At 47.1% G+C, this 72,089-nt stretch overlaps 2 protein-coding genes and 1 pseudogene across 4 annotated transcripts; 1 reads left to right on the top strand and 2 right to left on the bottom strand.

The window, feature by feature from the left end:
* Positions 1-15,733: 15,733 nt before the first annotated feature.
* LOC123094009 (7-deoxyloganetin glucosyltransferase-like) lies at positions 15,734-17,796 on the bottom strand. The gene has a single exon (XM_044516090.1). It carries the CDS (start codon positions 17,749-17,751, stop codon positions 16,273-16,275), a length of 1,479 nt encoding a protein of 492 aa, XP_044372025.1. The 5' UTR covers positions 17,752-17,796; the 3' UTR covers positions 15,734-16,272.
* Positions 17,797-36,860: 19,064 nt separating this feature from the next.
* On the top strand, positions 36,861-39,247 carry LOC123089765 (organic cation/carnitine transporter 7-like). 3 transcript variants are annotated; one of them, XM_044511353.1, is made up of 4 exons: positions 36,861-37,277; positions 37,389-38,179; positions 38,332-38,480; positions 38,842-39,247. In XM_044511353.1, the coding sequence occupies exons 1-4, from the start codon at positions 37,018-37,020 to the stop codon at positions 39,049-39,051; spliced, it is 1,410 nt and encodes a 469-aa protein (XP_044367288.1). In that variant the 5' UTR covers positions 36,861-37,017; the 3' UTR covers positions 39,052-39,247. The 3 variants fall into 3 exon arrangements, with proteins under 3 accessions (XP_044367288.1, XP_044367289.1, XP_044367287.1); XM_044511352.1 differs by having other exon boundaries at positions 36,871-37,277; positions 38,278-38,480; positions 38,842-39,246; XM_044511354.1 differs by lacking the exon at positions 38,332-38,480 and having other exon boundaries at positions 36,869-37,277; positions 38,842-39,229.
* A 4,715-nt stretch (positions 39,248-43,962) lies between these two features.
* Positions 43,963-52,171, bottom strand: LOC123089764 (acetylserotonin O-methyltransferase 3-like; annotated as a pseudogene).
* Between the last annotated feature and the right edge of the window lie 19,918 nt (positions 52,172-72,089).

The following is a 72,089-nucleotide window of genomic DNA, read 5'->3' as shown; positions in this document are numbered from 1 at the left end:
GGCGAGAGATGAATCGACTTAAAGCGGCCAAGCATCCAGTAAGTTTCTGGACATCGTGCACACGCACAGGGCGCTTCATTCGGAGTATGGTGCCAACTTTTTCTGGGTTAGCATCGATTCCTCGCTCGAAAACGAGAAAACCGAGTAACTTTCCACCAGGAACTCCAAATGTACACTTTGATGGATTAAGCTTGATATCATACCTCCTGAGATTGGCAAATGTTTCAGCAAGGTCAGTCAACAGGTCGGAACCCTTTTGTGACTTGACCACTATATCATCCATGTATGCTTCCACATTCCGACTGATTTGAGTGAGCAAACACTTCTGAATCATTCTCACGAATGTGGCTCCAGCATTCTTAAGACCAAATGGCATGGTGACATAACAGAAGCACCCGAATGGAGTGATGAACGCTGTTTTAATCTCATCGGGTCCATACAGACGGATCTGATGGTACCCGGAATAGGCGTCTAGGAAAGAAAACTTCTCGCATCCCGCAGTTGAGTCGACTATTTGGTCGATGCGAGGAAGAGGGAAATGATCTTTCGGGCAGGCCCGATTGATATGCTTGAAATCGATGCACATGCGCAACGACTTGTCATTCTTGGGGACCATGACAACGTTGGCGAGCCACTCGGAGTGATAGTTCTCTCGGATGAATTCTGCTGCTAAGAGTCGAGCCACCTCCTTGCCAATGGCCTTTCTCTTCTGGACGGCGGACCGCCGAAGATACTCTTTAACTGGTTTGAATTTTGGGTCTACTCGTAGGCGGTGCTCAGCCAGCCCCCTGGGAACACCCGGCATGTCAGCAGGCTTCCATGCAAAGATGTCCCAGTTCTCACGGAGGAACTGGATGAGCGCTTCTTCCTATTTTGAGTCGAGTGTTGTTGAGATGTTGGTGGGAGCCTGTTTCGTCTCGCCAGTCGACTGGAATGCTGACTCCGTAGCGGGCTTCTTAGCTCGCAACAAATCACTCGGATCTGCAGTTTTCTGATACTCTTGTAGCTCTACCACTTCTAACTGAGCATCGGCGATCTTAGAGACTTTCTGGAAGCACTCTTTTGCCTTCTTCCGATTGCCCGTGACAGTGATCACGCCCTTGGGACCAGGCATCTTCAGTTTAAGATACACGTAACATGGTCGGGCCATGAAACGCGCATAAGCTCGTCTCCCAAGAATAGCGTGATAAGCGCTCTGGAAACCCACGACCTCAAAGGTCAACTTTTCTTTCCGGAAATGCTTTGAATCACCAAAAACTACGTCAAGAGCAATTTGGCCGAGTGACTCAGCCTTCTTTCCAGGAATGACTCCGTGGAAGCTCATGTTACTGGTACTGAGTCTGGACATCGGAATGCCCATCCCTTTCAACGTCTCCGCGTATAATATATTCAGACCACTGCCACCATCCATCAGGACTTTGGTCAGTCGAGTGCCTTCGACAACTGGGTCCCAGGTGTGGCAATGTGCGTCGGGTGATCAGACTGGTCGAATGTGATGGCAGTCTGGGACCATTTCAGATAATTGGGAGTCGCCGGAGCAACCAAGTTTACTTCCCGATTGATAACCTTCAATCGACTTTTGCTTTCGACGTCAGCAAAAATCATCAGGGTGGAGTTGACCTGGGGATATCCACCATCACTGTCATCTTTATCCTCAACCTTGTCTGTCTCCTTATCCTTATCCTTGGGCTGTTTCCCTTGGAACTGCTGAATCAAGAGCCGACACTGTCGAGTGGTATGTTTCGGGTAAATGAGTTTACCCTCTTCATCTTTCTTTGTATGAATATGACATGGTAAATCTAACACGTCGTTCCCATCCTGGTCTTTCACCTTCTTAGGGTTCCAAGGACCCTTGGGTTTCCCCTTGAACTTTCCTGGCTTCACCGCCAAGGCCTCTCCGGGAGCCGCTGGATCGGCTTTGCGCTTCTGCTTCCGACTGGAATTTCCTCCGCCGGCCTCATTGGCGGCAGATTTATATTTACCACTCCGAAGCCGATCCTCTTCTTCACCATTTGCATATTTGGTGGCAATCTCCATCATCCGGCTCAGGGTCATATCTCTGGTTCGACCAAATTTCAAACTCAATTCTCTGTTCTTGACACCTTCCTTGAAGGCACAGACTGCCTGGTGATCAGATACATTCTCCACTGTGTGGTGCAAAGTGATCCACCTCTGGATATAATCCCTCAAGGTTTCACTCGACTTTTGCACGCACGACTGCAACTCTGTCAAACCCGCTGGTCGTTTGCAAGTTCCTTCAAATGTCCTGACAAACACTCGGGCAAGATCTTCCCAAGTGTAAATGCTGCTGGGTGCTAACTGATTCAACCACGCCCTGGCTGAACCCTCCAACATAAGAGGTAAATGCTTCATGGCTACCTCATCGTTGCCACCGCCGATCTGAACCGCCACTCGGTAATCTTCAAGCCAGGTGTCAGGCTTGGATTCTCCAGTGAACTTGCTGACTCCAGTCGCCAACCTGAAATTGGGGGGAATCACTGTAGCCCTTATGGCTCTGCTGAAACACTCTGGTCCCGAGACATGGACTCTACTACTGGAAGGAACATCTCTATCATGACCGTCTCGGTGAGCTCTGTTCCTGTCGACCAAACCTTGAACGATAATGGATCTCGCATCAAAGCCTGGCTCCCTGGGGTCGACTGGAACTCTTCGTCCAGCACTATTTTGGCATCTGTCATCCTGCTGCCGAGGAGCGTATGATCCACCCCTTGGGGGAGGAGTGGGCACTCGTCGTCGATCGTTGCGATCGAATCGGTGCTCATACTGCTCGCGGCCCTTGTATTGATCGTCACGCCGGCCTCCACGTTCCTCACGCCTCGGGAGCGATCTTGGACTATGGGCCGACTGGAATGAATTCGCAGCGACAGATCGGCTGTGAACCCTGTTCCGCGACTGGGACACAACTGAGTTTTGATCTCCTGCCGCCCGGAGCAAATATCTGATTTGCTGCAAACCTCTACCTGCCTCCGAGTGGGAAGGCTGAATTGATTCTGCTATACGGGCGGCAGCTGCTAAATTCTGAATCGGAGTTCGATATACCTGGGTTGGTGGTTGAAAGAGCTGACGTCGACTGGATTCTGGAACCCTTGGTCGCGTACGCTCGTCCAGTACTCGCTGAAGATTCTCCAATCGAGTGCGCTCAGCCAGGTTGGCCAAGCGCGCATCCTCCAAGGCGCGAGCCTCGGGGGTTTCTCCAACGATAGGAGAGTGAAGTGCATCCATGTTCCAACGACGAAGTTCTTCCCTCTGGAGCGAAGTGAGGGGCTCGGGCAAGTACTCTTCATGGGCTTGCGCCGGATCACCTCCACCGCCACCTTCGTTGGTGCGGGTGAATCCAGGGGGACTGCATGGTCCATCGACCATCAGAACCTTTGCCGTCGGGTCACTGCTATCGCATTCGGACGCGGTCTCTACGGAGCCAGTCGACAGGTCGAACAGGCCGTAGAGAGATTCGTCGGGCTCGATTGTCGCGACATGGGGGATGGCCGACTGGCGGGCCACCGCATGCCTCACCCACCGCTGAAGCCTCGACCGACCAGAACGCTTGCGCCGGTGGGAGACTGGGAGTGAAGATGGCGCAAGAGCCGACCCGTACTGGGTCGACGGTTGCCGCACGAGGACGCCGTGGACACATGCGTGAAAGTGCGTCGCCCCGCGGATGGGGAGCGCGTCCACGTCGAGTGGAGCCTCCTGAAGCCAAGCGGAGTCATCGGCGACGAACGTGAGCGCACCGAGACGGATCTCGTGGCCGTCGACCAGAACTCCACCTGAAACCATGATGCCGGAGATCGAGAGAATCCCAACTTCTCCAATAATTCGCTAGAACACCTGCCCCAAGGTGGGCGCCAACTGTCGTGGTTCTAAGTCTGACAGTAGAATGGGGGGTAGGTATGGAGAGGCAAGATCCTAGCTATGGAGTAGTTGTATACGCAAGAGATTTACGAGTTCAGGCCCTTCTCGGAGGAAGTAACAGCCCTACGTCTCGGAGCCCTGAGGCGGTCGACTGGATTATTCGCGTATGTGTTACAGGGGTGCGAACCCTTCTACCTGTGGAGGGGGGTGGCTTATATAGAGTGCGCCAGGACCCCAGCCAGCCCACGTAGCAGAGGGTTTAAGGTACGTTAAGGCTAGGCGTTACTGGTAACGCCCTACATAAAGTGTCATTAAGGTCATAAAGACTATTAACTACAGACCGTTTGGACACCGAGTGGCTCTTGGACTCTTGGTGGTCGAGTGGGTCTTCATAGTCGAGTGTCTTTGAATCTGTCGAGTGGGAGTCTACCAAGTCGACTGGAAGGCTGCTTCTCTTGTGAATGTCCTTGTGGAAGGTACCTTTGGGCAGGTCTATGACCCTACCCCAGGTACATGACTTCATCAGGGACCACCCCACTAGCATCCGTCATGGTGGATTCACCGCATTGGTTCTAGACCCAATCATTGACGGATTTCACCTCACTAGAGTCCTTATGGACGGCGGCAGCAGCCTGAACCTGCTTTATCAGGATACAGTGCGAAAAATGGGCATAGATCCCTCAAGGATTAAACCCACAAAGACAACCTTTAAAGGCGTCATACCAGGTGTAGAGGCCAACTTTACAGGCTCAGTTACACTTGAGGTGGTCTTCGGATCCCCGGATAATTTCCGAAGCGAGGAGTTAATCTTTGACATAGTCCCGTTCCGCACTGGCTATCACGCACTGCTCGGACGAACCGCATTTGCAAAGTTCAATGCGGTGCCGCACTACGCATACCTCAAGCTCAAGATGCCAGGCCCTCGATGAGTCATTACGGCCAATGGAAACACCAAACGCTCTCTCTGAATGGAGGAGCACACGGCGGCCCTCGCGGCGGAAGTACAAAGCAGCCTCTCAAGGCAATTCTCGAGTCCGGCTATTAAACGTCCAGACACCGTCAAGCGCGCCCGGAGTAACCTACAACAAGACCGCCTGGCACGTTCCGAGCACGCGTAGCAATGCGGCCCCAACCCCAGCCCTCGCGAAACCGCGAAACCAGTACTACGCGTACATAATTACGCTCTGGAAATACCATGGGCATAGGAGGAGGGGCACGACCACGGCATGCCCAAAATGCGACTTAACCGCACTACGGGCTCCCTATTTGGTCATTCTTTTTTTTCTTACTTTCAGGACTCCACTCTCCGGAAGGCCTGTCCGGCAGTACAATCGCCGAACACACGATGCAACAGCCAGGGAGGCAGAAAGCTACGTCGAGTGTCCAGGTAGTCTTTATAACGAGAAGTATACTTATTTCACATATCATCCCGCAGCTCGCCCCTGGAGGGGGACATGTCAAATAGTCCCATCTCTTGCTTATCGCACTATTTGTATCGTTCTGCTTTTACCGCAGACTTTTCTAATAAACAATACATAGCTTTTGTCTATTATTGCATTCCTTTTTATGTAAATATGTTCAGTTATGACATTATGCAACCGTACACTTTCGTACGGCCAATACACCAGGGGCTTACGTACCCCAGAATATGGTGTGAGAAGTCCGAACACTCTCACGAGTGCGGCACCCCGAACTTATAGCATTATATGCATCGGCTCCGAATCATGTCTTGGGTCAATAGTTGGGTTTGCCCGGCTCCCATGTTTTGGTACCTTACGTTCCATTATATCGGCTAAGGTAGCGCTGGGAGAACCACTGCGATTGTGCCCCGGTTGAGCTGGGCTAAGCACCTCAGTGGAGAAAGCTAAAATTGACCGTCATGATAGGGCAAGAACTGGTCGCTGTTCGAGAGGTTTTCGAGTCCCTAAAGACTTATGCCGCTTAGAGCGAGGAGTCGGCTTTGTCCGGCCTAGGCGTGGATAGCGCCCCGAACGCGGTCTTCCGAATACTAGGGGCTTCGCCGAAATTTAAAATTATAGAATTCTATGGCTAAGTGAGAGTGTTCAAGCATTATAGTCCGATTGCCTTGTTCGTTGTGTTGAGCGCCTCCCTCGAAGGACTCAAGAATGGGAAAAAGAGCGCTCAAGTTTATCCCGAACACCCCAGCACTCGTGGCACGGGGGCAGAAGCCGACGACTCGCCATCCCTCAAATTTAATAAACGGCCGCACAGAAGGTAATATTTTAAATTCAAAAGCGTTGCTTAGCGCATATGAACAAGTTTTCAGCGTACAGGATCACAAATGCGAGTTTACTCAAAAATTCCATCTTTGGAACATTCATCCGCCACAAGGCGGGCACCCTTCAGGACGCCCTCATAATACATCTCGGGCTTGCGATGCTCCTTGCCCCGCAGTGGCCCATCTGTCACCAGCTTCTCAGCATCCATCTTGCCCCAGTGCACTTTAACACGGGCAAGGGCCCTACGGGCACCTTCGATGCATACGGAGCGCTTGATGACTTCAAGCCATGGACAGGCATCCACCAGCCGCCTCACCAGCCCAAAGTAGCTCCCAGGCATGGCCTCTCCAGGCCATAGCCAGACTATGAGACCCTTCATGGCCTGTTCGGCCACCTTATGGAGCTCGACCAGCTTCTTCAGCTGGTCGCTCAAGGGCACCGGGTGTCCGGCGTCAACGTACTGGGACCATAACACCTTCTCAGTCGAGCTCCCCTCCTCGGCCCGGTAGAATGCGACAGCATCGGACACACTGCGGGGAAGATCTGCGAATGCTCCTGGAGAGCTCCGGACTCGGGTAAGTAACAAGTAATTCACATTCACGTGCTTGCTTTGCATAAAAAATGCCTTACCCGCAGCTATCTTCTTCATCGCCTCAATTTCCTGGAGGGCTTTTTGGGCTTCGGCATTGGCAGATTTGGCGCTCTCAAGGGCCGAGGCGATCTCGGACTCTCGAGTCTTCGAGTCAAGCTCCAAACACTCATGTTTTTCCACGAGAGCCTGGAGCTCTTGCTGCACCTCCGCCACCCGCGCCTCCTGCTTCTCTCGCTCGGTGCGCTCCACGGTCGCATTGTCTTCGGCCTTGGACAGCGCTTCCTTCAGGGTCGCCACCTCGGTTGTGGCCCCTGTAATACTCACGTTAGTCCTGTCATTTTTTGCAACCACATCTTTTTTATATACTTACATAAGGTATTACTTACCTTCCTTGTCCTCGAGCTGCTTCTTGGCAAGGCCGAGCTCGTTCTCGGACCGCTCGAGGCTCTGCTTCAATGCATCGACCTCCGCAGTCAGTGCGGCAGAGGTCAGCAGCACATCATGCATTCCCATATTGACATACTTATGTTAGACTCCTGCGTATATCTTTTTGATCCTCAGTTCGGCTTTTCTTTCCGAACACCAAACTGAGCATCAAGGGCTACTGTCTATGCAGTAATATTTTTACATATCTTCAATACATACCTCAAAGCCTGTTAGAAGGCTGGCAGAAGCTTCAGTTAGCCCGCTCTTGGCGGAATGAACCTTCTGGATCACCACACTCATAATAGTGCGGTGCTCCTCATCGATGGAGGCGCCGTTAAGCACCTCCAACAGATTATCCGGTGCCTCCGGTTGGATGGAGGTCACCAGCGTCGTAGGCTTGCCCTTCTTACTAGGGGGCGCCTGCCGGACTCCGGAACCACTGAACGTTCCGGTGCGGTGTCCGGCCCAGGGCCGGACTTGGAGCCCTTGGGGGTTTTGTCCCCTTTGCGCCTGGAGTCCGGGAGGTCGCCTTGCGGCACCTCCAGGACCACCTCCTCCTGGCTTGGACCCTTTTTGGACTCCACCTCGGCATCATCCGCAGCGCAAGGGGAGGAGGCGGCCCGAAGTAAAGTGATATTCACATCCAACGAGCTTAAGGAGCCGCTCGACGACACGCCGACCTGGGCTTGGGGCGGACTGCATGATTATATTCGGCGTCAGAAGATATTGTGCAACAAAGGAACGCCATGAGTTATTCTGGTATCCGGATATTGGCTTGGCCCTGGATGGCCACTCCTCTTTGCCGTCGTCGGCGTTGGTGGAGTAGTCCGGAGGAATGGTCTTCCCCTTCTTGGACCCTCTAGCCCCCCAGTTGGGGCAGCCTTTCTTTTCGTTCCTCCCCCCGCTGGAGTGGGAGAGGCCTCTTCTTCCTCCTCCTCGTCTTCGTGGGAGGAGTGCGCCTCGGAGTCATCGGACGATGAATCCGACACCACCGGGCGTCGGGAACTCTTTCGAGTTCTCGTGGCCTTCTTCTCCGGCACCACGTAAGGTGCAGGAACCAGCAGCTTCGCCAAGTGGGCATCTGCTGGGCCTTCGGGCAAAGGAGCCGGACAGTCGATCTGTCCGGTCTTCCTCTGCCATTCCTGTCAAAGGAACAGGAGCTTAAATTCGGCGTAGAGTCAAACTATGAAAACCAAGTATCCCGTAAAGGGTAAAATAAGCTTACTACGCTGGCTTGTCGCTTCACGCGGAATCCGCGATCCTCGGTGATGGGAGGGGGAACCTCGGCGCCCTTGAATAGCACCTTCCAGGCTTCCTCGTGCGTTGTGTCAAAGAGCCTGGTCAGAGTTCGGTGCTGGGCCGGGTTGAACTCCCACAATTTAAAAGCCCGTCGTTGACACGGGAGGATCCGGCGGATGAGCATGACCTGGACTACGTTGACGAGTTTAACCTTTTTGTCCACCAGGTTTTGGACGCAGGTTTTGAGTCCGGTCCGCTCTTCCGAATTACCCCACGGCAGGCCCTTCTCTTTCCAGGAGGTGAGCCGTGTGGGGATGCCAGATCGAAATTTGGGGGCCGCTACCCATTCAGAGTCACGCGGCTCGGTGATATAGAACCACCCCGATTGCCACCCCTTTATGGTCTCCACGAAGGAGCCCTCGAGCCATGTAACGTTGTGCATCTTGCCCACCATGGCGCCTCCGCACTCCGCATGCTGGCCGGCCACTACCTTCGGCTTGACATTGAAGGTCTTCATCCATAAGCCGAAGTGGGGCTTGATGCGGAGGAAGGCCTCACACACGACGATAAACGCCGAGATGTTGAGGATGAAGTTCGGGGCCAGATCGTGGAAATCCAGGCCGTAGTAGAACATGAGCCCCGGACAAATGGGTGAAGTGGGAAACCTAGTCCGCGGAGGAAATGGGTGAGGAACACCACCCTCTCATGGGGCCTGGGGGTGGGGATGAGCTAACCCTTGTCTGGGAGCCGGTGCGCGATGTCATTGGGCAAGTATCCGGCTTTCCTCAGCTTATTGATGTGTCCCTCCATGACGGAGGAGACAATCCACTTGCCTCCCGCTCCGGACATTGCTGGAGAAGGTTGAGGTGGGATGTGCGGACTTGGGTGCTGGAGCTCGAGTGCGCGAAAATAGATAAGCAAAGGAGGAAGAAGGCATAGATGAAAAAGGTGGATCCTTATCCCCTTATATGGGCGGATGAGACTGCACGTCCCCACCTACCTGGTAAAAATCGTTTATCTCCGAAGCACCGTAATTAATGGCACTGTTGGGTTAACCACGCCCGTATTGATGAGAACCCCGGAATAACGGGGACACGATCTCTGCTTCGACAAGACGTGCCAAGGAAACCGCCTCGCTAAGTGCGCTGAGGTGGGACAGTAAAAACGATTCGAATAAAGGCTTGGCCGTGGTGTGATGTCGCGTTGCGGAATACGTCAGCAGATTGGATTTGTGTAAATATTATTCTCTCTACGGTGGTATGTGGAACTTATTTTGCAGAGCCGGACACTATCCTTGTGTTCAAAATCTTCTATGAAGTATTCGGAGGAGGAACCCGCCTTGCAATGCCGAAGACAATCTGTGCGCCGGACTCGTCGTCATTGAAGCCTGGTTCAGGGGCTACTGAGGGAGTCCTGGATTAGGGGGTGTTCGGATGGCCGGACTATAACCTTCGGCCGGACTCCTGGACTATGAAGATACAAGATTGAAGACTTCGTCCCATGTTCGGATGGGACTTTCCTTGGCGTGGAAGGCAAGCTTGGCGATACGGATATGTAGATCTCCTCCCATTGTAACCGACTCTGTGTAACCCTAGCCCTCTCCGGTGTCTATATAAACCGGAGGGTTTTAGTCCGTAGGACGAACAACAATCATACCATAGGCTAGCTTCTAGGGTTTAGCCTCTCTGATCTCGTGGTAGATCTACTCTTGTACTACCCATATCATTAATATTAATCAAGCAGGAGTAGGGTTTTACCTCCATCGAGAGGGCCCGAACCTGGGTAAAAACATCGTGTCCCTTGTCTCCTGTTACCATCCGCCTAGACGCACAGCTCGGGACCCCCTACCCGAGATCCGCCGGTTTTGACACCGACACTCGTTAACCTGGTTGATCTCCCGGTTCATGGTCTTCTGCATCTTGCTAAGCGTTGCCTCCACCTGGGTTGCATGCTCAGCCGCAGCCGGAGATCCCTGGTGTCATCACAATGCTTCTGGTCGCATGTCGTGACGTGGTTTTGATTCGGCAATGCCCATGGTTATGGACTTAGATTTCAAGGAAGAGGATGGGCGCTGGCGGATTCGTCGGCGGTCGGACAGAAACAGGTGGCACACGAAGGTTTACCCAGGTTCGGCCCCTCTTGCTGAGGTAAAGACCTACACCTGCTTGTCTGACGTTGCATTGCATGGTAGAGCTATAGTGGTGATGTTACAATGGCGTGGGGCGTAGGTGCCTGAGGTGGAAGAAGATTTGAGGGCGTATGCTAGCCTATCTGTGCGAGATTAGATGTAGATGCCATCCTGGCCGCCCATCCTCGCCCTTATATGGGGGGCGAGGTCTCGGGATCTTGTCCAAGTCGGTTACAGGTGGAAATAAACCCTAACTAGTATTGCGCTTCATGGGCTTCGAGTGGCCATCTTATTCTTGAGCTGCAGATATGCCAATAGTGCGGACCCGATGGGTCGTAACCTCATCAGTAGCCCCCGAGTGTCTAGTCGAGTCATAGAGTCGGGTAGAGACTCAAGTCTTCGGTTGATCATCGGGTAGTTTTAGTCATGTATGTCGCGTGGTAGATGCACTGAATGAAGTAGAGCCAGCGGCAGAGTCGTCGCGGCAGTGGAGTCGCATGGTGGCTAAGTCGTCACGGTGATGGAGTCGAGCTCTTCCTGTTCTGCGGATTGTTAGGGGCGATGTTGTTGTCGAGACCCCGAGTGTTTTGTCTTGTAGACGAATAGGTCGGTGTCTTTGATGTATGGTCATCGGCGTCGGGCTGGAAGGAGTCGACCCTATGAACCGGAGTCGACGTGGAAGATGATATGTTTCTTCAGCTGCAGTAAGCAATGTAGAGAACTGCTGAGGTCAGCAGTATGCGAGGCGCAAGCCCCGAGCGTGTTGCCAACGCCGGGTACCGAAGGAGCGAATGCTAAGCTTAGCATGTAAGCGTAGCCCCCGAGCGTGTTGCTAGCATCGGGTTGTAAGGCGCAGTCCCTGAGCGTGTTGCTAACGTCGGGTGAATGTGTGGATGCTAAGGTTAGCATGTAAGGTGCAGCCCCTGAGCGTGTTGCTAACGTCGGGTGAATGTGTGGATGCTAAGGTTAGCATGTAAGGTGCAGCCCCTGAGCGTGTTGCTAACGTGGGGTAAATATATGAGTAGAAATAGTGCGACCCGCAAGTGCGTCGGGTGGATGTGCGAATGTTAAAGTAACCATCTAAGGCGCAGCCCCCGAGCATGTTGGTAACGCCGGGTCCGATCATGTGTGTTAATGTCGGGTTGAGAGAAAGAATGTGTAGGCTGGCATGTACTCTCTCCATTCGGAATTATTTCACAAAAATAGATAAAAATAGACGTATCTACAACTAAAATACATTTAGATACATTCATTTCTTGGACGAGTACTTTCGAACGAAGGGAGTAAGGCGTAGCCTCAATGAATGTGTGATACCCAACGCGTCCGTCAGGATACCCAATGTGTCCGTAGGTACGGAAATTATCTCAGCAGACCGCGTATCGATGCGTTGCCGGGCCGATGGTGTTGTTAACCATGGTCTTGTCGTCCGTAGGTACAGAAATTATCTCAGCAGAGCGTGTATCGATGCGTTACCGGGCCGACAGGTTGTTAACCGTGGACTTATCATCCATAGGTACGGAATTATCTCAGCAGAGCTCGTATCGATGCGTTACCGGGCCGTTGGTGTTTTAAACCGTGGTCTTATCGTCCGGAGGTAAGGAATTATCTCAGCAGAGCGCGTATCGATGCGTTATCGGGCCGACAGTTTTGTTTACCGTGGTCTTATTATCCGTAGGTACGCAATTATCTCAGCAGAGCGCGTATCGATGCGTTGCCGGACTGACGGTGTTGTTAACCATGGTCTTATCGTCCGTAGGTACGGAATTATCTTAGCAGAGCGCGTATCGATAAGTTGTCGGGCTGATGGTGTTGTTAACCGTTTTGTGTCTACTGCACGGCATCTGGATGGGTTCACGATGACCACGCCACTAGTGGAAAAAGGGTGTCTAGTACCGGTTTGTCAACTGGTACAATTCAATCGGGACTAAAGGCCACCCCACCTCTAGTACCGGTTTGCCACGAACCGGTACTGGAGGCCCTCCCCGTTGATGCGCTCGCGTCCTGAGTCTGGAGGACCCTTTATTCTCGATTGGTAACACCAACCGGGACTAAAGGTCATTTTAATAAAATAATTTTTTTGAATTTTTCCTAATTTTCTTTTGATTTTTTTTATATTTGTCAGTTTAATCTTTAATTTAATCCCTAATCTCTAATCTCCCCTAATATCAAGTGAAAGTGCATACTCATGGTCAAACTTCCCAGTCGGTCGCCCATCCTCACACTGCTCCACCCCAGCACGCTTAACTTTTGAGTGCCTTCCCAATGAGATTCCAAGATTGCACTGGTAACATATTGATAATACTACCCTGTCAATCTTATTGTCCCCTAGAATTTGATGTCACATGATATTATTTTTTGAATTCCAAACCTATATTAACATAAACATTAATGATTAAGTAATAATAATTATTAATTCAAATAACAAAAAAATAAATTCCATTGTTAGCTCTTGGGCACCCGATTGTAACCTCCGTCAATCAATACAAGCAAGCAGGAGTATGTCTTTACCTCACAAGGAAGGGTTGAACCTGGGTAAAAAAAACCGCGTCCCTTCTTGCCTCGATCTGAAGATGTCTACTTCCCCAAAACCCACACGATCTAAGCTATATCCCTAGTAGCATATGTCGTGCCAATATCACGACAGTTGGCGCCCGACGTGGGGCATGAGATGTCAAGAGTACAAGCTTCGGCAAGATCGTTCAAACCATCTGCGTCATCAACGGCGCCCTCTACAGACTACTACGACCCACTTGCCATGTTGATCAAACAGGTGAAACCCTACGCGACTGACGGACGCCAGATCGCATATCTGAGCGACTCGTGACAGGGGGAAGCCCATCTAGCTCCCTCCATTCCTGAAACCATCAAAGACACGTTAAGAGATCATTGTCCAAGGTCAAGAGAAAGAATGAGAAGCAAAAACAATAAAAGGATAGAGAGTGCTTACACTATCAGATGGGTTCTTCACACTAAAAGCAAAGGGCTCAGGATCGTAAGCCACCAACAAAGCGATGGTGATCTTCTTGATGTGCTTCGTGGACTCGCCCTTTGACCACTTTGGAGGGGTGGTTCGACACAGGTCGCTGGGACAAGTGTAGTTGCACATCAAATTATCGCGCGCCCTAAGCGACGCTACTCGACGACCAACCCAAAGGTTATACAGATGAGAGGCTATGAGCCCCTCCACCTCAGCTCCTCCAGGCGATCCAGCATTGCCTCCACGATCGCTGCCTTCTCATCTTAAAGGTTTTGCTCAGTTAAAAACCGAGGAGAGCTAAGCTCAGAAGAAAAAGTGGGGATGGGTTTCTCGCCATCGGCGGTCGTCTCCTTGACGTAAATCCATTTATCTTGCCAGTTTTTGGAGATTCTGCTAGGAAGACCTAAATCTAGGAACATGGAAGGGCCGCGAAGTTGAAAAAGAACACTTTCGCAAGCTTGGATCGGATCATTGGCTTGCTTGAGCAAGGTGCGACCGCCAAATAATGCGACCCACAACAGGAAATATGGAGGGCAACCAAGGTAGCCTCACAGAAGGAAATAAAATTTGAAAGGGCCTGGAAAACATGAAGGCTAAGATCGGAGACCTTAACCCCGTAGAAGTGGAGGCAATGCCGGAAAAAGAGAGAGGTTGGAAAAGCCAAGCCTCGGTCCAAAGAAGCCAAGAAAACGATGAACTCCCCAGATTAGGTTTGGGGATTACCTCACGTCCGGGGATTCGCCATGTCATATGCGGGCTTCCAGCATCAGGATGCCGAAGGAGATGTACGTGTCGAGGTTCATCTGTTGAACCTTGGAGGAGTCCATGCGCCTTTCGTCAAGGGAGCAAGCGAGGAAGGAAACGAGCGCGAGGAGCTGCGGCGGCTGAGAGGAAGAAGAGGGGAAAAGGAGAGAATGAGGGTAACTGCTCACTCGTGCGCACCCCTGCCTCTTTTATAGCCGTGATAGGTGTATAACGGCTCAAAAGTAACCGTTGGAGGTGTGCGTCGCACGATTCCAGATCGACGGTGGAAATCGAGGAGAAATTATCGGGTGGCCGTTAAAATGGCGTGTTGAATGGGATTACCCAACGGTAATCTTCCAATCAGCCGTCAAATCACATAAGGACCACTCGATCGCCATCATTAGCTCCCAGCGGCTATATTTGCCTCGGCAAATTCGACTGAGTTACTGCGCAGAAAACAACGACTGCTATAGAAACAGTGACTGCTGATGCGCGTGTGACGCTGGTGAAAAGTCCTGGTTCAGATTGATGGAGGGTGATAATGGCAACAACGTCTGGCATATTCACTATGAATTTGAGCCTTTTTATACAGGTTTAATGCTTGGAACCAGTTATAGAGCTCACCAGCGACACGTCAATACCTTCTATGAAGGACAATCTACAATACATGAAGAAGACCATCCACTCGAACATCATGATGAGTCCCATCTACGTTCGAGGACTACTGATGGAGATATGCATGATGGGGTGCCTCACGGATGGCAGTCGCCGGGGCGCCCAAGGTGGCCCATATAAGAAGATGGTGCACTCACCAAGCCTGGCAGTTGATATTGAAGCCCATGAAGATGAAGCATAGCGGCCCATTGGCGAAAGCGATTGAGTCCTAGGTCCTTACGGCTAGGGATTTGACACGTACGACAAGTAAACATGTAAACCCTAGCCAAGAGCTTCTTTATAAGCTTGCCTTAGACCAGATCCAATGTACATACCACCCGTAGCCACCATAGCGATTGTGGCGAGTTCCTCAATATTCCCCGCGACTTGCATAGAAACCCTGGAGCTTCGATTGTTAGCCCTTGAGCACCCCATTGTAATATCCATCAATCAATACAAGCAAGCACGAGTAGGTCTTTACCTCACTACGAGGGGCTGAACCTAGATAAAAAAACGGTGTCCCTTGTTACCTTGTTCCGAAGATGTCTACTTCCCCTAACCCCACGCGATCTAAGCTACCCCTAGCATCTATGGTGCCAATACCACGACACTATTATAATTTTAAACATGAAGAAAATTTGGTGATGTGACATGCTAGATCCGTCCAAAAAACACAACACTCGGCACACCATCAATCTATACCTAGTAATATTGCGTACAAGATAACCTAAAAAAAATTGCGTACAAGAAAATACCCACATGCGGGAAAACAAAAAGAAATAGATCAGATCATTGAGGAAACCAAGGACAAAAACAACCCAAGCGGATGCAAAAACAAAACAAAAACGCAAGCAACACAGTAAGACAAAAGATCTTGGGACTGAGAATCCATTAGTAATGCTCATGGGGCAGAGCACGCCCCATCTGACAGACATTTGTTTTCTATGATCTATTGATGCCTAGAAGCTACTCGCTCCGTCTCATAATATAAGACGTTTTTTCACACTAGTGTAGTGTCAAAAAAAACTTCTTACATTATGGAACGGAGGGAGTAGTATTTATGCTCTTAGAGGGGAGTACCGTCTTCATGTATCGTTCCAATTTTATTCAATATCCCGAAAGGGACACGGCAAGCGCCGCATTGGACCCAGCTAGTTTTAAACATGAAGGAAATCTGCTGATGTGGCATGTTTGTTCCGTCCAAAAATCACAACATAGGGCACATGCACAATCCATGCCACATGCCGGGAAAGCAAAAGAAATAGATCAAATCATTGAGGAAACCAATGAGAGAAACAACACAAGCAAGCAGATGCAAAATCAAAACAAAATCGCAAGCAACACAATAAGAAAGAAAAAATAAGAGAAAAACTCGGGACTGAGAATCGATCAGTAATTCTCATGGCCGGGGCAGGAGCACGTCGCGAAGCAGGTTGTCGAAGTTGCGGTGAGAGGAGCCGGAGTGCTTGGTGGTGGCCTTGGCTGCCTTCTCCTTCCACTCCTGTGCCTTCTTCCTCATCTCCCTTCCCCTGTCCCCCTCCATGAGCTCCGTGACAAGGCCCCTGACGCTGTCTCGCCGGACGTGGCACTCCATCTCCAGGCCGACGCCCCACTCGTTGCACTGGTATCGACAGTTGGTCTGCTGGTCCCCACAGGAGGGCCAGCTGATGACCGGCACACCGGCGCAGATGCTCTCCAATGTGGAGTTCCAGCCGCTGTGCGTGATGAAGGCGCCCACGGCCGGGTGGGCCAGCACCTCCTTCTGCGGGCACCAGGAGGCCACCAGGCCGCGGTCGGCGGTGGTGGCGGAGAACTCCGGGGGCAGCAGAGCCGCCGCTTGGGTTTGGCCGTTGACGAGATCGGGGCGGATGATCCACAGGAAGTGCCTGCGGCTGTGGGCTAGCCCCCACGCCAACTCGAGAAACTCCTCGTTGGTCATGACGGTGATGCTGCCGAAGTTGACGTACACCACAGAGCCCGGCTCCTTGGCGTCGAGCCAAGGCAGGCACCCGTGGTCTTCCATCCATAGGCTGAGGCTGAGGGCGCTGCTGAGACATGGGGCTGAAGAGGCCAGGAGCAGCGGGAGCGGGCCGATCGTGTAGACCTTGGCAATGCCGAGGGCCTCCATGGCCGCCGCCTCCTCGCCCTCGAGGTCGTCGAAACTGTTTAGGATCACGGCGGATGCGCAGGTTGCGTGCTCCATTTGCCTGAGGGCCAACTGCAGCATGAAGTCGCCATCCGGATCTGTGGCGCGTACCAAGGTGGGGAAGTCCCTGAACCTCATATTTCTCAGCCCGGGCACATCTTCCACCGGCGTGTCAAGATACTCAGTCGTCAAGGCACCTTTTGGCGGTGGGACGAGACCACGGTCGACGAGGAGGCGGTAGTGGCGCAAGCCGAGGTAGCTCGCGGCACTGGCTTCCCAGAAATGGACGTAGGGGACGCCAAGCTCCCTGGCCGCTTCGATGGAGAAACTCATGACCGAGTCGGAGATGATGCAGGTCACCGGTGGGACGCCACTAGCCGGATCGTTGAGCTCGGCGAGAACTCGCCGGAAGGGCCCCAGGCAAGTCTCCTCGATGGATCTGCACACAGAATCGCCGTCCTGCGTGACGTCCATGTCCTCCGACGGTGGCAGGCCGTCCGGGATGGTGGCGAACCGGAAGCCCGGGACGCCAGCCACCGCCGACGCGCCCCGTGACCGGAGGAGGCGCGCGTGGTTGTACTCCGTGTTAATGAAGGTGACATGGAAGCCGCGGCCGTGCAGCAGCTTGGCCACGTCCAGGATTGGGTTGATGTGCCCCTGCGCCGGCGCAGGCAGGCACACGGCGTGTGCCTTCTCCTTCTCGGCGCTCCTCGCCGCCTGTACAGAAGCCATTATTTCGCCTAAGATCGACAGTGTAACACCGCGTTCGTTGCTGCTTGTTTCACTACGTATGGAGGCTTCTTTCCCGGCCCTTCTTTTATAACGATCGAGACTAGGAAAATACCCCTACGTGCGTCCTACGGGTAGACGTATTTACCAAAATAACAAGTACTCCATCCGTTCCTTGATATAAGGTGTATAGATTTTTGAGAAAAACCCCGAAATATAAGGTGTATTGCGTTGCATCACTCGTTTGGATAATTTTTTTAGGGATTTGATTACATTACCTTATATTAGGCAAACTTCTCTATTTTTTCTCATGCCAATTAGTCAGGTGTAATCTCGCCCAAAATTTGAGAAATTTTCCCTTCACGTACGTTCTTTATTTTCCGTGCCAAAAACTATACACCCTATATTCAGGAACGGAAGGAGTACTATATTTTTCTACGAGAATGGCGTTTTGGAGGCCTAGCTCCATTAAAGCTTGTATTTTTGAAAAATTCAAATTCACACTTTTATGTTTCAAAAAATTCTGAAAAAAATATACGTGTATGTAAGGATGTAACCCACATGTGTGTAAAATTTCATGATGAAATACGTCGAAATGCGATCAGTACAAAAAAGACAAAATCATGGCGTGGAAGGATGAATAGTATCATGTGTTAAACAACCTTGGATTTGTCTTTTTGCACAACCCTTATTTCATCGTTTTTGCCTTGAAAATTTACACACATGTGTGTTATGCTTTCATGTATATCTGTACTTTTTCTCAGAATTTTTTGAAGTGTAAAAATATAAATTTCAATGAAATTTGAATTTTAAATCTGGAGGCCTCCAGTGAGCTCGGTCACCAAAGCCAATTTTCTTTTTTTACTACTTGCTGTAAACGATGAACGATGAAGCGGCTGAAGCGTCAAATCCAGGCTGTTGGGGCAGTTGAGGGTGCAGATGATCATAAATATTTGACTACTTTTTTTTCTCACCTGGCATATCCGGGTGACGCGTTTATTTTTACTTCCTAGCCACCTCCCTCGGCGGGTTATGGTGGATGGCGCCCTACCGGTTCCTGTTAACTAAACTAATGTATATTAGGTTTATTTTATTGAATATTTATTGGGCCATATAGAATTTTTACGCTATTATATATGGTCTTGTTCATCACAAAGAAAATCCAACACCTCTATATTAAGCATGACAATACATATTATTGACAACATCACCATAAAAAAATCAGTGTAAGATGATGCATAGACCAGTTAATTTTTTCCGATAAAGGGCACTATATTACTTTGAGTTTTCAGAATTACACCCGGCTTCTGCATAACAAGATGCACACAGCCGACAAGAAGTCTAAAAAATGTAAATAGAAGATACAAAGCGAATTACACACAAAACATGCAGCTCATGTATAAACGCCTAAATAGGAGGAGGGCCTATCCGCAGGTCATGCTGCCATCCATGTTGGGAAATAAAGTCCCTCGCCGTATCCTCCAGCCGTATACACACCTCATAAATAGGTCTCGAAACTCCACACGATGTAGAGACAACCATATACGAAGTGTACTGGTGCATCGGTAGATAGCCTACAAGAGAGAAGAGGTTTACCGTTAAACACTTTATCATTTCTACATAGCCAAAGCGACATATAATGACAATCGTGCCCACTCTAAGAAGTATTTTGTACTTGTGATCAATCCCATGAAGCCAATTCCCAAATAAATTTGCAATACTACATGGAGGATACAAGGTTGAAGCTAATTGAGTGAATGATCATATAGAACGTGCAAAACTACATTGGAAGAACAAATGTTTAATAGTCTCATCATGATGGCAGAAAACACATGATTTGCTGCCAATCAAATTTTGCTTCGCAAGGTTATCTCTAGTAAGAATGACACCACGTCTTAAATACCAAGTAAAAATGTTGATCTTTAAAGGAATTTTCATTTTCTAAATCTTCTTCTTATTATTGACAGGAACATCCAGTTGGATTAAGACATTGTACATGGAATTTACCGAGAATTCACCATTCTCATGTAAATTCCAACGAAGAATTCACCATTGTACATGGCCTATTTGTGCACGAGGCCACGTCGTCCTCTACCGTTTGAACCGTTGTAACCTGGGGCGTTGCCTATATAATGTTGGAAATGTGCCCTAGAGGCAATAATAAAAGCATTATTATTATGTTTCCTTGTTCATGATAATTGTCTTTATTCATGCTATAATTGTGTTATCCGGAAATCGTAATACATGTGTGAATAACAGACACCGACATGTCCCTAGTGAGCCTCTAGTTGACTAGCTCGTTGATCAACAGATAGTCATGGTTTCCTGACTATGGACACTGGATGTCATTGATAACGAGATCACATCATTGGGAGAATGATGTGATGGACAAGACCCAATCCTAAACATAGCACAAGATCGTATAGTTCGTTTGCTAGAGTTTTCCAATGTCAAGTATCTTTTCCTTAGACCATGAGATCGTGTAACTCCCGGATACCGTAGGAGTTCTTTGGGTATGCCAAACGTCACAACGTAACTGGGTGACTATAAAGGTAGACTACGGGTATCTCCGAAAGTGTCTGTTGGGTGACTTGGATCAAGACTGGGATTTGTCACTCCGTATGACGGAGAGGTATCACTGGGCCCACTAGGTAATGCATCATCATAATGAGCTCAGAGTGACCAAGTGTCTGGTCACGGGATCATGCATTACGGTACGAGTAAAGTGACTTGCCGGTAACGAGATTGAACGAGGTATTGGGATACCGACGATCGAATCTCGGGCAAGTAACATATCGATAGACAAAGGGAATAGCGTATGGGATTGATTAAATCCTCGACATCGTGGTTCATCCGATGAGATCATCGTGGAGCATGTGGGAACCAACATGGGTATCCAGATCCCGCTGTTGGTTATTGACCGGAGAGTCGTCTCGGTCATGTCTGCTTGTCTCCCGAACCCATAGGGTCTACACACTTAAGGTTCGGTGACGCTAGGGTTATGAAGATATGTATATGCAGAAACCCGAATGTTGTTCGGAGTCCCGGATGAGATCCCGGACATCACGAGGAGTTCCGAAATGGTCCGGAGGTAAAGAATTATATATAGGAAGTGCTATTTCGGGCATCGGGACAAGTTTCGGGGTTATCGGTATTGTACCGGGACCACCGGAAGGGTCCCGGGGGTCCACCGGGTGGGGCCACCTGTCCCGGGGGGCCACATGGGCTGTAGGGGGTGCGCCTTGGCCTAGATGGGCCAAGGGCACCAGCCCTATAGGCCCATGCGCCTAGGGTTTCCACCATGGAAGAGTCCATGTGGTGGAAGGCACCCCTAGGTGCCTTGGGGGGGAGGGAAACCTCCCCTTGGCCGCCGCCCCCCCTAGTAGATGCCATCTACTAGGGCCGGCGCCCCCCTGGCACCCCTATATATAGTAGGGGGGAGAGGAGGGATTTTACACCAGCCCCTGGCGCCTCCACCTCCCCCCCGTTACGTCTCTCCCTCGTAGTCTCGGCGAAGCCCTGCTGCTGTGACGCCCTGCATCCACCACCACGCCGTCGTGCTGCTGGATCTTCATCAACCTCTCCTTTCCCCTTGCTGGATCAAGAAGGAGGAGACGTCTCCCGTCCCGTACGTGTGTTGAACGCGGAGGTGCCGTCCGTTCGGCGCTGGTCATCGGTGATTTGGATCACGTCGAGTACGACTACATCATCACCGTTCTTTTGAACGCTTCCGTGCGCGATCTACAAAGGTATGTAGATGCATCTAATCACTCGTTGCTAGATGAAATCCTAGATGATCTTGGTGAAACGAGTAGGAAAATTTTTGTTTTCTGCAACGTTCCCCAACAGTGGCATCATGAGCTAGGTCTATGCGTAGTTCTTCTTGCGCGAGTAGAACACAATTTGTTGTGGGCGTAGATTTGTCAACTTTCTTGCCGTTACTAGTCCTTTCTTGCTTCAGCGGTATTGTGGGATGAAGCGGCCCGGACCAACCTTACACGTACGCTTACGTGAGACCGGTTCCACCGACTAACATGCACTAGTTGCATAAGGTGGCTGGCGGGTGTCTGTCTCTCCTACTTTAGTTGGAGCGGAATCGATGAACAGGGTCCTTATGAAAGGTAAATAGAAGTTGACAAATCACGTTGTGGCTTTAACGTAGGTAAGAAAATGTTCTTGCTAGAACCCTAATTCAGCCACGTAAAACTTGCAACAACAATTAGAGGACGTCTAACTTGTTTTTGTAGCAAGTGGTTTGTGATATGATATGGCCAAAGTTGTGATGAATGATGAATGATCTATATGTGATGTATGAGATGTTCATGCTATTGTAATAGGAATCACGACTTGCATGTCGATGAGTATGACAACCGGCAGGAGCCATAGGAGTTGTCTTTATTCTTTTATATGACCTGCGTGTCATCAAGAAACGCCATGTAAATTACTTTACTTTATTGCTAAACGCGTTACCCATAGTAGTAGAAGTAATAGTTGGCGAGCAACTTCATGGAGACACGATGATGGAGATCATGATGATGGAGATCATGGTGTCAAGCCGGTGACAAGATGATCATGGAGCCCCAAGATGGAGATCAAAGGAGCTATGTGATATTGACCATATCATGTCACGTTTATTATTTGATTGCATGTGATGTTTATCATGTTTTTCATCTTGTTTACTTAGAACGACGGTAGTAAATAAGGTGATCCCTCATACTAATTTCAAGAAGTGTTCCCCCTAACTGTGCACCGTTGCGACAGTTTGCTGTTTCAAAACACCACGTGATGATCGGGTCTTTTATTCAGACGTTCACATACAACGGGTGTAAGACAGATTTACACATGCAAACACTTAGGTTGACTTGACGAGCCTAGCATGTACAGACATGGCCTCGGAACACGGAAGACCGAAAGGTCAAGCATGAGTCGTATAGAAGATACGATCAACATGAAGATGTTCACCGATGTTGACTAGTCCGTCTCACGTGATGATCGGACACGGTCTAGTTTAACTCGGATCATGTAATACTTAGATGACTAGAGGGATGTCTAATCTAAGTGGGAGTTCATTAATAATTTGATTAGTTGAACTTAATTATCATGAACTTAGTCTAAATATTTTACAATATGTCTTGTAGATTAAATGGCCAACGTAGTCCTCAACTTCAACGCGTTCCTAGAGAAAACCAAGCTGAAAGACGATGGCAGCAACTATACGGACTGGGTCCGGAACCTGAGGATCATCCTCATAGCTGCCAAGAAAGATTATGTCCTACAAGCACCGCTTGGTGACGCACCCGTTCTCCCTGCAGAACAAGATGTTATGAACGCTTGGCAGGCACGTTTCGATGACTACTCCCTCGTTCAGTGCGGCATGCTTTACAGCTTAGAGCCGGGGCTCCAAAAGCGTTTTGAGAGACATGGAGCATATGAGATGTTCGAAGAGCTGAAAATGGTTTTCCAAGCTCATGCCCGGGTCGAGAGATATGAAGTCTCCGACAAATTCTTCAGCTGTAAGATGGAGGAAAACAGTTCTGTCAGTGAGCACATACTCACTATGTCTGGGTTGCATAACCGCTTGACTCGGCTGGGAGTTAATCTCCCGGATGATGCGGTCATTGACAGAATCCTCCAGTCGCTTCCACCAAGCTACAAGAGCTTTGTGATGAACTTCAATATGCAGGGGATGGAAAAGACCATTCCTGAAGTATTTGCTATGCTGAAATCAGCAGAGGTAGAAGTCAGGAAGGAACATCAAGTGTTGATGGTCAATAAAACCACTATGTTCAAGAAAGGCAAGGGTAAAAAGAACTTCAAGAAGGACGGCAAGGAGGTTGCCGCGCCCGGCAAGCAAGCTGCCGGGAAGAAGCCAAAGAATGGACCCAAGCCCGAGACTGAGTGCTTTTATTGCAAGGGAAGCGGTCATTGGAAGCGGAACTGCCCTAAGTACTTAGCGGATAAGAAGGCCGGCAAAACAAAAGGTATATTTGATATACATGTAATTGATGTGTACCTTACTAGTGCCCGTAGTAGCTCCTGGGTATTTGATACCGGTGCAGTTGCTCACATTTGTAACTCAAAGCAGGGGCTGCGGAATAAGCGGAAACTGGCAAAGGACGAGGTGACGATGCGCGTCGGGAATGGTTCCAAGGTCAATGTGATCGCCGTCGGCACGCTACCTCTGCATCTCCCTTTGGGATTAGTTTTAAACCTTAATAATTGTTATTTAGTGCCAGCTTTGAGCGTGAACATTGTATCAGGATCTCGTTTAATTCGAGATGGCTACTCTTTTAAATCTGAGAATAATGGTTGTTCCATTTTTATGAGAGATATGTTTTATGGTCATGCTCCTATGGTGAATGGTTTATTCTTTACGAATCTCGAACGTGATGCTACACATGTTCATAATGTGAGTGCCAAAAGAAGTAAGGTTGATAATGATAGTCCCACATACCTGTGGCACTGCCGCCTTGGTCACATAGGTGTCAAACGCATGAAGAAGCTCCATGCTGATGGACTTTTAGAGTCTCTTGATTATGAATCATTTGACACATGCGAACCATGCCTTATGGGTAAAATGACCAAGACTCCGTTCTCAGGAACAATGGAGCGAGCAACCGACTTATTGGAAATCATACATACTGATGTGTGTGGTCCAATGAGTGTTGAGGCTCGCGGTGGCTATCGTTATGTTCTCACCCTCACTGATGATTTAAGTAGGTATGGGTATATCTACTTAATGAAACACAAGTCTGAAACCTTTGAAAAGTTCAAGGAATTTCAGAGTGAGGTTGAAAATCAACGTGACAGGAAAATCAAGTTTCTACGATCAGATCGTGGAGGAGAATACTTGAGTCACGAGTTTGGGGCACACTTAAGAAAATGTGGAATAGTTTCACAACTCACGCCGCCTGGAACACCTCAGCGTAATGGTGTGTCCGAACGTCGTAATCGCACTCTGTTAGATATGGTGCGATCTATGATGTCTCTTACCGATTTACCGCTTTCTTTTTGGGGCTATGCTTTAGAGACTGCCGCATTCACTTTAAATAGGGCTCCGTCGAAATCCGTTGAGACGACACCGTATGAATTGTGGTTTGGGAAGAAACCTAAGCTGTCGTTTCTAAAAGTTTGGGGATGCGATGCTTATGTCAAGAAACTTCAACCTGAAAAGCTCGAACCCAAGTTGGAAAAATGCGTCTTCATAGGATACCCAAAAGAAACTATTGGGTACACCTTCTACCTCAGATCCGAAGGCAAGATCTTTGTTGCCAAGAATGGGTCCTTTCTGGAGAAAGAGTTTCTCTCGAAAGAAGTAAGTGGGAGGAAAGTAGAGCTTGATGAAGTATTACCTCTTGAACCGGAAAATGGCACAACTCAAGAAAATGTTCCTGAGGTGCCTGCACCGACTAGAGAGAAAGTTAATGACAATGATCAAGATACTTCTGATCAAGCCCCTACTGAAATTCGAAGGTCCACAAGGACACATTCCGCACCAGAGTGGTACGGCAACCCTGTCATGGAAATCATGCTGTTAGACAACGGTGAACCTTCGAACTATGAAGAAGCGATGGCGGGCCCGGATTCCGACAAATGGCTGGAAGCCATGAAATCTGAGATAGGATCCATGTATGAAAACAAAGTATGGACTTTGACTAACTTGCCCGTTGAGCGGCGAGCCATAGAAAATAAATGGATCTTTAAGAAGAAGACAGACGCGGATGGTAATGTGACCATCTATAAAGCTCGGCTTGTCGCTAAGGGTTATCGACAAGTTCAAGGGGTTGACTACGATGAGACTTTCTCGCCGGTAGCGAAGCTGAAGTCCGTCCGAATCATGTTAGCAATTGCCGCATTCTATGATTACGAAATATGGCAAATGGACGTCAAAACGGCATTCCTTAATGGTTTCCTTAAGGAAGAATTGTATATGATACAGCCGGAAGGTTTTGTCGATCCTAAGAATGCTGACAAAGTGTGCAAGCTCCAACGCTCGATTTATGGGCTGGTGCAAGCATCTCGGAGTTGGAACATTCGCTTTGATGAGATGATCAAAGCGTTTGGGTTTACATAGACTTATGGAGAAGCCTGCGTTTACAAGAAAGTGAGTGGGAGCTCTGTAGCATTTCTCATATTATATGTAGATGACATACTTTTGATGGGAAATGATATAGAACTCTTGGACAGCATCAAGGCCTACTTGAATAAAAGTTTTTCAATGAAGGACCTTGGAGAAGCTGCTTATATATTAGGCATCAAAATCTATAGAGATAGATCAAGACGTCTCATAGGTCTTTCACAAAGCACATACCTTGATAAGATATTGAAGAAGTTCAATATGGATCAATCCAAGAAGGGGTTCTTGCCTGTGTTGCAAGGTATGAAATTGAGCTCAGCTCAATGTCCGACCACGGCAGAAGATATAGAAGAGATGAGCGTCATCCCCTATGCCTCAGCCATAGGTTCTATTATGTATGCCATGCTGTGTACCAGACCTGATGTTAACCTTGCCGTCAGTTTGGTAGGAAGGTACCAAAGTAATCCCGGCAAGGAACACTGGACAGCGGTCAAGAATATCCTGAAGTACCTGAAAAGGACTAAGCAAATGTTTCTCGTTTATGGAGGTGACGAAGAGCTCGTCGTAAAGGGTTACGTCGACGCTAGCTTCGACACAGATCTGGATGACTCTAAGTCACAAACCGGATACGTGTATATTTTGAATGGTGGGGCAGTAAGCTGGTGCAGTTGCAAGCAAAGCGTCGTGGCGGGATCTACATGTGAAGCGGAGTACATGGCAGCCTCGGAGGCAGCACATGAAGCAATATGGGTGAAGGAGTTCATCACCGACCTAGGAGTCATACCCAATGCGTCGGGGCCGATCAAGCTCTTCTGTGACAACACTGGAGCTATTGCACTTGCCAAGGAGCCCAGGTTTCACAAGAAGACAAGTCACATCAAGCGTCGCTTCAAATCCATTCGTAAAAATGTTCAAGATGGAGACATAGAGATTTGTAAAGTACATACGGACCTGAATATAGCAGATCCGTTGACTAAACCTCTCCCTAGAGCAAAACATGATCAACACCAGAATTCTATGGGTGTTCGATTCATCACAATGTAACTAGATTATTGACTCTAGTGCAAGTGGGAGACTGTTGGAAATGTGCCCTAGAGGCAATAATAAAAGCATTATTATTATATTTCCTTGTTCATGATAATTGTCTTTATTCATGCTATAATTGTGTTATCCGGAAATCGTAATACATGTGTGAATAACAGACACCGACATGTCCCTAGTGAGCCTCTAGTTGACTAGCTCGTTGATCAACAGATAGTCATGGTTTCCTGACTATGGACACTGGATGTCATTGATAACGAGATCACATCATTGGGAGAATGATGTGATGGACAAGACCCAATCCTAAACATAGCACAAGATCGTATAGTTCGTTTGCTAGAGTTTTCCAATGTCAAGTATCTTTTCCTTAGACCATGAGATCGTGTAACTCCCGGATACCGTAGGAGTGCTTTGGGTATGCCAAACGTCACAACGTAACTGGGTGACTATAAAGGTAGACTACGGGTATCTCCGAAAGTGTCTGTTGGGTGACATGGATCAAGACTGGGATTTGTCACTCTGTATGACGGAGAGGTATCACTGGGCCCACTCGGTAATGCATCATCATAATGAGCTCAGAGTGACCAAGTGTCTGGTCATGGGATCATGCATTACGGTACGAGTAAAGTGACTTGCCGGTAACGAGATTGAACGAGGTATTGGGATACCGACGATCAAATCTCGGGCAAGTAACATATCGATAGACAAAGGGAATAGCGTACGGGGTTGATAGAATCCTCGACATCGTGGTTCATCCGATGAGATCATCGTGGAGCATGTGGGAGCCAACATGGGTATCCAGATCCCGCTGTTGGTTATTGACCGGAGAGTCGTCTCGGTCATGTCTGCTTGTCTCCCGAACCCGTAGTGGCTCCTGGGTATTTGATACCGGTGCAGTTGCTCACATTTGTAACTCAAAGCAGGGGCTGCGGAATAAGCGGAAACTGGCAAAGGACGAGGTGACGATGCGCGTCAGGAATGCTTCCAAGGTCAATGTGATCGCCGTCGGCACGCTGCCTCTGCATCTCCCTTCGGGATTAGTTTTAAACCTTAATAATTGTTATTTAGTGCCAGCTTTGAGCATGAACATTGTATCGGGATCTCGTTTAATTCGAGATGGCTACTCTTTTAAATCTGAGAATAATGGTTGTTCCATTTTTATGAGAGATATGTTTTATGGTCATGCTCCTATGGTGAATGGTTTATTCTTTATGAATCTCGAACATGATGCTACACATGTTCATAATGTGAGTACCAAAAGAAGTAAGGCTGATAATGATAGTCCCACATATTTGTGGCACTGCCGCCTTGGTCACATAGGTGTCAAACGCATGAAGAAGCTCCATGCTGATGGACTTTTAGAGTCTCTTGATTATGAATCATTTGACACGTGCGAACCATGCCTTATGGGTAAAATGACCAAGACTCCGTTCTCAGGAACAATGGAGCGAGCAACCGACTTATTGGAAATCATACATACTGATGTGTGCGGTCCAATGAGTGTTGAGGCTCGCGGTGGCTATCGTTATGTTCTCACCCTCACTGATGATTTAAGTAGGTATGGGTATATCTACTTAATGAAACACAAGTCTGAAACCTTTGAAAAGTTCAAGGAATTTCAGAGTGAGGTTGAAAATCAACGTGACAGGAAAATCAAGTTTCTACGATCAGATCGTGGAGGAGAATACTTGAGTCATGAGTTTGGGGCACACTTAAGAAAATGTGGAATAGTTTCACAACTCACGCCGCCTGGAACACCTCAGCGTAATGGTGTGTCCGAACGTCGTAATCGCACTCTGTTAGATATGGTGCGATCTATGATGTCTCTTACCGATTTACCGCTTTCTTTTTGGGGCTATGCTTTAGAGACTGCCGCATTCACTTTAAATAGGGCTCCGTCGAAATCCGTTGAGACGACACCGTATGAATTATGGTTTGGGAAGAAACCTAAGCTGTCGTTTCTAAAAGTTTGGGGATGTGATGCTTATGTCAAGAAACTTCAACCTGAAAAGCTCGAACCCAAATCGGAAAAATGCGTCTTCATAGGGTACCCAAAAGAAACTATTGGGTACACCTTCTACCTCAGATCCGAAGGCAAGATCTTTGTTGCCAAGAATGGGTCCTTTCTGGAGAAAGAGTTTCTCTCGAAAGAAGTAAGTGGGAGGAAAGTAGAGCTTGATGAAGTATTACCTCTTGAACCGGAAAATGGCGCAACTCAAGAAAATGTTCCTGAGGTGCCTGCACCGACTAGAGAGGAAGTTAATGATCAAGATACTTCTGATCAAGCCCCTACTGAAATCCGAAGGTCCACAAGGACACGTTCCGCACCAGAGTGGTACGGCAACCCTGTCTTGGAAATCATGTTGTTAGACAACGGTGAACCTTCGAACTATGAGGAAGCGATGGCGGGACCAGATTCCGACAAATGGCTGGAAGCCATGAAAGTATGGACTTTGACTGACTTGCCCGTTGAGCGGCGAGCCATAGAAAATAAATGGATCTTTAAGAGGAAGACAGACGCGGATGGTAATGTGACCATCTATAAAGCTCGGCTTGTCGCTAAGGGTTATCGACAAGTTCAAGGGGTTGACTACGATGAGACTTTCTCACCGGTAGCGAAGCTGAAGTCCGTCCGAATCATGTTAGCAATTGCCGCATTCTATGATTACGAAATATGGCAAATGGACGTCAAAACGGCATTCCTTAATGGTTTCCTTAAGGAAGAATTGTATATGATGCAGCCGGAAGGTTTTGTCGATCCTAAGAATGCTGACAAAGTGTGCAAGCTCCAACGCTCGATTTATGGGCTGGTGCAAGCATCTCGGAGTTGGAACATTCGCTTTGATGAGATGATCAAAGCGTTTGGGTTTACACAGACTTATGGAGAGGCCTGCGTTTACAAGAAAGTGAGTGGGAGATCTGTAGCATTTCTCATATTATATGTAGATGACATACTTTTGATGGGAAATGATATAGAACTCTTGGACAGCATCAAGGCCTACTTGAATAAAAGTTTTTCAATGAAGGACCTTGGAGAAGCTGCTTATATATTAGGCATCAAAATCTATAGAGATAGATCGAGACGCCTCATAGGTCTTTCACAAAGCACATACCTTGATAAGATATTGAAGAAGTTCAATATGGATCAATCCAAGAAGGGGTTCTTGCCTGTGTTACAAGGTATGAAATTGAGCTCAGCTCAATGTCCGACCACGGCAGAAGATATAGAAGAGATGAGCGTCATCCCCTATGCCTCAGCCATAGGTTCTATTATGTATGCCATGCTGTGTACCAGACCTGATGTTAACCTTGCCGTCAGTTTGGTAGGAAGGTACCAAAGTAATCCCGGCAAGGAACACTGGACAGCGGTCAAGAATATCCTGAAGTACCTGAAAAGGACTAAGCAAATGTTTCTCGTTTATGGAGGTGACGAAGAGCTCGTCGTAAAGGGTTACGTCGACGCTAGCTTCGACACAGATCTGGATGACTCTAAGTCACAAACCGGATACGTGTATATTTTGAATGGTGGGGCAGTAAGCTGGTGCAGTTGCAAGCAAAGCGTCGTGGCGGGATCTACATGTGAAGCGGAGTACATGGCAGCCTCGGAGGCAGCACATGAAGCAATATGGGTGAAGGAGTTCATCACCGACCTAGGAGTCATACCCAATGCGTCGGGGCCGATCAAGCTCTTCTGTGACAACACTGGAGCTATTGCACTTGCCAAGGAGCCCAGGTTTCACAAGAAGACAAGGCACATCAAGCGTCGCTTCAACTCCATTCATGAAAATGTTCAAGATGGAGACATAGAGATTTGTAAAGTACATACGGACCTGAATGTGGCAGATCCGTTGACTAAACCTCTCCCTAGAGCAAAACATGATCAACACCAGAATTCTATGGGTGTTCGATTCATCACAATGTAACTAGATTATTGACTCTAGTGCAAGTGGGAGACTGTTGGAAATATGCCCTAGAGGCAATAATAAAAGCATTATTATTATATTTCCTTGTTCATGATAATTGTCTTTATTCATGCTATAATTGTGTTATCCGGAAATCGTAATACATGTGTGAATAACAGACACCGACATGTCCCTAGTGAGCCTCTAGTTGACTAGCTCGTTGATCAACAGATAGTCATGGTTTCCTGACTATGGACACTGGATGTCATTGATAACGAGATCACATCATTGGGAGAATGATGTGATGGACAAGACCCAATCCTAAACATAGCACAAGATCGTATAGTTCGTTTGCTAGAGTTTTCCAATGTCAAGTATCTTTTCCTTAGACCATGAGATCGTGTAACTCCCGGATACCGTAGGAGTGCTTTGGGTATGCCAAACGTCACAACGTAACTGGGTGACTATAAAGGTAGACTACGGGTATCTCCGAAAGTGTCTGTTGGGTGACTTGGATCAAGACTGGGATTTGTCACTCCGTATGACGGAGAGGTATCACTGGGCCCACTCGGTAATGCATCATCATAATGAGCTCAGAGTGACCAAGTGTCTGGTCACGGGATCATGCATTACGGTACGAGTAAAGTGACTTGCCGGTAACGAGATTGAACGAGGTATTGGGATACCGACGATCGAATCTCGGGCAAGTAACATATCGATAGACAAAGGGAATAGCGTACGGGATTGATTAAATCCTCGACATCGTGGTTCATCCGATGAGATCATCGTGGAGCATGTGGGAGCCAACATGGGTATCCAGATCCCGCTGTTGGTTATTGACCGGAGAGTCGTCTCGGTCATGTCTGCTTGTCTCCCGAACCCGTAGGGTCTACACACTTAAGATTCGGTGACGCTAGGGTTATGAAGATATGTATATGCAGAAACCCGAATGTTGTTCGGAGTCCCGTATGAGATCCCGGACGTCACGAGGAGTTCCGGAATGGTCCGGAGGTAAAGAATTATATATAGGAAGTGCTATTTCGGGCATCGGGACAAGTTTCGGGGTTATCGGTATTGTACCGGGACCACCGGAAGGGTCCCGGGGGTCCACCGGGTGGGGCCACCTGTCCCGGGGGGCCACATGGGCTGTAGGGGGTGCGCCTTGGCCTAGATGGGCCAAGGGCACCAGCCCTATAGGCCCATGCGCCTAGGGTTTCCACCATGGAAGAGTCCATGTGGTGGAAGGCACCCCTAGGTGCCTTGGGGGGGAGGGAAACCTCCCCTTGGCCGCCGCCCCCCTAGTAGATGCCATCTACTAGGGCCGGCGCCCCCCTGGCACCCCTATATATAGTAGGGGGGAGAGGAGGGATTTTACACCAGCCCCTGGCGCCTCCACGTCCCCCCCGTTACGTCTCTCCCTCGTAGTCTCGGCGAAGCCCTGCTGCTGTGACGCCCTGCATCCACCACCACGCCGTCGTGCTGCTGGATCTTCATTAACCTCTCCTTTCCCCTTGCTGGATCAAGAAGGAGGAGACGTCTCCCGTCCCGTACGTGTGTTGAACGCGGAGGTGCCGTCCGTTCGGCGCTGGTCATCGGTGATTTGGATCACGTCGAGTACGACTACATCATCACCGTTCTTTTGAACGCTTCCGTGCGCGATCTACAAAGGTATGTAGATGCATCTAATCACTCGTTGCTAGATGAACTCCTAGATGATCTTGGTGAAACGAGTAGGAAATTTTTTGTTTTCTGCAACGTTCCCCAACATATAAATCGCCCCAAGACCTCCTGGGAGAGGGTCGATCCCCTGTCCAATTCATTTCCCCCCTTAGCACTAGAGAGTGGGAGAAGAACCACTGAGTTCCTCCTGTTCATCCTTTGTAGCTCTTGTGACTAAGGAACAGAATACACCAAATAGGATAGATGCTGCATTACGGGTATTATCTCAACTCTGAGAGCCCCAAAGCAGGGTAAAATCTTGTGTTCGTGTTCTGTGCGAGGCATCAGCCTCGTCTACCCTTTCCCGGTTCTCCTAGCACTCCATCCGAGCCCCATCTTAAGCCTACCCATGGCATCTACCGTCATCCCACCACCGCTCCTCTCCTCTCTTCGCCTTCCCCACAACCGCACTGGACAACCGCAGCCATTCCCATGGTGGCTAGGGGTCCCAACGATGGCGTGGCGGCCAACGGCTTCGGCCGCCGCACGTTGACCACGGAAGAGGCGGGGTCCTCTACAACCACGCCTACCGGTGTCCGTCGGACATGCGGTGTCCGGGCACGTGGAAGCTCTCCGCGGAGGCATCCCGATCCCACCCATGGCAACCGTCAGCAGTAGCTAGCTCTAGAAGGACATCCACAAGTCCTTCTGGGCCGACCTCATGCAGGAGCAGCGGCAGGATCCCATGTCACTACTAGAGGATATCCTACCGCCAGCGAACCAAAATAGTCTACCGCCCGCGCATATCGGTTCTCCGGCAATCATAAGGCCAGTGGTATTAGAGCATCTCCAGCCGCGTCCCCAACAAGCCAACACAAGGCCGTTTTTAGTGCCGGCGCTAAAAAATGTCCTAGTGGCGCGCCCAGAAGCCCATTTTTTGCCGGTTAGGCCCGATTTCGGCATCGGCGGACCCAGGCCGAAACCGGCGCGCTGGGGGTCGCCCGTGGGCGCTGCGGGAGCAATTTTGGTGCGAAAACCCAGTGGAGCCGCCGAGTCAGCGACTCGGTGCATCGTCGTCCTCATCGCCTCGGTTTCACGTGGGGAATGAATGCCAAAGCTGCTGGGCTGCTGCGTTGGTCAGCCTTCCATTGAGGCCTCATGGGCGGCGCAGTGAAGGCGTCACGACACGTGTCCCGCCCGCTCCTGCCACGCGTACACATGGATGCCACGCGCCCACTGCCCGCCCGTGGCTATAAAAGCAGCCCTCCGCCCGCCGGTGAAGCTCACACTTGCTCGCCGCAGCACATCTCTTTCCCTCTCACCGCCGACACCGTGTAGCAGGGGAGCAGCAGGGACGGCGATGGCGCCTGCGGGATGCAGGGCGGTGGCGACGATGACGACGACGACGGCGGCGGCGATGACTAGACCCGGTTCTACAGGCTCCTCAGCATGTAAGCCGGGCGGCAACGTCGTAGTAGGGCTATGCTTAGTTTTTTTAATTCCTTTTATTGTTTTTTGTACAAATTTGAATGAAATCGTCGAGTTTGGACATATTTTGTGTCGTGTTTGTGCCGGTTTTGGGGCGACCTGGGAACGACGGTTGGGAACATGTTCGCCACCACGCCGAAATTAACGCCGGTTCAGCCCCATGCGGCGCTATATCCGAACCTACTATTACCGGCGCATAGCCAAAGTCTGCCGGCGCTATCTATTTTTCGAATAAAAAAAGCAGGGACAGGCAACCCGCATCTGTAGCGCCAGACTGTCCACGTGAGGATTCGACCACGCGACGTCCAGTACCTGTTCCAGCCGCCTAACCTCTAGGGCAACCAATCGATCATGGATATTGCAAACGCTAATGAGTTAAGAATAATTAAAGTCTTGCTATTTATTGCGCACAGATTTGGGAAAATGTAATTTTTTTGGGAAGAAATTTGAAAGTTCACAGATTTCAAAATAAATCACGAATTGAAAAGGTAAAAGAACTAAAAAATCATTGATTTTAAAAAAGTTCACAAATTTAAAAAAAGTTCATCAATTTTGAAAAATAGTTCATCAATATCAAAAAAGTTCGTTCGAATTTAAAAAAAGTTCAATGAATTTGAAAAATGTCCATCGAATTTGAAAAAAAGCTCATCGAAGTTGGAAAAAGATCATCAAAGTTGGAAAAAGTTCCTCGGATTTGAAAAAAGTTCATCTAAATCTAGAAAAAGTTCATCAAATTTGAAAAAAGTTCATGGATTTTTTAAATATATTTTTCATTTTTTTTCATGATTTCAAAATGTGTTTGTAGTTTTCAAATTTATTCACTTTTTCAAATTTTGTTCACAATTTTAAATTAATCAGTGTACATAAAAAAATGTTCAATGGGTATTTAAATGGCTTTTCAGCGCATATCACAAAATTGTTCAATGTGTAGTTGAACATTGTTCAGATTATATTACAAAAATGTTCAATGTATAAACTTTGTTCATCTTATATAAAAAAATGTATAAATATGTTTTAAATTATTTCAATGTATATCACAAAAATGTTCACTGTGTTCTTAAAAATTGTTCTGTGTATATTTGAAAATCGCTCGTCGTATATAATTTTTTGTTTATGTTCTCAATAATTGTTTACGTTTTAAAAAATCATGGAATTTGAAAATTTTCATCGATTTGATAAAAGTTAATTCAATTTTAAAACTTTACGAATTTAAAAAATTCTCATTTTTAAGAAAATAAAAAATAAAAATGAGAAAAGAAAAAGAAAAAGGAAACAGAAAAAAACGCCCAGAAATCAGCGAGCAGTGAAAGCTGGTTTGGTGGGCTCTCGCGGTCTACGTAAATAAAGGAATGAAAATAAGTAAATGGACACAATCGGTATGGTGGTCTGTTGGTTAGTGCGTTGTTGTTTCAACGGAGAGATCGCTAGTTCGAGCCCTCACATTCGAAATAAGACCCTAGGACATCCCCTTCTCCACGCGCCTCGAGGTCCTCCTGGCGGACGACGAGTACCTCACCGTGCGGCCCAACACGCAGGGGCGGAGCTCTATAGGGGCCGACTTGGGCCATGGCCCGCCCAGGAATTTGGGCAAAAAAATTACCTATATGTCATCTTAGCCCAGCCCACGCACGACACATGATCCCCATCCTTTCTGCTTGTCATGCACCTTCCCCAATTTCCCAATTTCCTCTCAGTCTCAGCATCTAGCCACGCGCCCACGCCATCGACGCTGACCACCGTGGACGGGGAAGGAGCACCGTCCACCGGAGCGCTGCCCGCTGTCTCGTGGAGCAACCGCCGCGGCGACGCCCGCCTAGATCTTGCCTCGCCCTCGCCGCCTCGTGCTGCCGGGTGCCGGCCATCCAATCTTGCGGCTGAAAGTGTCAATTACTGAAACAACCATGCCACATAGATGGTGAAGAAGTACTACCCAGCAGATGTTCCCAAAGACATTTATGGACTATAGAGAAACTTAAACACTTTGTTTCAAATGCTTCCAAGGATGATGACTTGAAAAATATATCCACCTTAATTGATCTATGTTGATGCCTTGTGGAGACAGGAAGACATACAGTCTACAATTTGATTGACAGATTAGTACGTTTACTCATTAGCCTTTCAGTTTCCACGGTGAGTGCTGAACGTGCATTTTCTAGTATGAAGATCATTAAGACAAGATTGTGCAATAAGATGGAAGACGAGAATCTTGCTAATAACTTGTTAGTGCACATAGAGGGTGGAATTCTGAAGAACTACAGCCATGAAGATGTCATTGCAGATTTCATAAGCAAGAAGGATAGGAGAGTTGATTTCTAGTATGTGAGCAGGACTGTATGTGAGTAAGTCCATTTCTACTGTCTCAACACTTTTGTATTAGATAACTTAATAGTGGAGTTGATTTCTAGTATGTGAGCAGGACTGTATGTGAGTAAGTCCATGTCTACTGTCGCAACACTTTGTATTAGATAACTTAATAGTGCTTGATGGTTGAACTGTACTTTGGCACATGTACTGTACATATTATATATATACATATTTGCTAGCCCGATCTTTTAACATGCCCTGATGATTCGGAATTTGAAAAAAATAATTGTGCTTTTCTTTAGTCTGTGCCGCCCAACTTTTCCTTTCAAGCTCCGCCACTGCAAAGAGGCATTACATTATCCCGAGTCATCTCACTGGATGAAGCTGCACATGTAGGGCAGCTCCCAATCCAACAGTACTTAGCTATACCTATAATCAAATCTATGGCAAGAAGATAGGACCGTCAATCTGGACAGAAACGATCAACAAAGTTGATGTTGGAGTATATTAGTTTTTTCTCGAGGGACGGCAAAATTTGAGAGGCAGCAGTCCAGGGATACAGGGACCGGCAGCAGTCGAGACTGGAGGCAGGGAGGAACGTGTGTGGTCACAGGTCGCTATTGATCCTCCGCCTGACATTCGTGTCCTCGGGTATTAAATTAGAGAGTCAGCAGCATATTTCAATCAACTAAACATGTACCCTCGCCGAGCTTCCTCAGCGTTTGCTGTGAGGACGGTGGACGACGGAAACATTTGCCTTGACGTCTGCTGAAGAAAGAAAGAAACAAGCTAGGAAAGATGGTGGAAACATACACGACTGATGAAGCGCTTACGGCAGTGGGATTCGGGAGGTTCCAGGCGCTGGTCCTGGTGTACGCGGGCGTGGGCTGGGTCGCGGAATCCATGGAGCTCATGCTCCTCTCCTTTGTCGGGCCCATGGTGCGGGAGGAGTGGCAGGTGTCTGCCCAACACGAGAGCCTGCTCTCCAGCATCGTCTTCTTCGGCATGCTGCTAGGCTCCTGTGCCTGGGGCTTCGTCTCCGACACATATGGCCGGAGGTGAGCTTTCCGCCGGCCATCACTTTCTCCTCTACTCTACTACTAGTAGTCTACCAGTACTCCATATGATTACAATCTCTGTCTCTGTCTCTGTCTCTCTCTCTCTCTCAGGACCGGTTTGCTCTTCTCCACGCTGTTCACCACCGGGATGGGTTTCGTCAGCGCTTTCTCGCCCAACTACGCGTGCCTGGTGGCGCTTCGGTTCCTCGTCGGCGTCGGGGTGGGCGGCGCCCACGTCTTCATGTCCTGGTTCCTGGAGTTTGTCCCCGCGCACAACCGTGGCACCTGGATGGTCGCCTTCTCCGTGTTCTGGACCCTTGGCACCGTCGTGGAGGCTTCGCTGGCGTGGGTGGTCGTATCGGCGTCCCTGAGTTGGCGGTGGCTGCTGGCGCTGACGGCCCTCCCGCTCCTACTCCTTCTTCCTCTCTTCGGAGCCACGCCGGAGTCGCCTCGCTATCTCTGCGCACGGAACAAGCTGCCGGAGGCGACGCTTGTCCTGCAGAGGATCGCGGCCGCCAACCACGCGGCTCTTCCTCCTGGAACTCTCACCCGCCTCAACCGCGGTGAAAGTGATTATGAGTGTGAGAGTGAAACACGGTATCACCTTCCTCTCCTTTTTCTTCTTCGGGGCACAGACAACGATGCTGCCATGAGCTCCAAGCTGCGCAGCCTGTTGTCGCCGGACATGCGCAGGTGGACGCTCCTGCTCTGGTTTGTCTTCTACGCTCAGTCCTTTGTTTACTACGGCCTTGTCCTGCTCACCTCTCAGCTGGTTGATGCAAATACAAGCTGTCCTCCTACCGTGTCAGCTGTGGCAGTGCTCTTCAACGGTGAGCATCACCCAGATGATGCTGCTGCCGCTGCCAGCCTATACAAGGATACATTTGTTACTAGTTTTTCAGGTACTCCTAGCTAGCTAGCCTGTTTATTTATGTATGCAACTAAACTCCTCATCGCTAGCTCTACTACCTAACGACCTAGCTATATACGTACCTACCAGAGATCCCTGGACTAATCCTCTCTGCCGTCCTCGTTGAATGGTTTGGACGGAAAGCTACCATGTCCTGCTTGCTCTTCACATGCTGCGCTTTCCTTGCGCCGCTTCTACTTCGTCAGAGCGAGCTATGGACGACTGGCCTTCTATTCGGTGCCCGTGCTTGTGCCATGGGTAGCTCCATCGTTCTATGTCTGTACGCCCTAGGGGTTCGTATATACTGCATGCATGCATGTAGTTTCGACTTTAAATTTTACCGCACGTACGTGCTAGTACTAGTCTTTATTTACATTTTGGCCACTTGGTGTTCCAATACTACTACCTCCGTCTAGGTAAATAAGTCATTTGCGTAGTTCTAGGTCATCGATTTGAGGAATTAAATATGTGTTATATGTCATAAAAAGTATATCAGTAGATTTCTACACGGATGTAGTTTCTAAATATATATCTTTTGTCACATATAATACATATTTAGATAGTTAAATCGTCGACCTAGAACTACGCGAATGACTTATTCACCGAGACAGAGGTATTAACATATTTCTGCATTAATTGGATCTGTCTTTCTAGGTTTATCCAACATCAGTACGCTCGACTGGTGTCGGAATTGCATCCGCGGTTGGTAAAGTCGGTGGGGTTGTTTGCCCCCTTGTAGCTGTTGGGATGCTCAGGAGCTGTCATCAAATGGAAGCCATCATTGTGTTTGGGGCCGTGTTGTGCCTCGCAGCAATTGCCTGCATGCTATTCCCTCTAGACACCAAGGGCCGTGACATCAACTGATAACTAATGCTGCTCATGCTGCACGTTTCGATTTATTAAATCATGCGTGATTTTTATGTACACATTGTTATAGGTGTAGTGTTTAATTGGATATGATAATGGAGATTCCTCCAAGTGTATTTGTGGTTATGGTATGTGAAGTAGGACTATTTTTTCGACAAACGAAATAATACTAATATCGCCAAGATAGCAATTACACACAATCTCTCAATAACACAATAAAGACCGGGGCAGCCGTCCTGATGTCCGTCATCATTGTGTGCACCTCGTCGTCCAAAGCCGCCGATCTGCAGTAGCCCACCGCATGGGGATGAAAGTCCAGCGCCACCACCTGCCATGCGGGGAGATGATGGCCCGCCTCTTCCATCGCCCCCACAAGATTTGCTCGGTGGCTTCCTCCGATGGCAGTGGGGTGTGGTGATGGAGGGGGTTCAGCGCGGTGTTAGCTGGGATCTGGATCACCCGAGACGCCCCTTGAGGCTACCCAGACGGACAAAGGAACTACCACTATATGGCTACCTTCTAAAAATGGGGAAGAATTTCATTTCTCCGTCCTCTGCATCAACTAGGGATGCAGACGTAAAGAGCTGGGCACAACACTAGTAGAAATGCAACCACAGTGCATGCATACGATGTTCTGCATCCAATTTGCGTATGACGCGGACTCTGCACCCTGCGATGGATAAACAAAGGAGGTACACATGGCTAGATTCCAACATCAGTGCGGTAACCCAGCGCACCACTGCATGTGTAGTGTACAAGTCGTCGATATAATACTCACGAAAGTACCCTTCCGTAAATATCACATCCCTCGGAGTGGTACAACAGAAACATTGTGGGTCTGCATCTTTACGTGTTCATAGTTATCAACCAAAAGTGTACAAAATCTTCGAGATCATCCTCGGTCCATTGAGGATTCACATTTGGAAGAAAATTCAAGCTAGCAAATCTAATAAGTATTGGTAGTAGAAGACTTAGCACAAATACGAGCATAAGCAAGTTATTTAACTACGAGGTTGCTTGGCTCAACTAGCTCTCAAAGGGGAACATATCATGTAGAAATACAGGGCCCAGAATGGCAATCTCGTCGAATAGATCAACTAGAACGTGCATCATGATATTGAAGAAAGATGGTGGAAACAACAACTCGAAATTGACAAGACATTGCACCAAATCATTCTGTAGTCTTCGTAGTTTCTGGATCCATTACCTTCTGAGAGATTGCATTGAGCAATGCACATAGCTTCACAATGGCTAATCGAACGTTTCCGATCGAAGCCCCCTCAATGCAACCGAAAGCAGTTGCGTCATAATCACGTGGCAGTCATGACACTTTAGGTTCTGAAACTTTTCGCTGCCATGTTTATTATTCCCTTAATATTGGACGAAAAGCCAGACGGGACCTTCATACTGAGCATACATTCAAAAAAGATTTCACTCTCTTTTTTGGGAAGAGCATAGCTGGCAGGACCTTCATACTGCTTTGGATGCATGCCGTTGTTTTCGTGCACAGTTGCTGGTCCTCTCGTGCCTCTGGTATATCTTTTGTCTTTCCATACACGCCCAAGAAGCCTAGTAGGTTCACGCAAACATTCTTCATCACGTGCATCACGTTGATTGCAGAGCGGACCTCTAGGTCTTTCAACAGGGTAGATCCCAAAATATAGATTTGTTTTTCCACATGGGTGTGCGTCCCTCAGCGTCATTCGGAACAGATAGTTCGCCAGGACCCTTTCCAAAGATTACTTGCAAATCATTGACCATATCAAGTATGTGACCACCAGTACGCAAGGCGGGCTTCTTCCGGTGATCTACCTCACCTTTCAAATGCTTGCCTTTCTTTCTACATTGATGGTTGGTCGGAAGAAATCGACGATGTCCTAGGTACACATTCTTCCTGGATTTGTCCAAATATATATTTTTGGTGTCATCTAAACCGTGCGTGCATGCGTGGTCTCCCTTGTTTGTTTGTCCTGAAAGGTTACTGAGAGGAGGCCAATCATTGATGGTTACAAATAGCAACGCATCTAGGTCAAATTCCTTATTTTTGTGCTCATCCCACACACGTACACCTTTTCCCATTCCACGGCTGTAAAAATTCTTCTACTAATGGCATTAGGTACACATCAATGTCGTTGCCGCATTGCTTATGGACTTGGATGAGCACTGGCATCATAATGAACTTCCGCTTCATGCACAACCAAGGAGGAAGGTTATAGATATATAGAGTCACGGGCCAGGTGCTATTATTGCTGCTCTGCTCCCCAAAAGGATTAATGCCATTTGCGCTTAAATCAAACTATGCGTTCCTTGCATCACTAGCAAAGTCCCCCCAATTTCTCTCAATTTTTCTCCACTACGACCCATCAGCGGGTGCTCTGAACTTCTCGTCTTTCTTATGGTCTTCCTTGTGCCATCGCATCAATTTGGCATGCTCTTTGTTTCTAAACAAATGTTTCAACCATGCTATTATAGGAGCATACTACATCACCTTGGCAAGAACCCTCTTCCTGGTGATCTCGCCCTCAACATCACCAAAGTCATCTCGTCTGATCTTATACCGCAATGCACCGCATACCGGGCATGTGTTCAAGTTCTCGTACTCCTCACCGCAATACATGATGCAGTCATTAGGGCATGCTTGTATCTTCTACACCTCTAATCCTAGAGGGCAGAGAACCTTCTTTGCTTCGTACGTACTGTCAGTCAATTCATTATCCTTTGGAAGCTTCTTCTTTATTATTTTCAGTAGCTTCCCAAATCCTTTGTCAGATAAACCATTCTCTGCCTTCCAATGCAACAATTCCAGTGTGGTACAACCCTTTTTTTGTGATCCTCTAACATGCGATTGAACTTCAGCTTCTCCCTTTCAGTTTTGCATTCTCTCTGTGCATCAACAATGACCCGGCGAAGATCATCATCGGGCACATCGTCAGCCGGTGCCTCTTGATCTTCAGCTTCCCTTGTTGCAGTATAATCGTATTCAGGTGGTGGATAGTTGTCATCATGCTCTTCTTCTTTGTTGTCTTCCATCATAACCCCTCTTTCTCTGTGTTTGGTCCAAGCATTATAGTGTGGCATGAAACCCTTGTCAAGCAGGTGGACATGATGGATTTTCGAGTCATGGTAATCCTTCGTATTCCCACAGATAGGGCATGTACAATACATAAAACAATTCTGCTTGTTTGCCTCGTCCACTTCGAGAAAATTATACAGGCCCTCGGTGTACTCGGTGGCGTATCTGTCACCGTACATCCATTGCTGGTTCATCTACGTGCATTATATAATTAAGTGTATCAAAAACATTACAGAACATCATGAATAGAGAAGTGGCCAAATTAAAACAAGTTCATCATCACATTAAAACCAAAATACTATAGTGATCAAATGTTATTACTAAAAAAATAAATACATAAAGTTCATACATACTTCACATTGAACAACATTTAGCTCTCTAGAGCATCTAATTAAAACATACATTGAAACTACGTAAAACATTTCAATGCAACAATAAATGGGCGATCATAATCGCAACTAAGATAACAATTGATCCAACGGCATAATGATACCAAGCCTCAGTATGAATGACATATTTTGTAATCTTTCTAATTTTCAAGCGCATTGCATCCATCTTGATCTTGTGATCGTCGACGACATTCGCAACACGCAACTCCAATTCTATCTTCTCCTCCTTAATTGTTTTCAATTTTTTCTTCAAGAAATTGTTTTCTTTTTCAACTAAATTTAACCTCTTGATAAGAGGGTCGGTTGAACTTTCCGGTTCACATACCTCCTAGATAAAAACATCTATGTCACGTTGGTCGGCATAATTGCCATAAAACTGAATGAAACAAATAGTTATACAAGATAATATACCACATCCGAATCATAAACAAGACGAGGGCCGACGGGGCAGATACCAAAACCACGACACTATATAATAACAAACAATAAGAAGTTAATTTAAGCTAAAATTATGCATCTAAATTAAAATAACTCCCACATACACTCCCACACTAAAACCCACAAACCACTCTACTTCTAGAGCATTTGAAATGAGCTAAACTAGCAGTGAGAGATGAAAGGATGAAGTTGCTAAACTTTTAGAACACTTTTGTAGTTGGTGCACCGCCAAACCTAGACAAATCTTAGGAAAAATGGAGCTTGGAGGTCGAGCTTGGAGAGGAGAAAGCTTAAGTACGGCTCGAGCATTTTATCGATCACCTCATGTTCATAGGAGGTGAGAAAAGACAGTAGCACACACCCTGCACACGCCGGCCGGCCAAAAAACAGAGGACTAAGTGGCGGGGCTATATATAGGAACTTTATTAGTCCCTGTTTGTGGCTAGAACCGGGATTGAAGACCGATCTTTTGTCCCGGTTCCAGGCACGAACCGGGACTAAAGGGGTTGCGCCAGGAGCCAACCCTTTAGTCCCGGTTGGTAGCTGGAACCAGGACTGATGCAACCCGAAGCCCTGCCAGCGCCCTGGCCGCTCGAATCAGGACTAATGCACACATTGGTCCGGGTTCGTAACAGAACCGAGACTGATGCTCTTATTTGCTCAGGACCAAAGCCCTGCTTTCCACTAGTGCCATATGAATGAAACACGTATAACTAACGACCAAAGCATGAAAGCATTAAAAAAAATTGCGAATCCTTATGGAACAAAGGATGAGAAGTGTTACTTGCAGGTGTTTGGGCTATAAAATCTTGTACGTGTTGCTCAAAATAAAAGTCACAACAGTTTGGGTGTTTGGAAGAACCCAAATAATACAACGGAGTGCTCAAAAGTGAGCTTATTTTGGTAGAAAACCATAACGGAGTGCTCCAGAGTGAGCTTATTTTGGTAGAAAACCATGCGGTAGGATTCAATAGGAGATGAACCACCCCAAACCATGTTTGCATTCATTCATGGGTAGACTTCAATGATGGATCGATGTCCCACTGGAGTGATCTTATAGTCCCCAAATCCTGCTTCAACGAATATCTTCTTCCACTGCTGCTCGTCTCGTTCGACCCCATCGACGCCTATCATCACGGTATCGAATAGAACTTGCGTATCCTTGAGAATAATATCCTGTGACGTCCCAGAATCTACCACGCCATCGAAGATTATCACCTTCCCTCTAGCAGGTATAGCTTCCTTGCACCGCCGTAGTATCTTGACTGCACCCTTGTCTTGCCACATAGTTAGAATCCACTGAGAAGGAATGAACAACAACATATATAGTAGGTACGTACGTACGTATATGTAATTCAATTGAATGAACAAATAGCATAGTATAATGTCCTACTGTAGTGTACCTTCAGAAGGATAGCGTCGGCTTGTGGTACGTACTCAAACACATCGCCAGCAACAAACTGCACGTCGCGGCTCGTAGGGCGCCAGCAATCACGTGTGGGAGGTCTAGCACAGTGCACTTGACGTGTGGGAGGGCCTTGGCGATTGCTGCCGCTGCGGCACCGTGGCCACCGCCGGCGTCAACAAGCGAGCTCATGAAGGAAATATGCCCTAGAGGCAATAATAAAGTTATTATTTATTTTCTTATATCATGATAAATGTTTAATATTCATGCTAGAATTGTATTACCCGGAAACATAATACATGTGTGAATACATAGACAAACATAGTGTCACTAGTATGCCTCTACTTGATTAGCTTGTGAATCAAAGATGGTTAAGTTTCCTAACCATAGACATGAGTTGTCATTTGATTAACGGGATCACATCATTAGGAGAATGATGTGATTGACTTGACCCATCCCGTTAGCTTAGCACTTGATCATTTAGTGTGTTGCTATTGCTTTCTTCATGACTTATACATGTTCCTATGACTATGAGATTATGTAACTCCCGCTTATCGAAGGAACACTTTGTGTGCTACCAAACGTCACAACGTAACTGGGTCATTATAAAGGTGCTCTACAGGTGTCTCCGAAGATACTTGTTGAGTTGACGTATTTTGAGATTATGATTTGTCACTCTGATTGTCGGAGAAGTATCTCTGGGCCCTCTTGGTAATGCACATCACTATAAGCCTTGCAAGCAATGTAGCTAATGAGTTAGTTACGGGATGATGCATTACGTAACGAGTAAAGAGACTTGCCGGTAACGAGATTGAACTAGGTATTGAGATACCGACGATCAAATCTCGAGCAAGTAACATACCGATGACAAAGGGAACAACGTATGTTGTTATGCGGTTTGACCGATAAAGATCTTCGTAGAATATGTAGGAGCCAATATGAGCATCCAGGTTCTGCTATTGGTTATTCACCGGAGACGTGTCTCGGTCATGTCTACATAGTTCTCGAACCCGTAGGGTCCGCACGCTTAAAGTTAGATGACGGTTATATTATGAGTTTATGTGTTTTGACGTACCGAAGGTAGTTCAGAGTCCCGGATGTGATCACGAACGTGACGTGCAGTCTCGAAATGGTCGAGACATGAAGATTGATATATTGGACGACCATATCCGGACACCGGAATGATTTCGGGGGTTATCGGATATATACCGGAGTACCGGGGGGTTACCGGAACCCCCTGGAGGTTAATGGGCCTCATGGGCCCAAGTGGTGGAAGAGGAGAGGCGGCCAAGGGGCAGCCGCGCGCCCCTCCCCCCAAGTCCGAATTGGACAAGGAGGGGGGCGGCGCCCCCCTTTCCTTCCCCCCTCTCTCCTTCCCTCTCCTCTCCTACTCCAACAAGGAAGGGGGGGAGTCCTACTCCCGGTGGGAGTAGGACTCCTCATGGGGCGCCCCAAGGGTGGCCGGCCCCCACCCCCTCCTCCACTCCTTTATATACGGGGAGGGAGGCACCTCCTAGAGATACAACAATTGATGCTTGAGATCTCTTAGCCGTGTGCGGTGCCCCCCTCCACCATAGTTCACCTCGATAATATCGTAGCGGTGCTTAGGCGAAGCCCTGCATCGGTAGAACATCATCATCGTCACCACGCCGTCGTGCTAACGGAACTCTCCCTCAAAGCTCGGCTGGATCGGAGTTCCAGGGACGTCATCGAGCTGAACGTGTGCAGAACTCGGAGGTGCCGTGCGTTCGGTACTTGATCGGTCGGATCGTGAAGACGTACGACTACATCAACCGCGTTGTGCTAACGCTTCCGCTTTCGGTCTACGAGGGTACGTGGACACACTCTCCCCTCTCGTTGCTATGCATCACCATGATCTTGCGTGTGCGTAGGATTTTTTTTGAAATTACTACGTTCCCCAGCAGCTCACCCCCTTAAAAATGCCGATATGTGTTAGACTGTATATGTACGTAGACTTGTGTATACATAGACTTGTATATTGTATCCTTTGGTACTTATATATAATGAGATAGCCGCACCCCCTTGAGGTGTCGAGCAGTCCACCAAAATATTTGTTTTACATGGTATCAGTTTAGGTTACGATGTCTTCCGCTTCCGCCGCCGCCGCCGCCGCCGCCACTGCCGCGCCGACCACCGTCGTCGCCCCGGCGCCGGCCCTTGCCTCACCGTTCCTTGCCTCGCGGCCCCTTGCGATGGCCTACGGTGCTTCTGCATCCTCTTCCTCTCCAGGCGAGCCGATCTCCCAAGCGATCGGTGTGGATCCCTCCACAGGCAGCGCCCCTGCCCCTGTCCATGGCGGGCCACCGCCGTCGTCGTCCCATCCGGCTCCGCCCTACGGGGCTCTCCCGCCGCAGGGATCCTACGTCGCCCCGCCACCAGGCTACGGGGCGCCGCCGCCGCCGGAACCCTACGTCGCCCCGCCACAAGGCCACGGTGCCCCGCCGTCCTACTACGGCCTGCCGCCGCCCGAATACGGCGCCCCGCCGCCACCCTACGCCGCGCCCCCGACGCATCGCTACCCGGTGTCACCCCTGCCCTACTCGGTGCTGCCTCAGCCCGGCGCGGCGCCGCATGGGGCTGCGGCTGCCTCGCTGTACGGGGCTCTCGGTGCATCCCCAGGGCACTACCCGCTCTACTCGGAGCCTTCGGCGCATCCCGGGGCGGCGCCCTCGCTGGGCCCTTATGCACCGCCGCACGCTCCTACCGATCTGACTGCGATGCCGGCGCCATTCTACTTCTCGCACCTGTTGCCGGTGAAGCTCACGCCGGACAACTACTTGTCCTGGCGTGCTCAGGTGATGCCTCTTCTGCGGAGCCGCTACCTAGAAGGCTACGTTGACGGATCCATCCCGTGTCCGCCTCCTCATCACCCGGCATATCACACCTGGGTGGCCCAGGATCAGGCCATCCTCTCCGCCATCCAGTCCTCGCTCACCCCGAGTGTCTCGTCGCTTGTCATCTTCGCCGCTATGTCCCGAGAAGCGTGGGCGGCCCTTCACACCAGCTTCGCCTCTCAGTCTCAGGCGCGTACTCACTCTATACGCACTGAGCTGGGTGAGACTAAGCTTGGTGACCTCAGCATCACGGACTACTTCAACAAGATGCGGGGTCTCGCCGACACGTTGGCCTCCGTTGGCCAGCCACTGCAGGATGAGGAGTTTACCACCTTCATGCTTAACAGGCTTGATGATGACTATGAGAACCTCGTTGACAACGTCCATGGCCGTGATGATCCGCTCCCACCTCGGGAGCTCTATGCACGCCTCCTTGGTCGTGAACAGCGCATCAAGGCGCGCCGCGCCTCGCCCGGCTTCGCCTCCGCCAATGCAGCCACTCGTGGCAAAACCTCCCGGGCGTCATCTTCGGGGGGTAGACCGGCGCCATCTTCACAGCCGGCCTCGCGGGGCAATGCTCCGAACATCACGGGTGGTAACCGGCCGGTGGCATGTTGCTCTTCCTGCGGAGCTCCGCAGGCCTGTCAGCTCTGTGGCATTGAGCGCCACGTTGCGTCCCGCTGTCATCGTCGTTACAAGCAAGACTTCCTGGGCCTCGGCAACAATGGCAAAGGGAATGAAAAGCAGGCCGCACTCCGTCTTACTCCATTGATCCTACATGGTACATGGACACGGGCGCTACGAACCACCTCACCAACAACATGGGCAAGCTTTCCACTCAGGAGCCATATCATGGCCATGATCAGGTGCACACCGCTAATGGAGCAGGTATGCACATCTCTCATGTTGGTCAGGCATCACTTCTCGCACACAATTCACGAAAACTGCATCTTTCTAATGTTCTTCGTATTCCCACTGCTTCACGTAGTTTGTTATCTGTTCCACAACTTACTCGTGATAATAATGTCCTTGCTGAGTTTCATCCTTTTCGTTTCTTTATCAAGGATCGGAACACGAGGGCCGTTCTGCTTAGCGGTCGTCTTCGCGGTGGCCTGTACGCACTTGACGCGCCCACCGCACCTCCTATGCAGCTTTCTCCCCAGGGGCTCAGTGGTGTTCGTGTGTCTCCTACACATTGGCATGCGCGACTTGGTCATCCTGCTGCTCCTATAGCTCGTCATGTGTTACATCGCCATGAGCAACCAGTTGTGTCGAATAAAACTGCTGAAACTATTTGTGCTGCCTGTCAGCAGGGCAAGAGTCACCAACTTCCGTTTTCAGAGTCTAGTCGTGTTGTGAAACATCCTCTTGAGCTTGTTTTTTCCGATGTGTGGGGTCATGCCCAAACGTCTGTTAGTGGACATAATTATTATGTCAGTTTCATTGATGCTTATAGTCGGTTTACTTGGCTTTATCTTATTAAGAAAAAGTCTGATGTGTTTGATGTTTTTCTACAGTTTCAAGCACACGTTGAGCGTATCCTTAGTCAGAAAATTATTCATGTTCAAACCGACTGGGGGGGTGAATATCATAATCTCAACTTGTTTTTTAACAAACTTGGGATCACACATCGTGTGTCTTGTCCTCATACACATCAGCAGAATGGGACTGCCGAACGTAAGCATCGTCATCTTGTAGAAACTGGCATTACTTTATTAGCTCATGCCTCCGTTCCCTTTAGGTTCTGGAGTGATGCTTTTTCCACTGCCTGTTTTTTGATCAATAGGCTGCCCTCACGACTACTGAATATGAAAACTCCACTTGAACTCTTGCTCAACGAACTTCCAGACTACACTTTTCTCAAAGTTTTTGGGTGTGCTTGTTGGCCTCATTTGCGTCCGTACAACAAACATAAGCTAGAGTTTCGGTCGAAAAAGTGTGTTTTTCTTGGCTATAGTTCCCTTCACAAAGGGTACAAATGCCTACATGTTCCCACCAATCGCGTTTACGTCTCTCGTGACGTCGTGTTTGATGAGAATGTGTTCCCTTTTCGTGCATTTCCGAACAACTCTATCACTCCTCTACCGGACGTTTCTTCTACCACACCTTCGCCTGATCAATTTGTAGATGTTGCATATGCTCATGCGTTGCTTCCTAATCATGCTGCAGGTGTTGGACGTGGTGCTCGTCTTGAGCTCCTTGAGGAACAGGCACCGCCAGCAGCCACCACCCGGGCATCACCCCCGCCCCCCTCGCGGGCTTTCCCTGAGCCAGCCGCTGCCTCGGCGCGGGCCTCTCCCGAGCCGGCCGCTGCCTCGGTGCGGGCCTCCCCCGAGCCGGCCGCCTACTCGCCTGGGTCAGGCGCTTCTTCACGGGGGTCGGGTCTGGCTCCAGATGGGCCGGTCTCGCCGGCCCCAACGTCGCCTGGCTCCGGCGTGAGCGCGGGCGCGGGCTCCATGCCGCCTGGCTCTCCAACATCACCAGGCTCTGGTGTGAGCTTGGGTGGCTCGGCCTCGCCTCTGTCGCCACCCGAGTCCAGTCCGGTGTTGCCGCCACCTGCTGCTGCTCCTCGAGCCCGCACACGCAGCCAGACAGGCGTGTTCCAGCCAAAGATTCGTACTGATGGGACTGTCGCGTGGTTCGCTGCTTGTATGGCTCATGCTGTGGAGGATCCTACTGCTGAGCCTCGTCACTTTCAGGCTGCCCTGAGCATTCCTCACTGGCGTGCTGCGATGGAACAGGAGTTTCAGGCGTTGTTGCAGAATGACACATGGCAGCTTGTTCCTCCAGTATCTGGGATCAACATTATTGATTCTAAATGGGTGTTTAAAGTCAAGAGGCATGCTGATGGCTCCATTGAACGCTACAAAGCAAGGCTAGTTGCTAAGGGTTTCAAACAGAGGTATGGTCTTGATTATGCAGACACATTCAGTCCAGTTATCAAGCCCACTACTATTCGTTTGCTGCTGTCCCTTGCTGTTACTCGAGGATGGTTCCTTCGTCAACTTGATGTGCAGAATGCTTTCTTGCATGGAGTTTTGGAGGAGGAGGTTTATATGCGACAGCCGCCAGGGTTTGTGGATCCTGATCGTCCTCACCATCTCCGTCGTCTTGTCAAGGCGCTATATGGGCTCAAACAGGCTCCCCGTGCATGGCATGCCCGTCTTGGCTCTGTCCTGCGGGCGCTTGTTTTTATTCCCTCCACTGCTGACACATCACTGTTTCTTCTTCAGCGACCTGAGGTTACGATGTACTTGCTGGTCTATGTTGATGATATCATCGTCGTCAGTTCCTTCGATGCTACTGCTGATCGTCTTGTGGCTGCTTTGAGTGGTGATTTTGCTGTCAAGGACCTTGGTACTCTACACTTCTTCCTTCGCCTGGAGGTTTCACGGTCTTCTGCTGGGTTAACTCTTTCTCAGAAGAAGTACGCTCTTGACCTGTTGCGTCGTGCTGGTATGTTGAAGTGTAAACCTTCCAGTACTCCGATGTCTGCCACTGATCGGTTGTCTGCTCTTGATGGAGATCCTCTTTCACCTGATGATGCCACTGCGTACCGCAGTCTTGTTGGAGGTCTGCAGTATCTTACTATCACCAGACCAGATGTCTCTTATGCAGTCAACCGTGTTTGTTAGTTTCTCCACGCACCCAGGACTTCTCATTGGTCAGCTGTGAAGCGTATTCTGCGTTATGTCTGTCTCACTGCTTCTCATGGTTTGCTCCTCCAACCTGCGCCATCTTCTGAGCTCTCAGCCTTCTCGGATGCAGACTGGGCTGGTAGTCCTGATGACCGGCGATCCACCGGGGGGGGGGGGTATGCAGTGTTTCTTGGTTCTAACTTGGTTGCTTGGAATGCTCGCAAGCAGGCTACGGTGTCTCGCAGCAGCACGGAAGCTGAGTACAAAGCAGTGGCTGATGCGACGGCTGAGATCATTTGGATTCAGTCCTTGTTGCGTGAGTTGAGGATCTCTTCAGCTCATCCTCCAGTACTTTGGTGTGACAATATTGGTGCTACATATTTGTCGTCTAATCCTGTGTTCCATGCTCTGACGAAACATATTGAGATTGACTATCACTTTGTTCGAGAACGAGTTGCACAGAAGCTACTTAGCATCAAGTTCATCTCATCAAAGGATCAACTTGATGACATCTTCACGAAGCCTCTTTCTCAACCACAGTTTGTAGGCTGTAGGCGCAATCTTAACTTAGTTTGTACTTCAGGTCACTGTTAAGATTGAGGGAGGGTGTTAGACTGTATATGTACGTAGACTTGTGTATATGTAGACTTGTATATTGTATCCTTTGGTACTTATATATAATGAGATAGCCGCACCCCTTGAGGTGTCGAGCAGTCCACCAAAATATTTGTTTTACAATATGCTCTTTCAGGACTACCTCCATGACAAGGTTGCTGTCGGCGACCATGGCGGCCTGGAACATGCCAATGTGCCCTTCTTGGCTTTCATCTTCGACGGTGTGCAGCCATGCGCCACCTCAAACAGAGTCATGGCTGACGCCCGCTCGTCCGTAAACCACTCTTTTATGCTGCAGAGCATGGTCAGCTTCAGCAGTTCGACAAGCACACGCACCATGGGAGAAAGGTTGCACATGCTCTCGCCGCCTTCAACAAGGATGCTGGAGACAGGAGTGAGCTTGTACCCGGCATCATCGTCGTAGCCTTCGACCGAGAAGATGCCGGTAGCGGCGAGGGCGTGCATGAGCCAACGGAGGTGGGAGTACTTGCTCGGGTGGATCCCGGTTTTGGTGGCAATGTCAGACAACGTGGCGACACCGCTGTGGCGATGGATGGCATCCGGGATGCCTAGTTCTGTGGCAGCCCTGAGCGCCACAGACTTCACGTACCCCAAGGAGTGGTGGTAGAGCCCAAGTTGAGCTTGGATCAAGCCCTCTGTGGCTGTGCTTATCGCATTTTTGTGTTGCATTCCTGACACCATGATGTGTGTTGTGTGCCAAAAGCTCCCTTTGTCCTAAGGGCTCTTATAGACGTGTGTGCAGGGGAGGAGGGAGGATTGAAAATTAGTGGGGGCCAAAGCTGGTAGATTTGAATTAGTGGAGGCCAACAAAGCTAACTCTGCTAAAAAGTTCTATCTAAATTAGCCTTAACTAAAAAAAAATCTGGTTTGACAATTTCATAGGAGGGGCCAGGATGGCCCCCCTTGCTCTGCCATTGGTCTGGGATTTCCTTCGAGCCTTCTCCATGCTAATTCCTTCGGCTGGCTTGGAGTCCGTCTACATGCATGGAATTAATCTCCGCCCAGACAAATTAATCTCTGTCTTATAATCTCTAACAGAGGGAGTAGTGGAGTAGCTAGTTCTAGTTCGTAACACAATGGTGCATCTTTCTTCCTACTTTTAATTGCTAGCCGTACATTTTGCCGATCACAAAACTGCTTGCCGAGCGAAATACTAGTGCGAAGGACGGGTGGGGCGTGGCTTGCCGTAATCTCCTGGGTAAGATATGGCCTCGTGATAACGCCTGGACTCACCGCGAACAAATTCTACAACTTATTATGCCCATGACATAGAGCATCTCCAGCCCTCAAACAGTGACCGGCCGTGTCGAATTTTTCGCCGTTGGGGGCGCGCCGGCTTTGCGACCGGACGTGCAACTCCGTGAGTCGCCCAGCCGTGCCCCCCCATACGGCGCCCCCAAACCAAAAAAAATAAATTTGTTTTTATGGAAATTGTAGAAATTTCGAATTTAAACATAGTTCGCTTAGTTTCAATGAAATTTATACATTGTTCAAACTGAAACCAAAAAATAAACTATTGCAAGCCGAAGTGGGGATACATGGCGGCGGCGTACTCCTCCTCCTCGTCGCTCACCGGCTCCTCCTTTGGCATGACGCTGCTACTGTCTCCCCCTCGGCTGAGGCAGTGGCAGTGGTCGAGGTCGCCGGTGCGGTTGCTAGGCCTAGCCTCGGCGTCGTCGGTCGTGAGGTCGACGAGGTTGCCTCATCGAGCGGTGCACTCAGCCACGATCCTCGCTGCGTCGCGCCTCGATCTCTCCTCCGCGACATCGTCGGGGGCGCTGGGCACATCGTTGTAGGAGGCCGCGAGGGCCATCCGCATGCCCGGCGTTTCCTACGGGTCGGCCGCAGCCTTCAACTCGAGCTACGCGCGCTCGAGCACCGCCAGCTCGGCCCTCCTTCGCGTGAGCTCCTGCTACGATGCTCCTCCCCGGATCCTCCTTCACCTTCTTGGCTGATGGCCCGGCCTGGCGGAGCGGCATGTGGCGAGAAGGAGACGGGGCCCGCGTTCCCTGATGACGAACGTGCTAGAGGATGATGCACGCCGGCGTGTGGCGGCGATGCCGCTTCATTCTTCACCGCGAGGAGGGGAAACGAGCGCGCGACGTTGGACGAGGAGGAGTGCGACGACAAGCCCGTCGATCCCGAGGGAGACATTTGTTGTGGCTGCCACCTTGGCTCCGGCGGGCTAGGGTTAGGGTAGTCGAGCGGCTCCCCGCCCACCGCGATGTGATCCATCACATTGGCTAGCGTGCAGCCCTCCAAACCCCACCAGCGAGGGCGGCCCTTGGTGTTCTTGTTGAAGGGCAGCGGGCCATCACCCTCATACTAAGCCAACTTCTTCTCTCCTGCCGCTGCCTGTCATAGTTCTGTTAAGGCAGATGGCGCAGGGTGGCTTGAGAACGGGGCCGATGGATGGCGACAGTCCCCAGAGGCGGGATTGGGAACACACTCTCGGTGAACCCAAGTTGGAGGTGTTGGGAAATGTAGCATGTAATTTCAAAAAAATTCCTACGCTCACGCAAGATCTATCGGGGAGATGCATAGCAACGAGAGGGGGAGTGTGTGTCCACGTAACCTCGTAGACCGAAAGCGGAAGCGTTTGCTTAATGCGGTTGATGTAGTCGAACATCTTCTCGTACCGACCGATCAAGTACCGAACGTACGGCACCTCCGAGTTCTGCACATGTTCAGCGTGATGACGTCCCTCGATCTCTTGATCCAGCAGAGGGTCGAAGGAGTAGATGAGTTCCGTCAGCACGACGGCATGGTGACGATGATGGTGATGTGATCTGTGCAGGGCTTCGCCTAAGCACCGCGAGAATATGACCAAAGGTGTAAACTGTGGAGGGGGGCGCCACACACAGCTTGGAACAATTGATGTGTGTTCTAGCCCCCCCCCCTCGTATATAAAGGAGGGAGGGAGAGGAGGCCGTCCCAAGGCGTGCCCCAAGTAGGAGGAGTCCTACTTGGAGTCCTAGTAGGATTCGGCACCCTCCTTCCTTTTACCGGAGGGGTGAAGGGGGAAGGAGAGGGAGAGGGAGAAGGAAAGGGGGGCGCCGCCCCCTCCCCTTGTCCAATTCGGACTCCTCCCTGGTGGGGGTGCGCCACCCCTTTGTGGGCTGGCGTGCCTCCCTCCTATGGCCCATATGGCCCATATCTTTCCCCGGAGGGTTCCTGTAACCCCTCCGGTACTCCGATATGTACTCGATAGATTCCGAAACCCTTTCAGTGTCCGAATACTACCTACAATATATCAATCTTTACCTCTCGACCATTTCGAGACTCCTCGTCATGTCCGTGATCTCATCCGGGACTCCGTACAACCTACGGTCACCAAAACATATCACTCATATAATACATATCGTCATCGAACGTTAAGCGTGCGGACCCTACGAGTTCGAGAACTATGTAGACATGACCGAGACACCTCTCCGGTCAATAACCAATAGCGGAACCTGGATGCTCATATTGGTTCCCACATATTCTACAAAGATCTTTATCGGTCGAACCGCTATGTTAACATAAGTTATTCCCTTTGTCATTGGTATTTTACTTGCCCGAGATTCGATCGTTGGTATCTTCATACCTAGTTCTGTGTTGTTACCGACAAGTCTCTTTACTCATTTAGTAAAGCATCATCCCATAACTAACTCATTAGTGACATTGCTTGCAAGGCTTCATATGATGTGCATTACGGAGAGGGCCCAGAGATACCTCTCTGATACTCGCAGTGACAAATCCTAATCTCGATCTATGCCAACCCAACAAACACCTTCGGAGATAGCCATAGAGCATCTTTATAATCACCCAGTTATGTTGTCACGTTTGATAGCACATAAGGCATTCCTCTGGTGTCCGGGAGTTGCATAGTCTCATAGTCAGAGAAATATGTATTTGACATGAAGAAAGCAGTAGCAATAAAACTGAACGATCATTATGTTAAGCTAACGGATGGGTTTTGTCCATCACATCATTCTCCTAAGGATGTGATCCTGTTCATCAAATGACAACACATGTCCATGGCTAGGAAACTTAACCATCTTTGATTAACGAGCTAGTGTGTAGTAGAGGCTTACTAGGGACACAGAGTGTTGTCTATGTATCCACACATGTATCAGGTTTCCAGTTAATACAATTATAGCATGAATAATAAACATTTATCATGAAATAAGGATATATAAAATAACAACTTTATTATTGCCTCTAGAGCATATTTCCTCCAGTCTGCCAATTATACTAGAGTCAATAATCTAGTTCACATCGCCATGTGATTTAACAACAATAGTTCAAATCGCCATGTGATTAACACTCATAGTTCACATCGCCACGTGACCAACACCCAAAGGGTTTACTAGAGTCAATAATTTGGTTCACATTGCTATGTGATTAACACCCAAAGAGTACTAAGGTTTGATCATGTTTTGCTTGTGAGAGAAGTTTAGTCAATGAGTCTGCCACATTCAGATCCGTATGTATTTTGCAAATTTCTATGTCTACAATGCTCTACATGGAGCTACTCTAGCTAATTGCTCCCACGTCCAATATGTATCTAGATTGAGACTTAGAGTCATCTAGATCAGTGCCAAAGCTTGCATCGACGTAACACTTTACGACGAAGTCTTCATCACCTCCATAACCGAGAAACATTTCCTTAGTCCTCTAAGGATAATTTTGACCGCTGTCTAGTGATCTACTCCTGGATCACTATTGTACCCCCTTGCCAAACTCATTGGCAAGGCAGACAACATGTCTAGTACACAGCATGGCATACTTCATAGAACGTTTGACTGAGGCATCGGGAATGGCTTTCATTCTCTCTCTATCTTATGCCGTGGTCGGGCTTTGAGTCTTACTCAACTTCACACCTTGCAATACAGACAAGAACCCTTTCTTTGACTGATTCATTTTGAACATCGTCAAAACTTTGCAAAGGTATGTGCTCTGTGAAAGTCCTATTAAGTGTCTCGATCTATCCCTATAGATCTTGGTGCCCAATATGTAAGTAGCTTCTCCGAGGTCTTTCATTGAAAAAATTCGTATTCAAATATCCTTTTATGCTATCCAGAAATTGTATGTCATTTCCAATCAACAATATGTCATCCACATATAATATCAGAAATGCTACAGAGCTCCCACTCACTTTGTTGTCAATACAAGCTTCACCATAAATCTGTATAAAACCATATGCTTTGATTACCTTATCGAAGCATATATTCCAACTCTGAGATGCTTGCACCAGTCCATAGATGGATCATTGGAGCCCGCACACTTTGTTAGCCCCTTTAGGATTGACAAAACCTTCTGGTAGCATCATATAGAACTCTTTAATGTCCAATAAGGAATGTAATTTTTGACATCCATTTGCCAGCTTTCATAATCATAAAATGTGGTAATTGCTAACATGATTCGGAGAGACTTTAAGCATCGCTACGGGTGAGAAAGTCTCATCATAGTCAACTCCTTGAACTTTGTCAAAAACTTTTTGCGACAAGTCGAGCTTTGTAGATAGTGACATTACTATCAGCGTTAGTCTTTTTCTTGAAGATCCATTATTCTCAATGGCTTGCTGATCATCGGGCAGTTCACCAAAATCCACACTTTGTTCTCATATATGGATCCTATCTCAGATTTTATGGCCTCAAGCCATCTGTTGGAATCTGGGCTCATCATAGCTTCTTCATAGTTCGGAGGTTCGTCATGGTCAAGTAACAAGACTTGTAGAACAGGATTACCATACCACTCTGGTGCCGATCATGCTCTGATTGACCTACGAGGTTCAGTAGTAACTTGATATGAAGTTTCATGATCATTATCATTAGCTTCCTCTCTAATTGGTGTAGGCATCATGGGAACAGATTTCTTGGATGAGCTACTTTCCAAACTAAGAGAAGGTACAATTATCTCATCAAGTTCTACTTTCCTCCCACTCACTTCTTTTAAGAGAAACTCCTTCTCTAGAAAGGTTCCATTCTTGGCAACAAAGAACGTGCCTTTGGATTTGTGGTAGAAGGTGTATCCAATTTTTTCCTCAGGGTATTCTATGAAGACGCACTTCTCCGATTTGGGTTCGAGCTTATCAGGCTGAAGCTTTTTTTACATAAGCATCGCAACCCCAAACTTTAAGAAACGACAGCTTAGGTTTATTGCCAAACCACAGTTCACACGGTGTCGTCTCAACGGATTTATAAGGTTCCCTATTTATCGTGAATGCAGCTGTCTCTAATGCATAGCCCCAAAACGATAGTGGTAAATCGGCAAGAGACATCATAGATCGCACCATATCTAATAAAGTACGGTTACAATGTTCGGACACACCATTACGCTGTGGTGTTCCAGGTGGCGTGAGTTGTGAAACTATTCCACATTGTTTTAAATGAAGGCCAAAATCGTAACTCAAATATTGGCCTCCATGATCAGATCGTAGAAACTATATTTTCTTGTTACGATGATTCTCCACTTCACTCTGAAATTCTTTGAACTTTTCAAATGTTTTCAGAATTGTGTTTCATTAAGTAGATGTACCCATATCTTCTCAAATCATTTGTGAAGGTCATAAAATAAGGATACCCACCACGTGCCTCAACACTCATCGGACCGCATACATCGTTATGTATTATTTCCAATAAGTCATTGGCTCGCTCCATTATTCCGGAGAACGGAGTTTTAGTCATCTTGCCTAGGAGGCATGGTTTGCAAGTATCAAATGATTCGTAATCAAGTGATTCCAAAAGCCCATCAGCATGGAGTTTCTTCATGCGCTTTACACCGATTTGACCTAAATCGCAGTGCCACAAATATGTTGCACTATCATTATCAACTTTGCATATTTTGGCATCAATATTATGAATATGTGTATCACTATGATAGACATTTAATAAACCATTAACATTGTGTGTATAACCATAGAAGGTTTTATTCATGTAAACAGAATAACAATTATTCTCTGTCTGAAATGAATAACAGTATTGCATTAAACATGATCCTATCTTGTTCATGCTCAATGCAAACACCAAATAACATTTATTTAGGTTCAACACTAATCCCGAAAGTATAGGGAGTGTGCGATGATGATCAAATCAATCTTGGAACCACTTCCAACACACATCATTACTTCACCCTCAACTAGTCTCCATTTATTCTGCAACTCCTGTTTTGATTTACTAATCTTTACCAACCGAACAAATATTAAATAGCCAGGGGATACTACGAGCACTAGTAAGGTACACATTAATAACATGTATATCAAATATACCGTTGTTTACTTTGCCATCCTTCTTATCCTCCAAATATTTGGGGTAGTTTCGCTTCCAGTGACCATTTCCTTTGCAGTAGAAGCACTCAGTTTGAGGCTTAGGTCCAGCTTTGGGCTTCTTCACGGGAGTGACAACTTGCTTGCCATTCTTCTTGAAGTTACCTTTCTTTCCCTTGCCTTTTTTCTTGAAACTAGTGGTCTTGTTAACCATCAACACTTGATGCTCTTTCTTGATTTCTACTTTCGCCGATTTCAGCATAGCGGAAAGCTTAGGAATTGTTTTCATCATCCCTTGCATATTATAGTTCATCACGAAGTTCTAACAGCTTGGTGATAGTGACTAGAGAACTCTGTCAATCACTATCTTATATAAAAGATTAACTCCCACTTGATTCAAGCGATTGAAGTGCCCAGACATTCTGAACACATGCTCACCAGCTGAGCTATTCTCCTCCATCTTGTAGGCAAAGTACTTGCTTGAGGTCTCATACCTCTCGACATGGGCATGAGTTTGAAATACCAATTTCAGCTCTTGGAACATCTCATATGCTCTGTGGCGTACAAAACATCTTTGAAGCCCCGATTCTAGGTCGTAAAGCATGGCGCACTAAACTATCAAGTAGTCATCATATCGAGCTTGCCAAACATAACATGTGCATCTGCTCCTGCAATAGGTCTGTCACCTAGTGGTGCATCAAGGACATAATTCTTCTGTGCAGCAATGAGGATAATCCTCAGATCATGGACCCAGTCCGCATCATTGCTACTATCATCTTTCAAGTTAGTTTTCTCTAGGAACATATAACATAGGGGAGCTACAACGCGAGCTACTGATCTACAACGTAATTTGCAAATACTATCAGGACTAAGTTCATGATAAATTAAGTTCAATTAATCAAATTATTTAAGAACTCCCACTTAGATAGATGATATGTCTCCAACGTATCTATAATTTTTGATTGCTCCATGCTACTTTATCTACTGTTTTGGACTATATTGGGCTTTATTTTCCACTTTAATATTATTTTTGGGACTAACCTATTAACCGGAGGCCCAGCCCAGAATTGCTGTTTTTTGCCTATTTTAGTGTTTCAAAGAAACATAATATCAAACGGAGTCCAAACGGAATGAAACCTTCGGGAACGTGATTTTCTCACCGAACGTGATCCAGGAGACTTGGACCCTACTCCAAGAAGTGCCAGAGGCGGTCACGAGGGTGGAGGGCGCGCCCCCCTGGGCGCACCCCCTACCTCGTGGCCCCTTGTTGCTCCACCGACATACTCCTTCCTCCTATATATACCTACGTATCCCCGAACGATCAGAACAGGAGCCAAAAACCTAATTCCACCGCCACAACCTTATGTACCCACGAGATCCCATCTTGGGGCCTATTGCGGAGCTCGGTCGGAGGGGGCATCCACTATGGAGGGCTTCTACATCAACACCATAGCCCCTCCAATGAAGTGTGAGTAGTTTACTTCAGACCTTCGGGTCCATAGCTAGTAGCTAGATGGCTTCTTCTCTCTTTTTGGATCTCAATACAATGTTCTCCCCCTCTCTCGTGGATATCTATTTGATGTAATCTTCTTTTTGCGGTGTGTTTGTTGAGACCGATGAATTGTGGGTTTATGATCGAACTTATCTATGGAAAATATTTGAATCTTCTCTGAATTCTTTTATGTATGATTGAGTTATCTTTGCAAGTCTCTTCGAATTATCCGTTTTGGTTTGGCCAACTAGATTGGTAGTTCTTGCAATGGGAGAAGTGCTTAGCTTTGGGTTCAATCTTGCGGTGTCCTTTCCCAGTGACAGCAGGGGCAGCAAGGCACGTATTGTATTGTTGCCATCGAGGATAACAAGATGGGGTTTTCATCATATTGCATGAATTTGTCCCTCTACATCATGTCATCTTGCTTAAGGCGTTACTCTGGTTTTAACTTAATACTCTAGATGCATGCTGGATAGCGGTCGATGAGTGGAGTAATAGTAGTAGATGCAGAATCGTTTCGATCTACTTGTCTTGGATGTGATGCCAATATACATGATCATTACCTAGATATACTCATAATTATGCTCAATTCTGTCAATTGCTCAACAGTAATTTGTTCACCCACCGTAGAATATCTATGCTCTTGAGAGAAGCCACTAGTGAAACCTATGGCCCCTGGGTCTATTCTCATCATATCAATCTCTATCGCTTTATTTACTTGCTTTGTTTTTAGTTTCCCTTTTACTTTTTACCTTGCATCTATATATCAAAAATACCAAAAATATTATTTATCATCTCTATCAGATCTCACTCTCGTAAGTGACCGTGAAGGGATTGACAACCCCTAATCACGTTGGTTGCGAGTAGCTATCGTTTTGTGTAGCTACGAGGGACTTGTGCGTGGTCTCCTACTGGATTGATACCTTGGTTCTCAAAAACTGAGGGAGATACTTACGCTACTTTGCTGCATCATCCTCTCCTCTTCGGGGAAATCCAACACAGTGCTCAAGAGGTAGCAATAGACATCCCTCAAGTCATCGAAATGATACGTGATCCAAATCAACTAAACCATGTCCGATTATCACGTGAGATGGAGTAGTCATCAATGGTGAACATGTCTATGTTGGTCATATGTACTATATGATTCACGTTCGACCTTTCGGTCTCCAGTGTTCTGAGGCCATGTCTGTACATGCTAGGCTCATCAAAGTTTAACCCGAGTATTCCGCATGTGCAAAACTGTCTTGCACCCATTGTATGTGAACGTAGAGCCTATCACACCCGATCATCACGTGTTGTCTCAGCACGAAGAGCTATCACAATAGTGCATACTCGGGGAGAACACTTATACCTTGAAATTTAGTTAAGGGATCATCTTATGATACTACCCCCGTACTAAGCAAAATAAGATGCAAAAAGATAAAAATCACTTGCAGTCAAAGTATGTGACATGATATGGCCATCATCATCTTGTGCTTTTGATCTCCATCTCCAAAGCATCATCATGATCTCCATCGACACCAGCTCGACACCTTGATCTCCATCATAGCATCGTGGTCGTCTCGCCAGCTATTGCTTCTACAACTATGATACCGCTTAGTGATAATGTAAAGCAATTTCATGGCGTTTGCATTTCATACAATAAAGCGACAACCATAAGGCTCCTATCAGTTGCCGATAACTTTTAAAAAACATGATCATCTCATACAACAACGTATATTACATCATGTCTTGACCATATCACATCAAAACATGCCCTGCAAAAACAAATTAGACGTCCTCTACTTTGTTGTTGCAAGTTTTACGTGGCTGCTACGGGCTTCTAGCAAGAACCGTTCTTACATACGATACAAAACCACAATGGTGATTTATCAAGTTTGCTGTTTTAACCTTCAACAAGGACCGGGACGCAATCAAATTCGATTCAACTAAAGTTGGAGAAACAGACACCCGCTATCCACCTTTATGCAAAACTAGTTGCGTGTCTGTCAGTGGAACCGGTATCATGAACGTGGTCATGTAAGTTGGTCCGGGCCGCTTCATCCAACAATACCGACGAATCAAAATAAGACATTGGTGGTAAGCAGTATGATCATCACCGCCCACAACTCTTTGTGTTCTACTCATGCATATCATCTACACATAGACCTGGCTCGGATGCCACTGTTGGGAAACGTAGCATGCAATTTCAAAAAAAAAATCCTACGCGCATGCAAGATCTATCTAGGAGATGCATCGCAATGAGAGGGGGGGGAGAGTGTCCACGTACCCTTGTAGTCTGAAAGCGGTTGCGTTTGCTTAACGCGGTTGATGTAGTCGAACGTCTTTTCATACTGACAGATCGAGTACCGAATGCACGGCACCTCCGAGTTCTGCACACATTCAGCGCAATGACGTCCCTCAAGCTCTTGAGCCAGCAAAGGGTCGAAGGAGTAGATGAGTTCTGTCAGCACGACAGTGTGGTGACGATGACGGTGATGTGATCTGCGCAGGGCTTCGCCTAAGCACCGCGAGAATATGACCGGAGGCGTAAACCGTGGACACTACTAGGGAAAAGCCTATCAGTAGCGCGGGTTTTTGGCATATCAGTAGCGCGGGTAACCACGCTACAGCTAAAGGTTAGCAGTAGCGTTTGTTGACACGTGCTACTGCTATTATCTACATAGTAGCAGCGCGTGCTGGAACAACCGCTACTGGTAATTACTAGTAGCGCTTCTTATTGCCCGTGCTACTACTATTATTATGTATTCTATTTCTTTCTAATTTTAGGTCGTATTCATACACCTTTACACAAGTTTTCATACAGTAGCAATTTAGAGATTGTTTTTACATTATAATGAGTTATTAAATCACTAGGTGAAAGAACTGTGGATTAGTTTCAAATGGATGGATCCTAAGTGACCAAGTCATGTATTATCACAATAATCCATGACTTGATCACCTAGGATCCACCCGCTTGAAACTAATCCGTGGTTCTTTCAACCAATGATATAAAAACTCATCATCATCATCATCTTCATCATCATCATCATATTAATATAAAAACACTTGCATCATATCGTCACCAACAACACTAGCTAATAATCATCATAGTTATTACCACCAACACACTACTAGGGAAAACCTTATACACAGAAACTTACTAGTAGCGGGAAAAAAATGCGCTACTACAATTTACCACTAGTGCGCATCAACCAAACGCGCTGCTGCTAAGTTTGTAGTAGTAGCGCTTCTCACCGAAGAAGCGCTACAACTAAAATTCCCCTATTGTTCTCGCCAGGCTACCAATAGTAGTACTGAGCTTAAGCAAAGCGCGCTGCTCATACGTCTCCAACGTATCTATAATTTTTGATTGTTCCAGGATATTATATTATCTGTTTTGGATGTTTAATGGGCTTTAATATGCTCTTTTATATTATTTTTGGGACTACCCTATTAACCAAGGGCCCAGTGCGAGTTTCTATTTTGTTTCCTATTTTATAGTTTTGCAGAAAAGGAATACCAAACGGAGTCAAACCGAATGAAACCTTCGCGATGATCTTTCTTGGACCGAAAGCAAACCAGAAGACTTGGTGATGAAGTCGGAGAGGCAATGAGGCAGCCACGAGGCAGGAGGGCGCGCCCAGGGGGTAGGAGAGCCCCCATCCCCGTGGGCCCCTTGTAGCGCCGCTGACCTAGTTCCTTCGCCTATATATACTCTTATACACTAAAAACATTAGGGGGAGCCACGAAACCACTTTTCCACCACCGCAACCTACTGTACCCGTGAGATCCCATCTTGGGGCCTTTTCCGACGATCTGCCGCAGGGGGATTCGATCGCAGAGGGCTTCTACATCAACACCATTACCTCTCCGATGAAGCGTGAGTACTTTACCACAGACCTTCGGGTCCATAGTTATTAGCTAGATGGCTTCTTCTCTCTCTTTGGTTCTCAATACAAAGTTCTCCTCGATGTTCTTGGAGATCTATTCGATGTAATAATCTTTTGTGGTGTGTTTGCCGAGATCCGATGAATTGTGGATTTATGATCAAGATTATCTATGAATATTATTTGGTTCTTGTCTGAATTCTTTTATGCATGATTTGATATCTTTGCAAGTCTCTTCGAATTATCGATTTAGTTTGGCCTACTAGATTGATCTTTCTTGCCATGGGAGAAGTGCTTAGCTTTGGGTTCAATCTTGAGGTGTCCTTTCCCAGTGAAAGTAGGGGCAGAAAGGCATGCATTGTATTGTTGCCATCGAGGATAACAAGATGGGGTTTCCATCATATTGCTTGAGTTAATTCCTCCACATCATGTGATCTTGCTTAATGCGTTACTCCGTGCTTTATGAACTTAATACTCTAGATGCATGCTGGATAGCGGTCGATGTGTGGAGTAATAGTAGTAGATGCAGGCAGGAGTCGGTCTACATGACACGGACGTGATGCCTATGTTCATGATCATTGCCTTAGAATACATCATAATTATGCGCTTTTCTATCAATTGCTCGGTAGTAATTTGTTCACCCACCGTAATATATGCTATCTCGAGAGAAGCCACTAGTGAAACCTATGGCCCCCGGGTCCCTTTTCCATATTATTGAATCTCGTTTACATCTTGCTAGTTTCCGATCTATTATTTTGCAATATTTACTTTCCAATCTATACAACCAAAAATACCAAAAATATTTACTTTATCATTTATCTATCTCTTTCAGATCTCACTTTTGTGAGTGACCGTGAAGGGATTGACAACCCCTTTATCACGTTGGTTGCAAGTTCTTGATTGTTTGTGCAGGTATTCAGTGACTTGTGCGTCGTCTCCTACTCGATTGATACCTTAGTTCTCAATACTGAGGGAAATACTTATGCTACTTTGCTGCATCACCGTTTCCTCTTCAAGGGAAAACCAACGCAAGCTCAAGAGGTAGCAAGAAGGATTTCTGGCGCTGTTGCCGGGGAGATCTACGCCAAGTCGAGTCATACCAAGTACCCATCATAAACTCTTCTCCCTTGCATTACATTATTCGCCATTCGCCTCTCGTTTTTGTCTCCCCCACTTCTAAAAGAAACCTTTGCCTTTTCTTCGCCCCTCTTCCGTTCGTCTCTTTTCGATTTCTTCTTGTGAGTTCGCGTGTTAGATCGTTTGATTCCCCTTTATGACTAGTCCTCCTATCATTGTCAGTACTCCCGATAATGAAGTTCTCAATTTTAAACAAAGGGAGGGAGAAAATCTAAAAGATGCTTTGTACAGAATTTGCAATGCTCAAAATAGATCTACTAGAAAGCAATCTACTTCCGTTCTTCTCCGCAACTTTTATGTTTGCATTACTCCTTGGAATAGATATATTCTTGACACCATTACAGGAGGGAATTTCTTGGGAAGCCATACATTTGATTCTTATAAAGCCATGACAGATTTATTAGGCCCACCATCTCTCTTGGTCAATGGAACTATTTTAACCTTGGAACATGTGATGCAAAGACTTGATATTATTGAAAATAAAATTGCTATTGTAGAGTTAATCAAAAATCTGGACAAAAAGATTCATAATCAAATTACTCAATATGGATCTAAGGTAGGAGTTACGCTTAAGAATCTTAGAGAAAAGGAACTCATGGTTAATGAAAAGATAGATCAAGATTCTACTAGAATTGATAAACTCGAAGATATTATTACCAACTTGGGTTCCGCCTTTTCTGCTGTTAAAAATAACTCGAATCCTCCTCCGGCCAAAGTTGCCAAGTTTATTTACGTTCCTAAGAATAAGGGTGAATCTTCTAGTAAAGAAAATGAATATCTCAAATCAATAAGAGTTCACCCCAATTTTTTAGATATTATTAGGGAACCTTTCGCCACAAATGAATTTCTCGATTTCTTGCCTGGGAGTTTGATCATTGACAAAACCAAAGAACCTCCTAAGGGCTATACATGTTCAATTGAAGAATTGCATACCAAAGATGGCAATACCTAGATCTATTCGTGTCTTTATGCCTAGCTAGGGGCGTTAAACGATAGCGCTTGTTGGGAGGCAACCCAATTTTATTTTTGTTCTTTACTTTTTGCTCCTGTTTAGTAATAAATAATTCATCTAGCCTCTGGTTATATGTGGTTTTATGTTTAGTTAGTGTTTGTGCCAAGTAGAACCTTTGGGAAGACTTGGGTGAAGTCTTTGCGATCCTGCTGTAAAAAATGGAAAGTTTTGCGCTCACAAGAATAGCTGTCATTTTTTTACAGAAGAGTGATTTTAGGTTGATTATTTTTGCAGAAGATTAATAGACAAACTCCTCACATCCACCAATTTATTCCAGAATTTTTGCAGTTACAGAAGTATTCGAAAGTTACAGATTGCTACAGACTGTTCTGTTTTTGACAGATTCTGTTTTTCGCGTGTTGTTTGCTTATTTTGATGAATCTATGAGTACCATCAGGGGGGGGGGTATGAACCATAGACAAGCTGGAATACACTAGGGTTTACACAAATATAAATAAAGAATGAATTCACAACAGTACCTTAAAGTGGTGATTTATTTTCTTATACTAACGGAGCTCATGAGATTTTCTGTTGAAGTTTTCTGTTGTGAAGTTTTCATGTTTTGGGTAAGGATTTGATGGACTTTGGAATAATCAGTGGCAAGAGCCTAAGCTTGGGTATGCCCAAGGCACCCCAAGGTAAAATTCAAGGACAACCAAAATCCTAAGCTTGGGGATGCCCCGGAAGGCATCCGCTCTTTCGTCTTCGTCTATCCGTAACTTTACTTGAGACTATATTTTTATTCACCACATGATATGTGTTTTGCTTGGAGCGTCTTATATGATTTGTGTCTTTTCTTTTTAGTTTAGCACTCCTTGCTGTACACAACTTTTGGAGAGACACGCATGAATCGTGATTTATTAGAATACTCGATGTGCTTCACTTATATTTTTTGACCTAGACAATATTGCTCTAGTGCTTCACTTATATCTTTTTAGAGCACAGCGGTGGTTTTATTTTATAGAAATTGTTGATCTCTAATGATTCAATTATATTATTTTGAGAGTCTTTTAGAATAGCATGGTAATTTTCTTTGGTTATAAAATTAGTCCTAATATGATGGGCATCCAAGATGGGTATAATAAAAACTTTCATATGAAGTGCATTGAATACTATAAGAAGTTTGATTCTTTATGATTGTTTTGAGATATGAAGATGGTGGTATTAGAGTCATGCTAGTAGAGTAGTTGTGAATTTGAGAGATACTTGTGTTAAAGTTTGTGACTCTCGTAGCATGCACGTATGGTGAACCGTTATGTGATGAAGTTGGAGCATGATTTATTTATTGACTGTCTTCCATGAGTGGCGGTCGGGGACGAGCGATAGTCTTTTCCTACCAATCTATCCCCCTAGGAGCATGCGCTTAGTACTTCTTTTCGATAACTAATAATTTTTGCAATAAATATGTGAGTTCTTTATGACTAATGTTGAGTCCATGGATTATACGCACTCTCACCGTTCCACCATTGCTAGCCTCTCTAGTACCGCACATTGCCATGCAACTTTCCACCGTTCCGCTTATTATGACACGCTCCATCATTGTCTTATTGCTTTGCATGATCATGTAGTTGACATCATATTTGTGGCAAAGCCATTGTTTATAATTTTTTCATACATGTCAATCTTGAATCGTTGCACATCCCGGTACACCGTTAGAGGCATTCATATAGAGTCATATTTTGTTCTAAGTATCGATTTGTAATTCTTGAGTTGTAAGTAAATAAAAGTGTGATGATCTTCATTATTAGAGCATTGTCCCATGTGAGGAAAGGATGCTGGAGACTATGATTCCCCCGCAAGTCGGTATGAGACTCCGGACAAAAATAATAATAATAAAAAGAGGACATAAAAAATAGAAGGCCCAAATAAAAAAAGAGAAAAAGAGAGAAGGGGCAATGCTATTATCCTTTTACCACACTTGTGCTTCAAAGTAGCATCGTGATATTCATGATAGAGAGTCTCGTATGTTATCACTTTCATATACTAGTGGGAATTTTCATTATAGAACTTCGCTTGTATATTGCAATGATGAGCTTCCTCAAAATGTCCTAGGTCTTCGTGAGCAACAAGTTGGATGCACACCCACTTAGTTTCTTTTTGAGCTTTCATACATTTATAGCTCTAGTGCATCCGTTGCATGGCAATCCCTACTCACTCACATTGATATCTATTTATGGGCATATCCATAGCCCGTTGATACGCCTAGTTGATGTGAGACTATCTTCCTTCTTTTTTGTCTTCTCCACAACCACCATTGTATTCCACCTATAGTGCTATGTCCATGACTCACACTCATGTATTGCGTGAAGATTGAAAAAGTTTGAGAACATCAAAAGTATGAAACAATTGCTTGGCTTGTCATCGGGGTTGTGCATGATTAAATACTTTGTGTGATGAAGATAGAGCATAGCCAGACTATATGATTTTTTATGAATAGCTTTCTTTGGCCATGTTATTTTGAGAAGACATGATTGCTTCGTTAGTATGCTTGAAGTATTATTATTTTTATGTCAATATTAAACTTTTGTCTTGAATCTTTCGGATATGAACATTCATGCCACAATAAAGAAAAATTACATGAATAAATATGTTAGGTAGCATTCCACATCAAAAATTCTGTTTTTATCATTTACCTACTCGAGGACGAGCGGGAATTAAGCTTGGGGATGCTTGATACGTCTCCAACGTATCTATAATTTTTGATTGTTGCATGCTATTATATTATTTGCTTTGGATGTTTAATGGGATCTAATATGCTATTTTATATTATTTTGGGACTAACATATTAACCGAGGGCCCAGTGCCAGTTTCTGTTTTTTTTGCCTATTTTAGAGTTTTTGCAGAAAAAGAATACCAAACGGAGTCCAAATGGAATGAAACCTTCGCGATGATCTTTCTTGGACTGAAAGCAAACCAGAAGACTTTAAGATGAAGTCAGAGAGGCAATGAGGCAGGAGGGCGCGCCCGGGGGGGTAGGCGAGCCCCTCACCCTCATGGGCCCCTCGTAGTGGCCCTGGCCTAGTTTCTTCGCCTATATATACTCTTATACCCTAAAAACATTAGGGGGAGCCACGAAACCACGTTTCCACCGCCGCAACCTTCTGTACCCGTGAGATCCCATCTTGGGTCCTTTTTCGGCGATCTGCCGGAGGGGGATTCGATCACGAAGGACTTCTACATCAACACCATTACCTCTCCGATAAAGCATGAGTAGTTTACCACAGACCTTAGGGTCCATATTTATTAGCTAGATGGCTTCTTCTCTTTGATTCTCAATACAAAGTTCTCCTCGATGTTCTTGGAGATCTATTCAATGTAATTCTCTTTTGCAGTGTGTTTGCCGAGATCCGCTGAATTGTGGATTTATGATCAAGACTATCTATGAATATTATTTGGTCCTTGTCTGAATTCTTTTATGCATGATTTGATATATTTGCAAGTCTGTTCGAATACAACATGAAATAAAAAAGAAATATAATACGGAATAATAGTAGTAGCGCGGGCTGCCAGAAGCGCTACTAGTAATTACCAGTAGTGCTCTTCCCAGGAAGCGCTACTACTAAGTGGATATAGCAGTAGTGCTGGTGGACACACGCTACTGATAATCTTTAGCTGTAGCGCCGTATCAGTGGCGCGGTTACCCGCGCTATTGATAGGCCAAAAACACACGCTACTGCTAGGCTTTTCCCTCGTAGTGACACTTTAATCATCATAGTCATAGTGTCACTATCTAATCACGAGCAACACTAGCTAATAATAATCATCAAGGGCATCAGCACCAACACCCATTCTAGCTAGCTAATCACTCCTGCTGCTCTCTCTCAGGTAAAATAGCATAGAACATGTGTAGCACTCCTGATTCATCATATTGGAGCATGCAGATGATCCTGTCTCTCCTAATTGTGGGATGCGCGTCTGATTCCTGGCCACTCGTACTTCTGTATGATCCTTCACAATTTTGTTCCAGTCTATGACTATTAAGACCTGCTCGCTTTTAGAAATCCCCAATGCACTCATGTGCAATGTAGGATGTTGATACGTCCATTTTGCAACATGTTTTCCTACTGTTATTTATGTTGTTTTATTGTATAATAATGCTGTATGGGGTAATTCTAATGCCTTTTCTCTCATAACATGCAAGGTATGCACCAAGGGGGAGAATTCTGGCAGCTGGAAATCTAGATACATATTCTGCACAACTCCAAATGAGTTGAAACTGCCCGAGGAATTGTTATGGAATATTTAGTAAATATTGGAGCAAATAAGTACTAGAGGAGGGCCACCAGGTGGGCACAACCCACTTGGGTGCGCCAGGAGGCCCAGGCGCGCCCTAGTGGTTGCTGCCCTCCTCGACTCACCTCCGGTGCCCATCTTCTGGTATATAAGTCATTTTCACCTAGATAAAAGTAGGAGAGGACATTCTGAACGAAGCGCCACCGCGTCGAGGCGGAACTCTGGCAGGAGCACTTTTGCCCTCTGGCGAAGCGATTCCGTCGGGGGAACTTGCCTCCCGGAGGGGGAAATCATCGTCATCATCATCACCAACAACTCTCTCATCTTGGGGAGGGCTATCTTCATCAACATATTCACAGAACCAACTCCTCTCGAACCCTAGTTCATCTCTTGTTTTCAATCTTTGTATCAAAAGTATAGATTGGTGCTCGTGGGTAACTAGTAGTGTTGATTACATCTTGTAGTTGATTACTATATCGTTTATTTGGTGGAAGATTATATGTTCAAATCCATTATGCTATTTAATACCCCTCTGATCTTGAGCATGTTTACCATTTGTGAGTAGTTACTTTCGTTCTTTAGGTCACGGGAGAAATCATGTTGCAAGTAATCATGTGAACTTGATATGTGTTCGATATTATGATGGAATGTATGTTGCCATTCTCTTAGTGGTGTCATGTGAATGTCGACTACATGAAACTTCACCATATTTGGGCCTAAGGGAATGCATTGTGGAGTAGTTATTAGATGGTGGGTTGCGAGAGTGACAGAAGCTTAAACCCCAGTTTATGCGCTATTCCGTAAGGGACCGATTGGATCCAAAAGTTTAATGCTATGGTTAGAATTTACTCTTAATACTTTTCTCGTAGTTGTGGATGCTTGCGAGAGGGTTAATCATAAGTAGGAGGTTTGTTCAAGTAAGAACAACACCTAAACACCGGTCCACCCACATATCAAATTATCAAACTACCGAACCCGAATTAAGCCAACATGATGAAAGTGACTAGATGAATTCCCGTGTACCCTCAAGAACACTTTGCTTATCATAAGAAACTGCTTTGGCCTGTCCTTTGCCTCAAAAGGATTGGGCTACCTTGCTGCACTTTTGTTACTACTATTGTTACTTGCTCGTTACAAATTATCTTGCTACCAAACTACTCCGCTACTCACAATTTCAGCACTTGCAGACATTTCCTTGCTGAAACCCACTTATCATTTCCTTCTGCTCCTCCTTGGGTTTGACACTCTTACTTATCGAAAAGGGCTACAATTGACCCCATACACTTGTGGGTCATCATATGTCTTCGCCGTAAGCTAACCATGGACATGCGAACTTTAGCCTCGACCCACTGAGGCACAACTATCATCGGGAGTCCCTGTTGAAGAACATCGTAGTAACATACTTAGCAATGAAGTTTAGCTTAAAAAATAATGTATGCAAAAGATGCACTGAGGACATATAGTAAAAATCTTACCATCTTTCCTAAATAGATGTGACCGTAGTTCAGTACGAACACTATTGGTCGCACGTTTTGAGTACTAAGATTTTCAAGTTCAGGAAAATAATTTGTCTTGACAGTATGAAGATCCTCAAGCCATGAAACATAAT

The sequence above is a fragment of the Triticum aestivum genome, chromosome 4B, assembly GCF_018294505.1.
Source record: "Triticum aestivum cultivar Chinese Spring chromosome 4B, IWGSC CS RefSeq v2.1, whole genome shotgun sequence".
In the NCBI taxonomy this organism is placed as follows: Eukaryota; Viridiplantae; Streptophyta; class Magnoliopsida; order Poales; family Poaceae; genus Triticum; species Triticum aestivum.
Note: the sequence above shows the minus strand (reverse complement) of the source record. Positions and strands in the feature narration are given on the sequence as shown.

What these genes read in the sequence shown, in the direction of transcription:
- LOC123094009 (XM_044516090.1), bottom strand. Translation starts at nt 17,751, where the DNA reads ATGGCTTCTGTACAGGCGGCGAGGAGCGCCGAGAAGGAGAAGGCACAC.
- LOC123089765 (XM_044511352.1), top strand. Translation starts at nt 37,018, where the DNA reads ATGGTGGAAACATACACGACTGATGAAGCGCTTACGGCAGTGGGATTC. An exon ending in ATTTGTTACTAGTTTTTCAG is followed by an intron (nt 38,180 to 38,277) that starts GTACTCCTAGCT and finishes CGTACCTACCAG; the next exon opens with AGATCCCTGGACTAATCCTC. An exon ending in TATGTCTGTACGCCCTAGGG is followed by an intron (nt 38,481 to 38,841) that starts GTTCGTATATAC and finishes CTGTCTTTCTAG; the next exon opens with GTTTATCCAACATCAGTACG.